This window comes from Ammodytes marinus, assembly GCF_949987685.1.
Source record: "Ammodytes marinus genome assembly, chromosome: 17".
In the NCBI taxonomy this organism is placed as follows: domain Eukaryota; kingdom Metazoa; phylum Chordata; class Actinopteri; order Uranoscopiformes; family Ammodytidae; genus Ammodytes; species Ammodytes marinus.
This window is the reverse complement of record NC_137221.1, coordinates 21,598,735-21,667,590: the sequence shown is the minus strand read 5'-3', so window position 1 is coordinate 21,667,590 and position 68,856 is coordinate 21,598,735. Positions and strand designations below refer to the sequence as shown.

General features: G+C 40.8%; 2 protein-coding genes across 2 annotated transcripts; one reads left to right on the top strand and one right to left on the bottom strand.

Annotated features, from left to right (window-relative positions):
• Positions 1 to 10,304: 10,304 nt before the first annotated feature.
• On the top strand, positions 10,305 to 13,593 carry gnrhr1 (gonadotropin releasing hormone receptor 1; the record flags this gene model as incomplete). The annotated part of the gene is made up of 3 exons (XM_080045895.1): positions 10,305 to 10,835; positions 12,306 to 12,507; positions 13,190 to 13,593. 3 exons carry the CDS (start codon positions 10,305 to 10,307, stop codon positions 13,591 to 13,593), a joined length of 1,137 nt encoding a protein of 378 aa, XP_079902021.1.
• Positions 13,594 to 21,157: 7,564 nt separating this feature from the next.
• LOC307264482 (immunoglobulin superfamily DCC subclass member 3) lies at positions 21,158 to 38,345 on the bottom strand (the record flags this gene model as incomplete). The annotated part of the gene is made up of 13 exons (XM_080045894.1): positions 38,051 to 38,345; positions 35,008 to 35,152; positions 34,454 to 34,584; positions 33,632 to 33,769; positions 32,846 to 33,004; positions 26,915 to 27,080; positions 26,149 to 26,399; positions 25,536 to 25,700; positions 24,709 to 24,897; positions 22,107 to 22,223; positions 21,837 to 21,963; positions 21,388 to 21,502; positions 21,158 to 21,241 (listed from the first exon to the last, which is right to left on the bottom strand). Exons 1-13 carry the CDS (start codon positions 38,280 to 38,282, stop codon positions 21,158 to 21,160), a joined length of 2,019 nt encoding a protein of 672 aa, XP_079902020.1. The 5' UTR covers positions 38,283 to 38,345.
• Between the last annotated feature and the right edge of the window lie 30,511 nt (positions 38,346 to 68,856).

The following is a 68,856-nucleotide window of genomic DNA, read 5'->3' as shown; positions in this document are numbered from 1 at the left end:
GCTTTGAAGGCACATGTATAGCACATTGTAGGCTACACTAATATGTTTTCCATACAGGTCACGTGGTTCTCATATGGCTCTATTTACATCATGAGGATCAAACTCATCCACAGGTCATTATTGTCATAATACACAATTGTAACTACCTTGGGTTCTGGCTGTGAGTGTTGACATGGTTGGACGTTACACTGCTGTCCACGGAGAATATAGGCCCTCTAGTGGCTTCACAGGTGTATAGCCTACTTCACCTGCAGTAGAACTCTTTACCAGTTGTCTTTTTATGTCATCGGTCTATATAATTCACTCCATATCAGCACTGCTTTTCCTGAGAAAATCCTACATAAATCTATTTACCAAAAAGGGAAATAATTCGGGCAATAAATTACATCAATCAATCAGACTGTTAATCTTAAGAGATGTACTGTATATATTACGTAAATAGATATAGATATTATTCAGTCATAGACACATTTGTTCCCTTGTAGATCTGTGATTCCAGACAGGGGGCCATAGAGAACTAGACTAGATTTATGATGAATAGGTAATCATTTATAAGCCATTCATAAAATCTTGACAGGTTGCCAGGAGTTCATATTCCATATTCCATGGGAGCACCAGGTAACAGCAATGGTTCCTGCTGTCCCAACAACTTTGTCCCAATGTTCATCTGAGGCTCTGGGTACGATATACAGTTATAACATTAAATACCTATTACTTTTTTGTTTTATTAATTTATTAATATGTTTAGTTACTAGAGCAAGTCACACAACAAAAATATGCATCAACAGTAATCACTCATTTTAGGATTGTGTTTAAATAACTAAATATGCTGCCGACACCTAAACATATCCTGAATCAAAAGGTTCTAACAACCAGCCAATTATTGTCAAAGATAAATGTGTTACAATGCTCCTGTAGTGCTGGTAGTAGTTTACATTATATTTCCTAAAATCTTCAACGATGTTATTACAATTATGTTACATAAGCCTGGTTCACAATTGTTAGGTTCAATGTCAACAGCATTTGCCCCCCCCCAATTTTTTTTAAAAAGTCAGGTTCACTTGCCAACAGGGACGTAGGGTTTCAAAAGATACATGCATAGCCTCTGCAATCATAATCTACTATCATTCATGAATGGGTTGTGTTAAAGCCCTCGCCGGCGAGTGATTGCGCGCATACATGCATATTTTTGTTAATATCTCCGTGAAGATATGGCTGAAGAATAAAATGAAAACATCATCTCAAACTAGAGGTCCTCTTGTTTCCGGGGAATGTTCTCGTGTTATGTCCGTCCCTTACAGACTTAGAAATCTCAGCGAGAAGCAAGCCCCAGAAGCTCCCCAGCTACCACTTAGCTTGTAGTGCATAGAATATATACAGTACATAGTGTGCAAGTAGTTTGTTATTATTGTTTTTATATTTACTAAATGGTTTGTTTGAAACATTTTTTGTGATGCTTTTATTAGTATACATCCCATGAATCATTATACTGTATGTGGCAGTCTTCATTCAGTCTAATTTCCTAATGTTTTTTGAATGTTGAGAAAACATTTCTACCAAAAATCGTCTGGACCAGATTTCATATTAGTCATGTTTTGTGAACTTCCCTACTGTGTTTTGGAAAATTTCCACCGCATTTCTAAAGCTAAGGCTTAGGAGAAGCAATTTCAAGAGCCAAAACAATTCAACAGGATGACTAAAGGTTCTTCTTCCACACAAATTTCCAGGTTTTTCAAAAATCGCCATACATTTTTTCAGCATTTAAGCTCATTATTTATATACACAATGGTCTTGGACATAAGTAGAACTCAGAAAACAAAGGCCTAATGTGTTCTGAACATTTCCATATAAAACACTTGGGTATAATTTATCTTCTTGCACATTTAAAATAGGTATTAATAGTAGAATGTAAAATTCGAGAAAATACCTCTAGACCTCAGAGAGTTAACACTTGGTCAAACAAACATGATCTACATTGATAAGTGTTCCTGTATTCTTACTAATAGAAGCACCACTGACTAACTCTGGAAGCTGAGGACAGCAATTTTTGATTATTTGTGTAGCAGTCTGTGTATGTATTTAACTACAACTGTTACAGACATAAACTGTAAACAGAACACACATTTCTAGAAAATGGTTACAGTATGTGGTGGTCTGTTGTGAACGTGTGACCTGAATTACAATCTCAAAGCCCCCTGTTAGGATGCTTTCCACAACACCACAGTTAACCCATAGAGACTATGACATCCATTTGTTGTCCGAAGTGGTAAAGGCCAAGTTGTGTGTGTGTGTGTGTGTGCGCGCATGTGCGTGTGTGTGTGTACTATGACAGATTTCTCTGTGACAAGGAGCCCACCTCTCCATAACCATTCTATCCATTTTCTGGCTCGTTTGCTACTTCTTCCCAAAATACAAGCAGCCCCCCTGTTGTAGGCATGGCACTGTAACCACAGACCCCTCCCCTTTTTCCTTCATATTCAAATAAATGATAAACAAATCAATGTGTGAAATTATGATAAACCAGTGATGTATTTTTAATATTTATTTGAATTTTTTGGATTATTGTTTTTTGCATTTTCATGCTTTATTGTCAGATAGAGACAGATATGAAACGGGGCAGGGAGGGGAATGACATACAGAAACGACCCTTGCCGGACTCAAACCAGAGTCCCCTGCGAAGAGGACTGAGCTTCATGGGGGGCGGGCCGCTCTAACCACTACACCACAAGCACCCCCATTGTAATACTTTAAAAAATATATATATAATATGTGGTGCTGGGATACATTAAGAATAGTGCATTAAAAAGTTGAATAGTGAAAGTAATAGACCCAACAAGCTGAGAAAGTAAGAGGTGTAGAGTGGACTGGTGAAACTGACCCTATATGTCTGCATGAAGCCAGCTATACTTCCTAAAAGAGAAGGAGAAAGCACAAGCAGACATAGGCATAGTGGAGGCACAGGGAAGCACACAGGAAGCATTGGGCAGGTTCAAGTTTAGAACTAACTATCTGCAGGCCAGACAAACTTGACCTGAGCTCTGTAGGCAGGTCTGTCAGTGGAGCTTTAATAGTGGAAATAGCACAGCAAAAACTCTGACAAACTGCATCAGTTCTTTCTTGCTATAATAAGCCTCAACTTTGGCCTTAACAAAGGCACACCTTATCCTGGCCAACCTCCTGTACATGACAGTTGCCATGGCAAATTCACATGCAGCCAGGTTGACCGTAAACTAACTGTTGCCCACTGTAACTAACAATCTGCTAGCAGATATGATGGAGTTTCCTTCCCCTTAACATTGTCTGAATGGATGACACAGTCTCACAGAGCAGAGACCACACAGCTCACAGGCCTCACGTATATGGGGCTAAAGTAACTTGGTATTTTTTTAAGATAATTTTTTGAAATGTATGCTTTAATAGACAGTTTTGGAGAGACAAAGATGAAATGGGGTAGAGAGGGGAATGACATGCAGAGAACGAGCCCGGCCAGATTCGAACCCGGGTCTGCTGCGACGAGGAGTGAGCCTCATGGGGGGTTTATATTAGCCTGGCTCCGCCCGCCTACCTACTTCCGCTCAAATAAAATTTTCCCTGCAGTAGTCAGTCTGGGGCTGCGGTATATTCTTAGGTTTTCTCTGGCCAGATTTCTGCCGGTCCAATCAGCGCACAGAGGGAGTGGCTCGGAAGCCGATGCATAACATAACGTCAAGCCCCAAACGTTATGCGATTGGTTGGCAGATCCAGAGTGGCACTGGGTAGATCCAATAGTTTTAAACTTCAACAGACACCCGCCTCCAAGTGAGTGAACGTTTGTCAATAGAGCAGTTCCAGACCTTCTGTACAAATGAAATTAAGTACGATGGTCTGGTAGCACCAGGCTAAGTTTGTATAGCTCTAACCAATATACCACAAGCTCCCCCATAACCTGGTCTTTATTAAAGGTGCTGTAAGCGGAATGGTTCTTTTAGCTAACTTCCTGTCAGTTACTGCAGTTAGCAGTCCCCTCGCTCGTCCCTACGTCACCACATTAATGCACTACGGTCTTCAAGCAGTGAGTTATCTAGCATCATCTCAGATCCATAAGTGTGATAAAACATGACAAAAACCATCAAAACAGACATTGGGTAGGATTTTTACCTGCTCCGCCATTGTAGGCGCATAAACATTCACCCATCTGTTGCTCTGGCGTGCACCGGCAGTGAGACCATGAGTGAGACGGGTGTCGGTTTGCACCGTTCTCTCTTGTGATTGTATAAAAAGTTCGGGATCCTCCAATACGTTTATTTGCCGATTACATGCAGAGCAGCTGACTGAGAGAGATCGGCTTTATGAAATGCGCACATTATGTAAGTGATCACTGTATGAATAAAGAGCGATTTAACACTTATATTAACATAAATAAACCGCTTACGTCACCATTAATGCAATGCATGACGTCTAACACCCATGTGGCTTTTAACATTAACCACCTTCCTGAAGTGTGAGCAGGATGTGAGAGTGGAGACAGAGGGCTCAGCTGGTTCATTATCCAACATGTACTGCTGCATCTCCTTATCCAACCCTTCATGTCGTCTCTGATCTGAGTTTCCACTGTTTCTGTGCTTTTTATTTATTCTGTTTTTGTACCTTCTTCATTTTTGTTCTTTCTTATGATATTCTAATGTTTCTTTGCTTAGGACTGTATGCCCTTCTTCTTACTGGAAATACGTACTGCTTTATTTTAAATTGTGAAGCCCTTTTCAAGAAAGGTGCTATATTAATGAATAACTAAATGTATTGTAGGCTAAATGTTTCTTGGGGCAAACACAGTAGAAATGATTAGCTCAGCTTCAAATTACATTACTGTCATCTTCTATAGGATCAGTCTGGCTGGGACATACAGTCTCCTAGCTGGCTGGAAGCCCCTGGGAAGTGACATGTACCACTCCACTACAATGGCAGCTTAACCAATCACACTCTCCTGTATGCGTCTTATCGCCCTTACATAAAAAAATTATGTAGTACAATTTGAATTTTCCTATATACAGTATACTTTAGCATTCATTATTTAAAATCTAAATGAATTAAGGAAAACTAAAATTACCAACAAATACTACAGTGAGAGAATCCACATTTTTCTCCAGGTTCAAGGTCGTTAACACACACACACGCACACACACACACACACACACACACACACACACACGCACACACACACACACTCACATACACACACACACACACACACACACACACACACACACACACACACACACACACACACACACACACACACACACACACAATCTATTATATAGTTATGTGGCAGCATAGGGCTGTGGGAACATAGACACCCATCTGCAGAGAATTGGAGGAAAGAGAACTAAGGCACTTTACATATTGTTGAAAGAGTTATTGGATGGTGTGTTTTACCAATATTAATGAACCAACATTAAAAAGAAAAAGGAAATCTTTGAATAATAAGTATTGATATGAACAACTGTTTGTTTCTCTAGCTGTTTCCTTGTATTTATTTTATTTTGTATTTATTTATTTAACATTTATTTCACCAGGAAGGTCCCATTGAGTTACAGTAACTCTTCTCACAGGGAGTCCTGGCCAAGACAGGCAGCAGAAAAGAAGTTGCAGAATGTGCACAAGGCCACACACACACACAAACAAAGTACACCACAATTGACACTATAATGCTAAAATTACACTTCATAACAGGCTATATAGAAACAAGCTAATACATACAGTTTAAAAAAAATAAAAAATAAAATGAATTAAAAAATAAAAATTTAAAACAAATTAAAAATAAATAAAAGGCATCAGGTTAAAAACCGTTGCAGTGTTCTTTTAGAGCTGATTGTAACATGTTTTTAAAGGTACTGAGTGGTGGGAGTGATTCCAGCTTTAGAGTGGCTTGAAGTTCATTCCAGACCTTTGGTGCATATGATGAGAAAGCTGTTACCCAGCTGTACCCAGTTGTGCTCTTGTTAGTGGTGTGGTTAATAACATATATTCTGATGACCTTGTTTTGTAAACACTGTTATGGAAGGAAAGCAAATTTGAAATGTAAAGGGGTAGTTTACCCATTAGTGCTTTCGCAATAAAAATCAGTGCATGTAGTTTCCTTCTAAGGGAAAGGGAGGGCCATTGTACAGCCTCATACAGAATGCAGTGGTGAGTTCTAGCTGGGGCACCTGTGATGAAGCGCAGGGCTGAATGGTAAATTACATCTAGTTTGTTTAATAGTATCAAAGTTTCTACAGTTCAATATAGCCAACATTAAGAAATTGCAAATGGCTGCATTTATAATTTGTTATACTGTATCTTAGCGCTCTCTCTCTAGGTCGTCCTCAGACGAGCCCTCCATCGTTGCTTCCAGTCATCCCGATTCTCCATCTGACCAGTTCATTGGTACTTTGCGCTCCTGCATCCTTCTTGAGTACATCCACGTAGGTTAGTGTAGGACGTCCTCGAGACAGATGTCCATGGGTTGGTTCCCATAGTACCAGTTTGCTGGCTGGCAGCTCTTGGTGTCTTTGGCAGTGTCCTGAGAGTCTCATTCTCCTGGAAGCTACTTTCTCGCTAACCCTTGATAATCCTTCATACAGGTTACTGTTAGTAACATGTGTGCTCTTGCTGATGTTAAGTACTGCACGCAGCATCCTGGTGTAGCACCCGTCTAGAGACTTCTGCAAGGTTGGCTTCAGGGACCAGCATTCGCTGCCGTAGAGTAGAACAGACTCTACCGTTGCAAAGAAAAAGCTGAGTTTGATTTTACGTGGGAGGTTGGTGTTCCACACACAGGTCATGCCGTTCAGGGCCCTCCATGTGAGTGCCTTCCTCACCTTTAGGTTCTGCTCGGTTGAGTTGACCCATGAGCCCAGATACTTGAAGTCCTCGACTTCCTTCAGCACAGAGCCACCAGATGTTGTCAGCGGTTGATGCTCCGGTGAGATGTTGTAGGTGATGACCTCTGTTTTCTTGGCGTTTAGCCGAAGGCCAACCTTGGCACACTCCAGCTCCACTCTGTTCAGGAGTTTCTGTGCTTGCTCCACGTTGTTGGAGAGCAGGCTGATCATCCGCGTAGTCCAGGTCTGTCAGGACAACTGCAGGGAGTCGCTTTGACCTCCTTGGGGTTAGGGTGAAGCCGAGGTCCTGCTCCAGCCCACTAATGGCTAATTAGTGCCAGGATCTGGGCTGTGGTGGTTCTCCCTTCGCGAAAGCCATTTTGGTTCTCCCTCAGGTGAGGGTTGATGGCGCTCCTAATCCTGTTTAATATCATGCGGTTGTATATCTTTGCGTCATACATGTCAGGCTGATGCCACGGTAGTTGTCTGGCTTTGAGAGGCACTGGGATGATGTTGGAGAGAGACCATACTTCAGGCAGTTTGTTTTGCAGTAGCGCTAGGTTGGAAAACTCCAGCATGATGTCATCGAGGTCACAGTTCTTTAAAACCTCTGGGGGTATGTCATCTGGCCCAGCACTTAGCGCTCGTCAAAGTGTTTTATGGATCTAATCTTCGTAGCAAACCCTTCAATGGCGGAGTCAGCAAATCTGGAGAATTAATTGAGTCTAGACTATGTATTACAGTAACACCAGATTTTCAGCCCACACACACATTACTGCAGGTAGCGGATCACGAAGAGATATTCACTGATTTTGACAAAAAGGGATTTGACAACCAGATTTCTCCAGAGTCACTGACTACAACTCTAATTAGTACAGTATTGCAGCATACCATTGTTTAGAATGTCATTCCATCTTGAACAAGATGTTTTGATTCATGAAACTCCAGGGACAGATAGCAAAGCAGACATTAAGTTGGCTGATCATACATTGGTTTAACACTGATAAAAAAAAAAAAAGATCGAATAATAACAAGGGTTGACGAGTCAGCTCTTTGTTGTCAAATCTTATCTCCTCAGCTCTGCACAAAGAGCCCGTACTGTATCCTATACTGGAAATTCTCCAGGATGCCTCTCTCTCTCTCTCTCTCTCTCTCTCTCTCTCTCTCTCTCTCTCTCTCTCTCTCTCTCTCTCTCTCTCTCTCTCTCTCTGTCAGAAAAGGTATCGCTACCGCCGCAACACCTCGCACGTCACCCGCCTTCATTAACCAATCGGCATTGATCCTCGTTGCTCCCCTGTGCACACTGGAAATGTTGACTGTAGACGAGACAGACTGTAGGCGGGCGGGCTGATGCAGTGGACCGGGTGGAGGCGATAAAAATTCAAAGAGGAACCCCGCTGATCAGGTGATTTAGACGGCAACACAAAAAGTGAAAGCGCCGGAGGGGCAGGGACCGGAGCGAGTGATGTTTCAGCACTCTGGACAGCTCCGCCATTCATTCCTCTACACCTGACAAACCGATTTACTGATAAGATTCTTCTCCAGGTAAGAATACTGCAGCTCTTGTCTGTAGTATTTAAAGGGATACTAAGGCTGTTAGACCAAATGTTTTGTTTGGGGTGTTTAGGTCAGGATTTAGTGGCTGATGAGGGCACGTACGTCTCCTCCGAATGTTGGGGGCAACGCAGTTTTATATGGAGCTAAAAATATGGGAAAGTGGCGTAAAGAAGAGAGAGGCATTGACGCAGAGCGCGTTGTGAGGCAAGACTTTGGTGTAATTGCGTAACAACGAACGCGTGTGTCTTGTAAGGCTCTTTATCGTTTGAATGGGCTTAAAGGAGACACTGTGCTTTTTGGTGCATCAACACATGAAGAGCTGCAGTGGTCTGACAGCAGGGGGCGCTCCTGCACTGACCACAGCACTGATCGATGCACGTGTACTCTACATTAGCGCTGATCACGGCTCATGATCATTTTACAACATTTTAATGTCTTACGTTTTAGTTTTATTGTTCCAACAGATTGTGGATAAAGCCTTTTTTTCATTTTATGAATCAAATAATACTATTTACAGGTCTTACAAATGTATTTTCATTATGTTTTTATGAAGAAAAATACATCATTAATCAGACAATGAACAACAAGTGAACAAATCATTCTGTTAATAACCTTCAGAATAGCGCTAAGACTGATTATGGAACGTTTAGTTGATGTGCTTTGGAAGTTGAGTTGAAAAGAAATAAGGTTGAGATAATGGACATTAAAGATGGTTGTACAGGAGAAATGTAGAAGCCATCAGACAAGGTTTAGTCAGATAAACACCTAAATGCACACTTTGACATTTCTTCTGGACTAGTATGAAAGAAGTCTTTTAAGAAAGCGAAATAGACAAAAATCTCAGAATTGACCAGTTATTGAAAAAACGATATATTTGCCTGCAGATCCACTATGTTCACCATCTGCCAGCTCTCAGCCCTACGACACATTTAGACCAGGGTTTAGAGGGTCTGAAGAGACCCAATAAGGAGAAATGATCATATAATGTATGATTCATCCAACTGCCATAGGCTACATCACTTTCTAATGTCAGCTTATATTACATATGTCATCTCATGTGCTGTTTATATTCAATTTCCTGAAACCCATAATGCAACTCACTGGAACAACATTTGATTATATTGTTCATTGTTTTATAGTTTGAACCCCATTTCCCTACACATTTCTCTTTTCATCTATAGATATTTGTCAATTAAATTTTTGAATTTAGAAAGACACTGTAACACATGTGTATGATTGTGTATGTGACAGTAAAATCAGATGAGTTTCACACTTTAATACAACAGAATAATAACAAACGTACATAGTATTTGTATATTTATAAAATAAAAAAATGCTGTATCCAAAATCTTTCCTGCATTAATTTCCGACAATAGCATTTTATTTGGATTTGTGTTTTTTTAATAGATGCAAATGTATGCATAATTAGTTAGATATTGATCATAAGATCATTGGTTTATGTCTGGTTTATGTCCATAGTAATGTCGTGATCGTGCACTTGTCTATCAAAATAAAGCATTAGAAGAGGTGATCTTAAAGGTGAAGTTAACGATTCTAGAGAACGCTTGTAGTCAAAATCACAATTGTCAAAATCAGTGAATAGCTATGTCCTCACGATCCAGTACCTGTCTGTACTGGGCCTATGTGTGCTAAAGAAAACATTGTTAATGAACAGCCTAGGCTCTGTATAGGTTTACATACCAAATTTACATAGCCCAGCCTGTGAACACCAAATGTTTTTTTTACAGTACAGACAGACAGGTAGCGGATCTTGAGTAGATTTTAACAGATTTTTTACAAACATATTCACAACAAGCGTTCTCCAGATCACTGACTCCACCTTTAAATAACATAATGCTCTGTTTGTTGTCAGTGTCTTATGATTGTTTCTTCTCCCAATGTCACAGGATGACAGGAAACCTGTCTGTGTGGGGTTCCACTCCTGCAGATCCTCTCCAGAATGGCTCAGTCTGGTTCAACTGGTCTACCCCTACCCCTGCACCCTGGGAGGCTCCTTCCTTCACGGTGGCAGCCCAATGCAGAGTAGCAGCCACTCTGGTGCTGTTTGTGTTCGCTGCTGGCAGTAACCTGTCCGTGCTGATCAGTGTGTGCTGGGGCCGTGGCTATCGCCTGGCTGCACACCTGCGCCCGCTCATCGCCAGCTTGGCCTGCGCCGATCTGATGATGACTTTTGTGGTGATGCCGTTGGATGCCATTTGGAACATCACGGTCCAGTGGTACGCCGGGGACGTCATGTGTAAGCTGCTGTGTTTCCTCAAGCTCTTTGCCATGCACTCTGCAGCCTTCATACTGGTGGTGGTGAGTCTGGACCGCTACAGGGCCATCCTTCACCCGCTGGACTCTCTGGACGCTGGGCACAGGAACAGACGCATGCTGCTGGTGGCCTGGAGCCTCAGTCTGCTGCTGGCCACTCCACAGGTATACACTAGAGCTTTACACACTGCAGCTTCAGGGCAGGGCCGCTGCCATTCTCCACCAACAGAGTCTGAGTAACGCATGCTTTTAAGGTCACTGCTCATTTTTAGGTAAAAAAATTATAAGGTGCGGTTTATACTAGAAGCTGTTTTCACAATGTACTGTCATAAAAAAACTTAATATTTCTCACAGTGCTATTTCTGAATCGCTTCTTTTCAGCCTCTGTCTGAAACGCTCCGTTTTAGAGCCTTCCTCTTTAAGCCCCGCCTTCCAAAAAGCCCAGTCTGCTCTGATTGGCCCTGAATCTAACTGCAAATTTGAATTTACCTGCCGGTTAGATTGAGGGGGATCTGGGGATGTGCTTATCACATGTGGAGGTAGTGCTAAGTCAGGTTGGTAATGAGGGACCGTGGCTTCTCCCCTTATGATGTCATGAGGGGAGAGAAATCTGACTTGGGTTTTGGAAGACAGCTTTTCAGAAAAAGGGAGAAAAATAGAGATGGTGGTTTTTCTGATAATTTAGGAGTCTCCAGATACACCAGAGTCCCATAACAAAGGAAAAATCGTGAAAAAGTGCCTTTTGCCAAAAAGGTAACACTGCATTGGTAGTTCAGACATATTGGGCATGGTTTTCCCTTTTCTGATAATCATGTTGAAAGAGATTCACTGTGAATGACCACTGAACTGAATTGAAAAGCCAATTAAATGGTTTATTTTGGTCTAGCACTGAATCTTGGGGGTGCACACTTTTTTTCAACGGGAAAAAGGTGAGACAAGCCCATTCTATGAGACAATACAAGAGTCAAAAATAAACCAGGACTATAAGAGGATCTGTCACTGATAGGCTAGCAGGAGGAGATAAGGGGCCGGCTCAATTCTTCAACCTAGCAATCCTAGGCTATTATACTAGGGGGCCAGTGACAGGCCTCTACGGCAGCATGCAAGTGGTGAGAGGCATGAGGAAAAAACCAATAGGCAATGACATAGATCCAAATCAGTCAATCTATATGTAATCACACGAACAGTACAAATCTGTTCTGTTCTAAATTCTAAATCAGACTTCATTATAAATTTACTCAATAATTATAAACAAATGACAGTTACAAATGTCAAGCCGCCAACGAAGCATCATGTGTAAAAAGGCCGACTTAAGCAAGCAACTCCTATAGCTTCATCACATTTTAAATGTTTCTTCCATAACATAATAATAACAAGAGATTGCCCTATTATGTTATGTCATGGTGTAATTGGTGCATTAAAGGGACTTTAATTAAAGGGACTTTAATGCACAACATGGAGTCAAAGAACGCCCTTGCATTGAGTGATTCTTTGTGTTGTTTGTTAAAATGTGAACAAATGCATACCGTTTGTTTCATTCAAAAAAACAAACTACACCTGTGTCTTTTCCCTGTGACTGCATGCTACTTCTCCCTCATCTCTCTCTCTCTCTATACACTCTCTCCATTCTCTCAGCTGTTCATCTTTCGGGCCATTAAAGCAGACGGAGTGGACTTCACTCAGTGCGTGACCCACGGGAGCTTCCGGTATCTGTGGCAGGAGACGGCATACAACATGTTTTACTTTGTGACGCTGTATGTGGTCCCCCTGCTTGTCATGACTTTCTGCTACACACGCATCCTCACCAAGATCAATGGGCAGATGAAAAAGAGCAAAGGTGTGTGTGTGACTCTCTTAAAGGTTATGTATGGGGGGTGTAAAAGAGATTCACTTGATCGGTGTGGGGGTGGGGTGCACTTATGGCGCAAATCCACTGCATGGTATTAGCTCAACTCGACTCGACTCGCATTTTTTGCGTTTCCACTGCAATTTCATGATACCTGGTCCCTAGTAGCGGCTGTTTTTTTTTTGGTATCGCCTCGCTCTAGGTTCCAAGCGAGCTGAGCCGATGCTAAAAGGTGACGTCGGCTGGTATGATACATGTCCTGTTTAAGTGTTTCATATGTGGTGCTCCAGTAAACACATTAATTAATAGCAAAGCTTTAAATTTCAAAATGACTTGCTTTAAAGTCGCAGAATGTTAAAGTGTCTATGTAGTTGTAATAGGATAAATGAAAAAAGACGACACTGTGGCAATCAACAATACATTTCTCCTAAACCCCCACCACACCTTAAACATACAGTATAATCGCTATCTCAACATGAAGCTGTTTAGTTCATAGTGTTCATACAATCTCTGCTTTCCTATTAGACTATTTGCCCATGTTGTGTGTGTGTGTGTGTGTGTGTGTGTGTATGTGTGTGTGTGTATGTGTGTGTGTATGTGTGTGTGTGTGTGTGTGTGTGTATGTGTGTGTGTGTGTGTGTGTGTATGTGTGTGTGCGTGTGTGTGCGCGCAGATGGCGAGCCGTGCCTGAGACGCAGCCGAACGGACATGATACCCAAAGCCCGCATGAAGACCCTGAAGATGACCATTGTGATCGTGAGCTCCTTCGTCATCTGCTGGACCCCCTACTACCTCATGGGCATCTGGTACTGGTTCCAGCCGGACATAATCCAGCACACGCCTGAGTACGTGCACCACATACTGTTTGTCTTTGGCAACCTGAACACATGCTGCGACCCGGTCATCTACGGCTTCTACACGCACTCGTTCCGGGCCGACCTGGCCGACGTGGTGGCGTGCTGCTGCGGTGGACGCCGGCGGGCCAAACAAGCCTCCGTGGACCGGCTGAACGGGGGAGCCGCCGTCGAAATGGAGTCCGATCTGAGCTCAAACCCTCACAGTGGGAACCGCAGTTAAAAACAAATGGTGAAATTACTCTATAGTACAACTGTCCCCAACGAGGTCAAATCATGTCACAGTCACTTGTCAGCTGTGTGTATAGTGCCTAACTTTTTTTTTTCTTTGATCTACTGCTATCAGGACTGAGCCTCTGGGGGACGCTCTAACCACCAGCCTCCCCCCCAGCGCTCCCCCCACACACACACACACTTCTTCATATCCATGAATGTCGGCTACGAGTTGAGTTGACACAAAAAGTTGATTAAGCCGATCAGCTCCTCAAAACTCTCTCTGTGTTTCTCAGTATGGCAGCGTTTACGAACTGGCGCAGGAGCCAGTGTGTGCAGACAGTGTTTTTGTAATTACTCTGAATTCCTCATGGGGGCGGCAGAAGCTACACACTATAGCTTTAAGGAAATACGTTCAGTAGGGAAGTACATACAGTACATGGATGGTGAGTAACTTTGTTTTTTCTTGCCCTGTAGAACAAACCTTTTGAGCTGGTAAAAGGTTAAGCTGGTTCTCCTAAATGCTGCACTGACTTAATTGAATGTCAAACCAATGCTAAGAAATATGCATCTGAAGCACATCAATACACAACTCCCTTTTGTGTTACTCTCCCGGTTATCATTAGACATGTGCCATCTACTGAAGGATATTTAAACATTATATATATGTCCTTTTCTAAGTTAGGTACTCCAGCTGTAGGTAACACAAAACATGAGGTCAATATCTCCCTCTCACAAAAAAAACCTAATATTGCCCAAACTGTTGAACTATCTAAGTCTTTGTTTAAGGAATAATTTAACATTTTGAATTTTTCAAATTGACTCTCTGGCTCGAGAAAAGGTCACAGACACCGTTCCTGTAACTTTGCGTGCATTTTTATACGGAATGGGGCAAAGGTCGCTCATCCAGGTTAGCTTAGCTCAAACACTGCTAGTCAAGGGGAGCAGGTCAAAAGATAAACTTTACAACATCACTAAACCCCCCTGTGTTGGTTGTTGGGTAATTTTAGAATCAAATACATACGTGACCGTCACAGGCACTTCCTGGGTTCTTTCCGTTATGTATTTGGTTTTTAAATGCATAACTAAGGCAAAAAGCTAGAAATTTAAAATGTTGAACTATTCCTTTACCTCAAAGAGGAGACAAAGACTGCTAATTGGGATAATTACTGCATATATGCATGATTGTTAAATAAAACTGCTATAACCTGTAGTAGCCCATGATTGTTTAATAGGAAGTCAGGACTAACTCAAATATTTTACATCTGAAATTGTAATGCATTGAATGATATGTGTACTGAATATGCACCTGGTCAGTATTCAAGTCATTGTAAATTGTGATAGTCAGCAAGAAATAACCTGTTATTATGTGTGCATATATACAAGCAGGGGAGAACGGGGGAATGTGAGGCATCGGGTAATGTGAGACACCCCCTGTATCTAGGCAATGGAACACATTTTTGGTCATGTGAGATATATGTTTTCAAGCCCCTCTCATTTCCACTCGGCCATGAAAGAGAGGACCTCATGGTGATGTTGTAAGCATGTTTTTTTCACAGAATTGTCTTTTTTGCATGTAAAAGTAAATTTCCTTGCTGTCAACTTAATGGATTGTTGTGCCAAAGCAAATTGATTCAGGTAGAAACACTTCTATGATACATGTTGATGAACTACCAACATATGAAACCATGTGATGATGATAACTGAAGATTAGCCTGAATTTCTGAGAGAGGTAGTTTTTCTCAAATTGTGGCAGTGGGGTAAAGTGAGACAAATGCTGTGGAGTAAAGTGAGACAGTGTCTGTGCCCTCTTTGCATGAATCCATTATATTTGAGGTAGCAAGGAGACTAGTTTGAATAAGACAAAAGACAATGTGGGCTGGAGGTGGGGGTTGATGGTTGAAGGGGTGTCAGCAAGGGCATGGTTTGGCACGTATGTATGTGGGGGACAGGAGAGTGACCTTTAACATCAATAGACTCTAAGTAATATGTCTTTATTCAATGAATGATCCCAATAAAACAAATGCAGAAAAATATTAATCAAAGACTCAAAAGATGGAAAATGACAGCTGGGTCTAGTCCTGTGTTCTGAGTCCCAGGCTGTAGCTGGTTCTGATTGTTCTTTGCTCTGACCCCCAGACACTAGCTGGCTCTAAGGGTCCTGTGTTCTGACCCTCAGACTGTGTTTTAATCTTACAGGTTCTATCTGTCATTTCAATGTTAATTATTGAATATGAATTATATGTTGTATTTGATCAGAGTTACTTTCAAGTGTTTTGCTTAATTGACCAAACCCCATGATTCTGTTACTAGACCGACATTAGTTTTTGGAATATTTGGTTTTCAAGCTAGCTGTCAGGATTCTAACTGTTACAACATGTGTTGTTATGGTACTTTCAGAGTGGAAAAAGTAAGTGGATCAGTTTACCCCACAGCTGGGGTAAAGTGAGATTCAAGACAACTTTTTTTTATACAATCATATTTTCACTACCCTTTGTCTTGAATACATTCTGCTAATGCCCATTTCTAGGATAAAATTAATTCCCTGAATTAATGGGAAATGTGTAAATTTGACTGATAAATAATTTTAGCTCGCTTAGAGGGGAACAAATATAAAAAGTGTCTCACATTACCCCGTTCTCCCCTACATGATAAACATATGTGCAATTTATATGTCATTTATATGCAAAAATGTACTGAATGTGACTGTGCCAACATTGTTATTCTTTAAGTGGAGGCATGTGTGATGTCATATATGGGTATTAAAAGTCTCATAGACAATAGTTTTGATTTTCATTCTTGTGTCGTACTATAAGGTTCTGAATATCTTGCAACATTTAGAGAATGTACGTGTAGGCATTTTATTTTTGGTCATAGAGACCAAAACTATTACCATGTGGACTTGATAGCAGGAGACACTGATTGTGTCAAAGGCATAAATAAATATTACTGATCTAACTGAGCTAATCAATTGAATGCTAGCACAAGTGAAATAGATACAGAAACATGAATTCAACAAAATGTCTTTATTTGGTTTTAGGCATTTTTGAATGTGATCAAGTAGGGGGGAGAAAAGGCAAGAGGTCAGGCCAGACATTCAGATAGAGCAGTCACACAGAGACCCGGGTGTTTTGCAGAAATTAAAGAGATGAAAATTCTGCTATTACATTAAAAGAAAATAATTAGAAAAAAATCCTTAATTTAAACTATTTTAATTTAATAATCCTGTATTCCAATACTTACATTATCAACTTAAATTTATTTTATTTTATTATTTTTTTCATTTTACACAAAATTTGGTTCTAAATTGATGGTTGTTCTGTGCCCGTTAAAATAATTTTTTCAGTAAGCAATTTGGGTGTTATGTGGCTATCAACAGAAACGATACATTGCTTGAAAGAAGAGCAGATTTATGGAGTTATACTAAGTGATGATAAATATGCCATTCTTATGGTTTTGTCATACAAGTACTGTTTCTATGTGTAAGTGCTGGTGTTGTCTTATTATTACCTTCACAAATTAAAAGACTTACAACGTTGAATAAATAAATAAATAACAATAAAGGGTCAGTGCAAACAAATCACAAAAACATATGCTACCTTTAACCACTTCTGGTATTTTGAACCATGCAGGTAGTACAACACTGTTTTTAGTCATTTGTGTGAACTGACACCATTTGAATGTGTTTTTGTAGGAAATGTCCTACAACATGTAAAAAATAAATGTATCGGTCTCTGTGTCAAACTGCAAGCTCATCTCCAGTCCATCCTTCTCCTCCATAAACCTTTTCATTTTGGCCGAAAAGGACCGAGGTACAGGACCCTCAGTCACAACAGGTTAAAGCTTTTTTTTTTTACGTTTTCAGTTGGCTACAATACATCAGTTTAAGCTTAGAGAGAACAGAGAAGCATTTAGAATCATTAAAGCATTGTTTCTCCTTGGTACTAGCAGCGGCCCACTTTTCTACTTTCCTACAATATTTTTTATTCTTTATGTCATTTCTTCTAGTTGCTTTAGGTCTTCAGGGCAGGACATGAGTTTGGCTTTCTCGAAAACTTTCCAGCCTTCAATTTTTTTCTTTCTCTGAAAAAACACTCAAATCACTCGCTCCAAAGACCGTCACAAATCAAATCCTAACAATCATTTTCATATCATCTTTACACATGGCAAAAGGAACAGAAAAACATTTTGAAATAATCATCATCTAATAATAAGAATTATAATAATAACAATAAACATTCGTTAAAAAAAGCGAACATTTGTTTTGGCAACTTTTCCTGTACATAGCAGGAAGAACGAAAAGACTCAAATGAAAAGAGGCAGAGAAACTGAATGGTATCAAACAGAATGCAAAGGATGCGTTCCATTTTTAAAGGAGCTCTAGTTTAACCGCTACACACTTCACACTACAAAAAACATTGACTCTTCAGGTCTTCCATATTAAATACACTTTTTGGTATCATGTTGTGTTTCAACAACAGATTTCAGCTGCGTAAGAAATGAGATGGAGGTCAAATCCCTCCTCTGTTATACTGCTCGGCTCTGAATAAACCTTCAACACTCATAAAAGTTCAAGGTGAACCTTGAGGACCATAAAAGCTTTAGAAACCTCACACTTTTGGTCCATAACATGAATTTTTCCCTCAGTCATTAAGATAAGAGGAAGGGCCAGGGTTGAAACCGTACTTCAAATATTTTTGGAAACCCTTTTTTAAAGTCCACCTGATATCACAATCATTTAGCAGTCAAAAATATATTTTTTTTGTAGTAGATTTTTTAAATGTATTTTATCGCCTAATAATTTTGTGCTGTATTTTGTGCCAGTTTTCTGGATGTTAGTAAGTGTCAGTGATAATTTAATTATTTTATTGGCGATATGCAATGAGCTTAATGGCAAATGACAAAGTGTAGTGCAATCATAAATTATACATACAATGTCTTCTTTTGAGCACTGACTATCTTCTTAAAGAAAAAGTTTTTATTTTTATTTTTTTTGCTTTTTGCCTCTCTCTCCGGCTCATAAAAAAGGTGAAAGAAACCGTTCCTATAACTATGCGTGCATTGTCGATATAGAAAGGGGCAAAGGTTGCTCAATCAGGTTAGCTTAGCTCAAAAACTGGCAGTCAAGGGGAGCAGGTCAAAATACTTTACAACATCCCTTAACCAGTGTTTGAGCTAAGCTAACCTGGATGAGAGACCTTTGCTATTTTCTTTATCAAAAATACACGCACAGTTACAGGAACTGTTTCCGTAAACTTTTTCTTGAGCCGGAGAGTGAGGCAAAAAGCTAACAATTCAAAATGTTGAATTATTCCTAGGAAAAATCAAATGAAATTCAATTTCAGCTGGACTTTAAATTTTGGTGTTGGTGATGTATCAACATAAAAGCTACTTTTTTAATGTACATTTGTGGTTCCTTTTCAAAGCTGCTGGCCTCAAGGTTTACCTACAGTTAGCCATTCACACACACAGACACACACACACAGACACAGACACATGTATTATCACACTAACAAGCATGTTTCTGTGCTTTGGTTATGAGGACTTAGAGGTAAAGGCTATCAATGTTAAAAATGTAGAGGTATTTGGTTACATACTGTATTTACGAAAGCTAAGTATTTGGCAACAATTCAACTACTTATAGTATGGACATAAAAAGTCTTTCAAAATATCTGACATCTTCATTTGGTCACTCTTAAGATAAATGTTAGAATCATCAAAAAAAAGTTCCACGTTGAAGGGGGTGCACCTGCAATGACTTCCAAAACTTATAAAAGAAATGAAAGATATTATTTAGAAAAAATAGTCATTAAATCATGAGCAAAAATGTTTTTGGCTTGGTTTCAGTTAAAGCACTTTATGCAGGGTTACCCCCTTTCAAACAGGAACGATGCAAAAAGAAAAAAAAACAAGTAAATGTTATCTCTTTAAAATAATTTTTTCTAAAATAAACTTAAAGAAAACCATCAAAATGTTTACATCTTTGGGTATCATTCAGCTTGGTTTTCACATAGAAGAACTTTTTGGGTAGGCTGACACAGTGAAACACGAGCCCTTTGTCCGTGCATTTCAGGAAAGTTTCGCCTAAAAAAAATGTATTCGCCGCCAACTCAAGTGTCGTTCGAGGTCCCAGGGTGACCAAATTTGGCATCTGGAGAGTTAAACATGGCAGCATGGCCTCAGTAATTTTTTTTGGCTTCATCTTCAGTAGGCCATCAGGTTTTTTTTGCAGGTCAAAACCTTGGTCTTCTTTCCTTTGGTAGACCGCACAGTGAAGAAAAAATGTATGTATGGCTTAACAAAAAGGTTCACACAGTATCCACTCACTGAGGTCCATATTGTCCATGAGCTACATCCATCTGCGCAATTATGTCTTTTGGAGATGGACATATGTGGACATGTGAAAGCCGTAAATGATTTGCTAACCACATAAAAGAGCAAAAAATTACTAAGGAGGAAATGCTACATTGGCTTTCTTGACGTCTTCAAGAAAAGTTGTAGAGATCCATCCAAATCAGGCATGTCAACGGAAAAAAAGCCAAAGGTGAGTATAGGCTTGAATGGGAGGCTGTTCAGGCTGTAGTCCACCTCTGGTGCAGTAAGGCGTATAGGCTTGTGGCAGTGGGAATCGGCCATCTGCCATGGTTAGTCTCTCCATGGTAGTCATCCTGGTGAGCACTCATTGGACTGGTATTGGTTGACGGCTGGCTGGCACTGGCTGTAAAGTTGCTTAAAGGAAAAAGCTTTTCAGGGTATTTTTTGGGGGTTGAGGTATAGGCTAGCGCAACAACTGTAGCCTCAACTATGGCTCAAACATTTCTTGTAAGACTGAGGTAGCTTTTTTCTTTGGAGGTGTACAGCTGTCGGGTAAAGAAAGAAAGAGTTGGACACAAAGAATGCCCGTTTATATAGGTTCTTTGAAAATGGCTTTTTATGGCTACTAGACAATCATTTCTCCGTAAGGCGTTCTCAAAGGCCGCTATGTTTTCTTATTGCAGAGGAACTTTCGAAGGCAATGTCGAGAAGTTCTGTCACAACAAGACTTATTAGAATGTCCCCCAGTCGGGTGAGAATATTTGGCTTCATTTGGGGCTCTCACACCACATCTTCACAGTGTCAACCTTACCAGATGGGATCATCTTAGGCATAGAATATTATTTTGGTTATGGAACAGATTCCCACTGGTAAGTGACACATGTGTATTTTGTGGGCGTACACTCAAAAAGAATGTGACGGCACCAAGTCTGGGGCGGACAATGCTGTTTGAAGACTTTTTTCCCACATACACACGCGGGTGTGCACAGGCAACAAAGGCAATAAGCTTTGGTTTGAGGTAGAGGTGGAGGTGGAGAGGATGGGGTTGGATGTCTCATATACTCTAGTCTAGAAGCATTGTGTCACTGTTTTGGTGGAGGCTACTTATAAGGTTTTTAGCAGCAGATTTTGGGGGAGATTAAAGCTATGGCTGCATGCTATCAAAGGGCACAGGGTGGTGCTCAGTGATAGCAGAAGGCTTGGGGCTGGTAGGTGAGCTAGAGACTGTTGTAAGGGAGAAGGGGGGTTGTGGGTAATGTTTAGCAGTTTAAGCCAGTGCCGGTGCCAGGGAAACCAGACATGTGTTGCTCAATGACCACCTGACATTGTGCAGGAGAAACCACCTGGAGTCACATAAGACAAGGAGACAAGAGGAGAAGAAAACAAGCAATCAAATATCATGCATCATAACTCATCATTTACATCCGTTCATACCATGTTTAAATATTTTTATTAAAATATGTGAGCAGAAAATTTCCTGTGACTATACCTGAGGCGCTGATTCCATTCTGGGCTGGTTTGCTAAATCTTTAGGGGTTCCGTTGTGTGCCGAGTTGACTCTGGGTACAGTCCAGTTGTCCTGTGTCCCTTTACTGCAAAACAGACTGTAAAACAGGTCGGAGCTATGAGTACGGGTCTACATACAGTATCTTCACATCGACAAAGCTGAAGGCACAGGAGTCCTATTGATTGTATTTGGATTGTGTACATTTACATGTATTTACTTATATATAGCACCTTTCTTTAACATTATTACAAAGTGCTTAACAATGGAAAATAAATCTGAACCAACAATTTCTAATATAAGAAGACGGGTATACAGACCTACGCACAGATTTATTCTACATATATATTTATATTCTCCATTAGAATATCATATGAAAGAACAGAAATAAAATAGGTATAAAACCAGAATAAATTGTATAGTTGTACACTTACCTGCGACGGTATCCAAACATGAGGAAGAGAACGCAGAAGATGATGCATGCCGTGCCAATATGGATGCCGATAACAATGCTGCCCAGAGACGCCTCTCCCTCCCGACACTGACACAGACTTTTATCACCTTTAATCAAACAGAGAAGCACCAATGAATAAAACAATCAATTATTTTCAGGATTTTAAATACCACTGATATCATCATACACTTCATTCAAATGAAAAATAACCCCCATTGCTTTTTAGTACAGATTGTGGGATCCCACTCACCAGTGGCTTGGTCACTCATCATGCCTTCCTCTGCCAGTGACACCAGTCTCTTCGAGGACTCACTCTCCCCGTTCCCATTGTAGGCCACCAGTTTGACTTCATACACTGCACCCAATTCTGAAACACAGAGGGCCCCCATATAAAGTCAGTCAGGAGTTAAATTCCCTGCATTCCATATACCTTAATACCCATACTTTTAGCTATTTAGTATGGTAGAGAAACGATTTAAGATGTCCCAATTCTCTTGGTCAGATTTAGTGTGCTTAAAAATACCTGGATGCCCTACTAAATCCGAACGAGATTTATAAACTGAATCTCAATCCAGGGGTCGCAACCTAGGACGGCTGCATTTGAAGACCGATTGCGTCGTAGCGGCGCGCAAAGGCTTGTTCCATTAGCAAGGCTCCTTGCCGAGAAATGCAGCCTTAGTTTCACGGTTTTGAAGGCTGCAACAGATGGATCCTTCGCGGCCCAAAATTTCCCAAGATTCATTGCGTTTTTTTCAGAGATGGCATAAAATAAAATAAAAAATAACAAAACAGCAACGTGTTGCTCCATCTTCTTAACTTTTATCTTTCTTTCTTTTTTTCTTGTACTTTTATTTCTTTTCGTCTGGTAGGCAACCTCTTTTTATTTTTTCCTCCGTTGACAAGGCTGTTTCCGTTGGCAGCAATCAGGGTTGCTAGGCAGCACAGGAGCGGCGAGTCGTCACGCAAGGTAATGGCTTGTTACGCAAACCGGAAATGCTCGTAAACGGAGACCTGCGGAAACCGTTTCGTTTAACAACGCTCGTTCGGCCTTCGAATCAGCCTTCACAGGCTATAGCCTTCTCTGGATTGGGATCCAGCTACAGTGTTGAAATCAGCATGCTATTTGGGGTGATTCTGACCCACAATCCAGTGTGCACCGGAAGTGACATCACATTGACGGAACCTTCGTATGTAAACAACCAGGGATGCAACGGATATAAAAGCAAGAGGCAAGATCAAGGTGCAATGTTATGATGAAATGAATAAGTAAAAGTATGTCAGAATTGATCAGCTGCATAATGTAGAATAGAAAAAAAGAAAGTATGCGATTCGCATGATTTATTTATGATTAATGATGATTCAACAGTTTATTTGGCAACACACCAAACCAACCAAAACTGTTATACAGTATACCACATGATGTATGGCCTGTTCCTGCAGTACATCATCTAGTATGTTTCTAGTCTTTCCCAGTGTGTTCTCTTGGCTCTGGCAATTAATGTAAGACTATCCGGTGATTCCATGCTGTGAATATAAGCGACTCAATCAGTGAGTGACACAAAACCGATTTTACACAAATGATCTCTCTCTCTCTCTTTAAATAGTAACTGTATGGGGTCTGATTGTGACTATAGCATGTTGAGCCATGGTGCTACAAATGAACTGTTGAGGTCATTGTCATGCCACGCACCGCTCTTTCCAAGATGATTACCATCCATCGTCGTAAAGATCAATGTATCGTATTTCAGAAAAGCTCTTAAAGGTTATTTAAGGAGAAAATGTTGACCGATATTGGAAATCTATGTTCATCTTTGACACGTAGACCGTAGCCACCGACCTACCCGTACATTATCTTTATTATTATTTACATTTTGTAATGTAGTTATTATTTGTTTTATTTTATTTAACCTTTATTTAACCAGGAGAAGAGAGAGAGTGTTAACATTTAGTTTTTATTGTTTTAACATCAGATCTTTGTCATTGCAAATAGAATTGAATAAAAGGAGACATCTCCGGATGCTGCATTCCAACGTCATTATATTGTTTTGTATAGGTTAGACCAAGACAAGTGGGTCGTTATGGTTACAGGTATTAGATCCTTGAGGTCTCACTATGTAAAAAAAATAGGGGGTGAGGGGGGGGGTCGGATGCTGGTGGTGGAAATATACAGGGTTTAGTCCACTCATTTCTTTGTCATCCCTTCTTTATTGTATTCTACATTTCTTTGCTTTTATTTATTGTGTCTTGGCTTTATTGCTACACCTGTTTTTATTTTGCTAGTGTGCTCATTTTATTGTAAAGTGTCTTTGAGTACCTAGAAGAGCGCTATATACAATTATTATTATTATTACAAGCATAAAGACATCATTTTACGAGAAAGAAAGTTGTAACACTATGAGAACAAAGTCGTAGTCTTGTGTTATTTCAAATTTTAAATGAGGAATGTGGAGCATCTTACTTCTTCCACTAATAAAAGAAAATGCTTGTGGTAATTCAGCACCACATTAATCATACATTTCTGTTGACTGTGTGTGGAATGGCCTGACACCTGCGGCACAATCAGTGGGTGACGTGGAAGCTGCCATTGATTGGACTGCCCTCGCCATCATTTTGCATGTGTAAGATGTTTCCTGAATTATGACGTTTTTTTCACGTAAAACTACGACTTTATTTGTATTATTCTATTCTATTTTTTTTTCTACCGACCTGGCACTACTACTCTGTCGTAGTTTACAGTTAATCATGAATTTCATTTTTTCATAGGCTACATGATAAAAGTCAGTGTTAAAGTTGGGATTAGAATGTGTCGGTTACAGCGAAGGAGACACACACACACACGCAAAAAGACTTACCCAGCATAGTGATCACGTGCACATTAACGTGACAAGGCAGCTGGATCGGCCCCTGGAAGACGCCTTGGGGAACCCTGCAGTAGGACAGCCTGAAGCCCTCGGCCCTGCCTGCCTTGGTGGGCAGCTCCCACAGGACCTGCACGGCACTGGAGTTCACCACTTTAGTGAAGAAGGTGAGAGCAGCAGGCACTGTAATGGAGAGGCAGGGAGACAGGAGAGTGATGAGAGACCAGCCCATACACACACACAACACTTAATGTCCCTAAGGAGGATTACTATTAAGGATTTATTGTATGCAATGTGAAGCCCACTGAGGCAAATGAAAATGTGTGATTCTGAGCTATACAAATAAAATTGATTTGATTTGATTACTGGTAAAGAGCATTACAACAGCACAGAAAAGACTAAATAAACTGGCAACACAAATGAAGCAACATTAAACATCCAGTCAAACAATAATACAATAATACTAATTAAAATAAGCTATTCAATGATGGCAAATCTTCATTTAATACCAATTGATTTAAATGTATAACTGAGATGATTATCTTTGATTTTTTTTACAACAGATACGTCATCAAGACTGCACTGCAGAAGCATAAAGCTTTCTTTGATGCATTTAGATAAAGGCAGCGTATCCTCAACTTTGTCCAGGGACCACTGATATACATACATACATAAAAATGTTTAAACATATATAAAAAATTTAATTTTTTATATATATATTTTAATTTAATTAAAGCATTTAATTTTTTCCCCCCAGCGCTGTATGTTCCAGGTGCTCTCATGGATTTCTTCCATAGATAGTGTTCACAATGTGTTCTTACCTCCCCCTAGTGTTGTACTGAGCACAGTGTGTGACTGCTGGCTGGCCCCCAGAGGAGAGAAGGCCTTCAGGTAGAGGGAGTAGGTGGTGGCTGGCTCCAGGTTGGCCACATCGTGCTGGAAGGAGCCTTTACTGATGGCCTCCTGCAGCTCCATACTGTCGGGCTCTGAATCACACACACACACACACACACACACACACACACACACACACACACACACACACACACACACACACACACACACACACACACACACACACACACACACACACACACACACACACACACACACACACACACACACACAAGCAATAAGGTAAGTAAAAATGTTTTTCCAAAGATCATTTTAGGGCATCTTTCATGCTTTAATGACAGAGTAGAGAGACAGAGATGAGGGGGTGGGGACATAATCATAACACCACGAGCGCCCCAGGGTTAGTAAACATTTTCTAATCTATCAAATGCTGATATCTCTCTACACTAGACTCATACTGTCTCTCAGTGTGTGTGTGTGTGTGTGTGTGTGTGTGTGTGTGTGTGTGTGTGTGTGTGTGTGTGCGTGTGCGTGTGCGTGCGTGCGTTTGTTTGTTTGTGTCTGTGTTCTGGCTCTCACCTCCTATCTTGCGGATGTGCAGGACGTATCCGATGATGTTTTCGGAGGCGTTGGCATGGGGCTCCCTCCACTTGATCTGCAGGGCTCCGGGTGACAGGGCGCGGGCTGTGAGGTCCTCGGGGGCTGCGGGCAGGTCCTTGGGCTGGGCCACGGCCAGGCGGGCGCTGGCCTGGTTGGTGCCCGCGCTGTTCTCAGCAATGCACTGGTAGATGGCTTCGTCCTCCGAGCCGACGCGAGTCAGAGCCAGAGTGCTGCACGTATAGAGTGAGTTTAGTTTCAGTTAAAGGTTAAGTTTCCTTATTTGTCAATGGACACACATGTAGATTCACACAGGTTTACATCATGATAATGTGGACAATACAAAGCAGTTTAAACTACTTGTTTAATTGAATTGATGTCACATGAATTACAAAGTCTGTGTTCCTCACTGGTGCCTGTCTATTAACTATAGGCTACACAGTATACTAAACAGTATTTTTGGCCCAGAATGAAACTTAAATACATGTCAGTCTTCATTGATCAAAAGACATTCAGGCAACAACATGTATGTGCAGTGCTGCCATCGTGTGGTACAACTGGTAAATACAGGGTTACAAATGCTCTGCTGTGGGTGACATGCGCATATTTGTATAGAAAAACAAAAAGCTGGCATCTTAGAACGCTACCGCTTTACTACCTGTTTTTCTATCATTTGTTTAAATATTTAATGGTGTATTTGAGCTTGTGTGTGTCCCTCCGTACTTTTGAATGCATAGCAAAGACTGACCTGTTGTTATTGGTCAGCTTGACGTTGTTGCCGGGTGTTAGGACCTTGCCATTCTTCAGCCAGATGAGGTGTGGCTCGGGGACGCCCTGGGCCACGCAGGTGAACACAGCGCTGCCCCCCGCTGGTTTAGACACAGACTGCGGCCACTGCAGGAACTCAGGAGGAGCTGAGGAGGAAGGAGGGAAGTTCAAAAGCATAGTTGAATAAGTGTGGTTTATATATATATAGAGTAGTTCTGGGGGTACTGAAGTGTCCTACAAGGTCATAATTTTTCAGAGGGAGCACAGAATTGAATGCAAGCAACCACACATGCCATTCATTGTATTGCAACAAGGCTTAGTTATACACTGCCTCGAGGGATAATTCTGGTTTGCTCAAAAAGGATGATTTGTTAAATTTAATTATGACATTTAATTGTTACCTGTTACCGTAGTGATTAGCGATTGTATTATCAGCAACAGAAAGAGAAGAGGGCCAAAACCAACCAAATGGTTTTGTTAGGGAAGATTGTTAGGGAAGACAATAGTAAGTTCCCAGGACCATCACAAGTGCACTATAAGGGAGACACCTAATGCTGTGAGACACTGCACTCTTACAACCCAACAAAAAAACACACACTTAAAATAATATACTTTCATAGCATAGGTTTGTGGAGGCCTTAAAAAGCAACATTGTGCTTTCCAATGCAAAGTGCCTCTGTGTCAGGAGGAGAGTGGACGCTGGTTCAGAGGAGAATAAAACTCACAGATTGAAGACACGGCTCACAGTTATGTAAGGTTTATTCTAAAGCATAAAGAAATAGAAATAAAAGGAATCTGTGTCACACACACACACACACACACCTACACACACACACACACACACACACACACACACACACACACACACACACACACACACACACACACACACAAACACTAGGGTTGACTGCTTTCTCCTGACCCCCCCCCCCTCCCCCCAGTTCAATAATAGAAGCACAATAGACGTGCATATATATATTTATATATCTATGCCGCGATATAGGCTGCAGTTCTTAAGCCCCCCAAAGCCCCCCTCCCACACACAGCATCTCATTGATCTATTGACCTCAGCGAACCCCCCCAAAACCACCAACGAATGAGTGGAAGGGGGGATGTGTCAACAGAATGACCATTTCAATAAGGACACATTCATCACCGCGGCACACAGGGATTTACTCTTTCTTCCGTTGGTCCGACTTACCACTTCAATTATTAGAACCCGCTCTTAGTTCACATGAGCCAAAAAGACACCCACGATAGAAACAACCTGGGGGGGGGGGGGTAAAGGAGTAGTGACAATAGTTTCTGAGTTTAGTTTTCTCTCCCAGTGTGTGTGTGTGTGTGTGTGTGTGGGTGTGTTTGTATGTTAGTGCGTGTGTGTTTGTATGAGTGCATTTGTGTTAGTGTGTTTGAATGTTAGTGTGTGTGTGTTTTCTATGTTAGAGTGTGCGTGTATTTGTTTTGTATGTGTTTGTGTGTGTGTTTCTGAATGTTTGTGGATGTGTGTTTGTATGTTAGAGAGAGTGTGTGTGTGTGTGTGTGTGTGTGTGTGTGTGTGTGTGTGTGTGTGTGTGTGTGTGTTGATTATCTCCTGGGGGAGGGGGGGGGGCTAGCTTGCTGTCCACCCCTTCATCTGTTCAGTTGTCGCATCATGTTAGAAAGTATCAGGCATCCTTCATCAGTGGATCTATACTCTGTATTGATCAGAGGTTCAGTTGACCTTGAGTTTCAGCCGCGTGCCTCACACCTCATCTTGTTATTTTTAGTGCCTTTTGTTTAGCAGTCAGTTAAAGGGGGGAGGAGGGGTGCCCATACATCTGTTCACTAAACATAACTAGATTTACATGTGTGTGTGTGTGTGTGAGAGCAATACTTTGTGTTTTTCTTCATAAAGCCATACACATTCAATTGTCAGTGTCAGTTAAGCTGAAGATGTTCAACAAGCCAGCCCACATGCAGGATGCAATAAGACACATTTAAAATACTAACAAATGAAGGCACACATAGCTTCCAGAAGCTTGAAATATGAATCCAATAAGCTCCTAAGGAAAATCTTAAAAGTGTCACTGGCTGCTAATACAAATAATTTGTAAAATGAAGAGGAAATAAAGTAAGCATTTGAGTCTATGCTGCCATTAGGTTAGTTATTTGCACCACATTGACAACTCACTATTACAAGTATAAGTCATGCATTTAAGTATTATAAGGCAAAATCTATTTTAACAACCACATGGTAAATGGATGGATTAATATTACTGATGCCTAGATGGATTGCATTGTTGTATCTTATTTAAAAGAGTTGGATGGTTGAATCTACAATAGTTCATAATGTTATATATGTTACGGCCTGTGTTTTGTTTATGTGAAATCTTAATCAAAACTGCACAGCTATCGTACTATTGCGTTAAGTACAGCCCTTTAAAAAGACGGAATATGAAAATGATCAGTTATGACTGTCTATCTGTGATAAAACCAGATATTATTAAAATAAGTACAAGATTCATAGCAATTATATATGTACTACTTATATTTATATATTAACTAATAACTACTATACTATTTGTATGAACAAATTAAAGCAAGAATGTGTGTGGTAATAAGGGAAAGATTTAGCCTCTGGCGTTAGTATTAAATGGTGAGAAGTGAACTAAAGAAGCCCTTTGTTGGATCTGCATGATAAAAGATCCTGCATCTGATCGGGCTAAACATGTGGACAAAAAAATAAATGGGGATGAAGGAGGGAGGGATGGAGGGAGATAGAGAGTGAGGGAGTGAGGGATGGATGGACGTATTCAACCCCACCTCCCTCTCCACCACTGGCCATCCTTTGTGTGGTGACACCCTGGGTTTGTCCTCACAACCAGCGCACTGCCGGGGTGTTCCATCCATCTTCCTAGAGCTCTCCCTTAATTGACCCTATAGACCAGCACACATCCCCATTCTGTCAGCCCTGAAGTCCCCTCAATCTAACAGACACACGCCCTGGCTCCTTCTGTCAGGGCTCCCGGGGGTCAGGGGTGGCTGAGGGTGAAGGTCAACCTTTAACCCCCCTCATACCCACCTCCCAACCCCCCAGCCAGCTACCATCCAACCCCCCACCACCACCACCACCCTGCAATGAGGTGTCGCCCACTTTTTTTGTCTCTCTGTGTGCGTTGTCCTCCTTTGTTCAACCCGCGACCATGACCGTGGACTCACAACACACAAGACAGACTGTGTGAAAGTTGAGACCTCTGCTCTGCCACCAACAATCACACTACACACACACACACACACACACACACACACACACACACACACACACACACACACACACACACACACACACACACACACACACACACACACACACACACACACACACACACACACACACACACACACACACACACACTCTGAACTTGACTTCAGCTTGGATGATGGGAGCATTCACCTTTCATAAACGTCTGCCAAATTTCAACCTCCAGCTGTCAGTGCTTTTACAACTGCAATGGACAACTTGATTGTTACTAAAATCTATTTTCTTACTGTCTAATTTGGGTGCTAGATATGCAATTATTAACATAGTTATGTATATTATATAACTATATATATTTTTAAATGTATTAACTTATGGGCTCAGAGAAGGGTCACTAAGATGTTGACATATTGAATGTTCAGAAATCATATCAAGGCTTGTGTTTGTACTTCTCCCTTAATTAACTTAACGTGGGAGAAATGTAAGGTTTGCGAATCCCTAAAAAATTTGTAAAATATGAGAATGTTATCAGAAATGCTACTAATGCAAAGGTCACTGCCTGTGGCTATCGTAGCCATTCATGTTTAACATGATACTAGTGTCAAAAACAATCTGGGAACCTTTTTTTCCCCTTGCACATTCAAAAGCATTATGTTACAAGATTAAATTAATATTAACACTTATTTGAGCCCATACATGTTAAGCACACTTCACAACAATTACAAATAGCTACATAAACTATATCGTTCTAATAGCATTACAATAATGTTGCAACCAACATTGTTTCATCCCCTATCTCACATGAGGCGGAAGATCACTTCACCTGAGATTTAATATGGGGGTCATTTTAGATATGATTTTCACACTGTGTTTATTTGAATAGAATTAGTGTTCCTCTGATTGACCTAGTGCCGTGCTGGTCATGTGTTCACCAGATACTAGGCTTAAAGCTCTTTGTTCTCTCTCAAGCTAAACAAAAAAAGGTGATCAATAAATGAATGAATATATTAAGAGATCAGCCTAGTCTACACACCAGAGGCCCTGTCAATCACTGTGAGAGATGGACAGGGAGGTATTGATTGATCTGCTCAAACAGTGGGACACAACAGGAACACAGTACTACAAAAGATTGGTGTCAAATACATTACAACATTTCTATTGAAATTTGCTTCGGCTCTTTTATATTGGTTTGTAATACAAATTCTATGCATTGTTTCAAGTTATAAAGGTAGAGGATATTACTGTAATTTTCCTAATGATGATTCAATAACATAAAGTGCAGTGTTTGAAAGTATTATTAGAAATATGCCTTTAAATTACAAAACCATTAAAATTGTTACTTATATATGGTCAGAATTGACATAAGCCTGGAACAACTTTACATGGTATATTAATACAGTAGAGTTTGGAACAGTTATATCCCCTCAAAGTCATATCTTTTAAGTTGGTCATATGTTTTGGAATTAAAACATTGTAATCTTCAAAGAAAGTGTAGCGTTATTGAAACATTTGGCGGAGTAAAAAGTACGATATTTGGAAGTTTCTTTCTAGTGTACTAAAAATGACTCTTCACCACTGTAACACTAGACATGTTTGTGTGTCATCTGAGAAGTGAGCCGCTAATTGAGGTGACCCCTGGACAGCCAATCAAAACACAGCTAGTGACAATGAGAAATATAAGGGGGCTGAGCCAAATGTATGGACATCTGCAGGGTGATGGATGAGTCAACGTCATGGACATCCTCCCCACACACACACACACACAGCTGAACACTGGTGTCATTGCTTAATTGTCTGGAAGGAAACTGTCCGGCGTGTGTGTGTGTGTGTGTGACATAGGTGGGGAGGGGCAGGTCCATGCTCCCAGCCTCCATCCCCACTGAACAGCCAGGGGCAAAGGTGAGAAGAATGGGCGTAGCTCTGAGCTATTGACCCAATATTTCCCCCTCCCCATCACTGCCGGTTTAAATGGTGTTTCTCACTCACACACACACACACACACACACACACACACACACACACACACACACACACACACACACACACACACACACACACACACACACACACACACACACACACACACACACACACACACACACACACACACAAACACATGCGCAGGGTGCTTCTTTATCAGGTGGTCAAGCCAGCATTATGTGCCTGCTGGTCTGAGGAGTGGGTCAGCGGTTTGGGGGGAAATTGTTGCTATTAGCCCTGTCTGTGATGGATATAGAGGGATTATAAACTCTTACTATCTTTTACATTAGGCTGCATCACATTAAATCACATTTCCTTTAGCTGAAGCTTCTATCCCAAGCGACTTCACAAAAAGTGCATTCAGATCATGAAGGCACAAACTCAGAACAGCAAGAAACAATTAAGTATATTAGCTTCAAATGTTTCATTTTTCATTTAACTTGTATTTATACTCGAGAGATCAATTGAAGGGGTGACCCTCATTTACAATGATGTAAATGATGTGGAAATAAGCCAAACTACAAAGAGCCACATGTAGTGTGCAATCTTTTTCTTCTTCTCACCCAATGTAGATTTAAAAGCAAAGAAGCACATTTTAAGCAAATAGTTCATACATAAGTGACCTGATGAGCTCTACATATTAGCCGGTATCCGCCGGTATTGGCTAACTAAGCGATTTAATGCTGGTCTCACCTTGTACCACCAGTCGTCCATGTGCAGTACGCCTCATCCTGGTGCCGGGCCTGTTGGCAGCACACACATACACACCAGAGTGCTGCAGGGAAACATCTGAGATCATCAGGTTCCCCGTGCCCAGGACCTGGATCCCCTCCACACCGATGGAACGTCCGTCTGATCACACAAACACACACACACACACACACACACACACACACACACACACACACACACACACACACACACACACACACACACACACACACACACACACACACACACACACACACACACACACACACACACACACACCATTTGTCAAATCAAACTCCAAATGCTAAATAACTTGTCTATCATACAGGCTGCGTTTCCAAGTCACACTCTTTTTCTTTTTTCTATTCTACATACAACAGCTGCTCATAATCTAATCTTGTTAGCATGCATTAGGTACACAATTGGGACATGCTTTTAATTGACTAGTTATTTAATCATAACATTACGCCTTTATCTTGCCTCTTGCTTTTATACCCGCGCAGCCCAGGTCGTTTTTTTTTCATACGGAGGCTCTTTCGATGTGACGTCACTTACCAGCAGCACTGGATTGTGGGGCAGAATCACCCTAAATAGCATGCTGATTTCAACACTAAAGAGCTCCACCGGATTTAGTAAGGCATCCGGGGTATTTTTAAGCATGGTAAATCTGACCACAAGAAATCCTAAATCTTTTTTTTCTACCATACTAAATAGCAGGGAAGTAAGGGGATTGGAATGCAGGAATAAAGTAGAATTGTCCAGTGGTACCTAGCCTGCTCCAGGAAACAATAGGCCTTGGGTTTCCCGTGGCGATGCACTCCAAGATGGCGGTCTGATGGATAGTGATGGTCAGATTCTGTGGGCCTGACAGGATGACCGGCTCCTTGTAGATTCTGGGAGCTCCGCCTGGAAGGATGATAAAAAATACAAGGATGGTAAATGAGAGTATATTCTCAGCTGGCCCGGCCCTGCATGTCAGTCCAAAATAAACAGTGTGATTCTTTTCAATGACTCCACCCAATTAGGACAAGGCATCACCTTACAGGGACTAATGATTGTAGTTCCAATTTTTGGGTTTGCGAGTTATATACTTACAAAATCAACTTTGGGAGTTTATTTATTTAGAAAATTGAAAGCATTAAGATTGTTGTTTTGATTGTTGTTTGCTAAAATAGGTTTGTTCACCTCATGTTAAGGCAACAGTAACATGACTTGATTAAGAACTTGTTTATTGTGTAAATAAATATAAATTATATTTGCTTTATATATATAATTTGAGTTATTACTGTGTTTGTATGTACTGTATACAACCTATCACTTTGTCATTATTGTACCAAAAGAGTGGATCGCAATGGATTTGAAGTAAGTGGTTGTACTTTGCCCTCTGTTAAACTTTACAAGTCAATAAACTAGTAGGCTACTCAATTACAAAGTCCAAGCCCTCCTTTTAAAGAAAAGAGGGAACACTGAAACGGAAAAGGCAAAAGTGTGAGGGATTGTTGTGGAGCTAGCACTCTCTAAATGGTTTCAGTGTTTAATGCCTATATGCTATGCTAATCCGTGCTACATGTGTGTGTGTCCACCACCTACCACTGATGTTGAGCATGGCGTCATGGCTGTAGCGAGTGTTGGCGATGTTGTTGGCGACACAGCGGAACACTCCAGCGTCCACCCGCTTCACACCTGTCACCTGCAGAATGCCCATGGGCAGGAGAATGTATCTGGACAGGGAAGGGAGGGAGAGCAGTTTGACTTGTTAGAATGCAGAGCAAGCATTTACAAATATTCATTTTTCTTAATACTTAAAGATGCACTATGTAACTTTGGGTGTGTCAGAGAAAGTGAACATTTCCTGATATTTCTCATAACTAAAAACTAAAAAAAAAACTAACTTTCCTCACAGGAAAATATGATCCCTGGAACACTGTTTGAAGTTAGAAAGCCTCCTGAAAAGTTACTGTTTCACTGTTGATGTTTACAGCGGCAGAACCCACAGTTTTTTTTCACAAACATATTGTAGTCTTTAGTTCGGTTCCAGGTGCCTCAACATATTTTGGGTTTGATTTATGACATAAATATTCAATACTATAAGAACTCTGTGTGTGTGTGTGTGTGTGTGTGTGTGTGTGTGTGTGTGGTGTTACCTGTTGTCGGTGGTGTTGAGTGGGGCTCTGTCTCTCTCCCAGGTGATGTTGGCCTCAGGCACTCCGTTGATCTGACACTGGAAGCGAGCCACGCTCCCCTCGTCCACAGACATGGACACTGGATGGGTGTGGAACTTAGGCAGAGCTAAAGAGCAAAGCACACAGTGATCAGCCTTCATGGGGAAAATATCATTTTGAAACGGCAATTATCCACCTATTCTACACATGAAGTGGGTCTTAATGTCACAACAGATTAAAAATAGTTTATCATTTATAAAAGTCTGCCTTCCAAAGCTGTGGTTGTGGCATTTTAAAGTCATGGGTTCAACAAAAATACGTTTTTTTTTTCTCTCCACGTCATGCAAAATTAAGGATCCAGTGTTTTTGGAGCTTGAAACGTTGTATTTTGCATTTTTTTAAATCTCTAGCATAACGCAAGTGAGCCCCCCCCCCCCCACCCCACTACGGAAGTACCATACTAAATCAGGGCAATATCTCTTTGATTAATCACTATCCAATCATGTACATACATAAGAGTTTTTAACCTTCACCCAATGGGAAGTCCTTAGACCACATTATTTCTCCAATTATTTTGTGCTGGTATTTCCAGCTTTGCTGAAGAGGACAAACTATTGCCTATTGTCTTGCTGAAGAGGTTTCTATAAACCATTAGGATGGCATAGCTTGCTTAGCTGTGTTACACAATTTTTCCCCTTCATTTTCAGATAGTAACAACCTACACAGAAAGAAGAACAGGGATCAATTCAGTAATCCATATGCTCATTTAGCAATCTGTGATCGAAGACTTCCAAATCAATAATTTGCATCCCCAAAAGGGTTTAGTGAATTACAGGATTAAATTAGTAGCATGTATAAATCCTAAACTTATATTTGAATTGATGAATTAATATAAACCTTTTGTATATTAGTTGTCAACACACACAGTCAACCTGGTTTGCCTGTGCACAGTTTTGGGAGGGATTTTGAAATGTATTTCATAGCTTACTATCCATTTCAAAACGATGTCCAGACGTAGTTTATGTAAATCCTGACATATTCTTTTACCTGCACAGTTTATCTCACTGTTCTTTGCCTGTCCTCTATTCCCAAAGGTTAATGTGGTTTAATTAAGATCGCCTGAAATAGCACTACCACTGCCAGGACTTCAACTCATAATCATGCATGCACGCACGCACACACACACACACACACGCACACGCACGCACACACACACACACACACACACACACACACACACACACACACACACACACACACACACACACACACACACACACACACACACACACACACACACACACACACACACACACACACACACACACACACACACACACACACACACACACACACACACACACACACACACACACACACACACACACACACACACAGGTTGGCTAATATCCTGGTGGCCATGATCAATAAGGTTGTATGCCATAGTAGAGCAAGGGTCTGCTAATAAGAGAGCATCACCATGGCAACTCATTGCATTGAATGAAGAGCACCTCGAGATAGCCATAACTCTCCCTATAATTACCCATACACCCCTTTGGTTGTATTGGTTTGAACAAAGGTGTGTGTGTGTGTGTGTGTGTGTGGGGGGGGGGGGGGAGGGGGGGGTCTGGTGTGTTGTACACTTAAGTAGTACTGTGTGTGTGTGTGTGTGTGTGTGTGTGTGTGTGTGTGTGTGTGTGTGTGTGTGTGTGTGTGTGTTCAAACCATGCAGTAGCCATGTACAGTACATGTAGTGTAATTTATAGTTTGTCCATAATGAATAGCTGCTATGTTTAGGAGAGGGCTTTTGTATGTGGGAGCCTGTTCCCTCTGACTAACAAAGTGTCAGAGGGGGGCTTGGGTTGCCATGTATGATGCAGAAGTCTTCTCCGTGTGAAGCATCATTTATAACACAGACTATGGGATGTTTTGACCAGAGAATAGGCAACACGCAGGGACTATCTGTGGGACTGTGCACAGGTTTATGTGAGTGCCTATGAATAATGAGGGTTATGGATATTAAAATGTCTGATGAAATGAATGTTAGGCCTATCTTACAGGGAGAAATAGGACTATACGGGGGTATAATAACGCTCACTTTATATCACTAAATCACTTTAGTGAAGGTCATTAATATGTGATGATCTGTCTTCCGGCAGAGATTAGGACCTTTATTTCACAGACAACGTTTTAAGTTGAATAATGTTTTTATTACAAGTTGGAGCTTATAGTTGTGTCCATAATTCCTTGTCTCCACAATTTGTCTTCTTAAAATAGCCATAGAGGAATTGAAGTTTAAAGGTCCACTGCAAAAAAATCGCACTGGGTGGGACAAAAACATGCTATGTAAAATATAAAATGAGTGTTGTGAAGCTTAGCGCTCTTGAAAGCTTACAGATTGGTTAGGGTTCCCGCTGTTGTTCACCTCACCAGCCATAAATGCTTGTGCTATATAATTAAGTTAGCTAGGCAACATTAGCTAGGCGGCTGGCTCTCTGAGATCATTACAATCAGGGCCATAACTGCATTTGAAGGTCACTGAAGTCACTTGGCAATTTTTCTTGACTGTCACTTAGAGTCTAGTTTGTTAGGGTTTGCAGTATTATTTAGGTGCAAGATTATTTAAATTTGAATAATTGTAGAGAAATAATCAACAAAATAATAAACTCAGGATATCTCCACCACAATGTGGCTCACACTATAGGTGAAGGTTTCCATACAGGCAGTTAAGATTTGCAGAAAATATTATTTAATAGATAAGTGAAAAGTTGTGTGTTGAAGGGGGGCAGAGATCATGACAACAACCCATAATCACAATGAGCATTCATTTATAGTCAAAAAGTAATTATTGAACATTGATTTGTATTTTGATCTCAACTTCTATGCAAGGAAATTGCATTAACCAATTAAATGAATTGTACCCTGGGTAGAATGTGTAGGCTACTTTTCCTATTTGCACATTGGATTGTATGGAATGGAAAAAGTAGATAGATTGTAGTTGTTGTTGAGCTGTGAAAACACTTACATGCCAAAAGGACTTTGGCCTTGCGGCTGACCAGCATGCCGTAGCGGTTCTGGGCGGCGCAGTCGTACTCGCCCATGTCCTTGTCACTGCCGTCTCTGCGTTTCTGGAAGCTTTGGATGTACAGCGTGCCGTTGGCCAGCACCTTGACCCGCGGGCTGCTGGCTAAAGTCACTCCGTTTCTACGCCACGTCACCGTGATGGGCTCCTCACCCTGAACACCACAGTCCAGCATGAGCGGCCGATCCCTCACCGCTATGACATCACTGGGCTCCACCAGGAACGACAGCTCTGAGGCTAGACAGACACCACCTGCACACAGAAACACATTATTAGATAGAGGGAAAAAGGCTGTGGCATCACTCATCACTATCTGCTTTGCTTGGAATGATCATTTATAGAGGAATATTGAAACTCAGATATGTATTCAGGGAAATAAGGGAGGAGCAATAAAAGTCAAGGCACACTGTGTTTATCTCTACTAATTCAAACACAGGATTGGTAAAAATGGAGTTCAAGGTCAGTTTTGAGATCAGTCTTACTTTGATCCAGCACAGTCACACAAACACTTGTCATACGTCTGATGGTGTATATGTTGCCTGCTAGATACATCTAACATTTAGAGATAATGTTTTCATGGGCCAACTTTAGTTCATTTAAAATAAAAAAGAGTCTGTGCAAACGTTGCATGTTTAAATATCACATAGGGCCCAGGCAGGAACCCATAGTTAATAATGTTAATGGATGCCTTTTGAATTTTAAATATGCTTCTGATCTAAAAGGGATCTTGGACAGTCTGGTATTATAAATAGTGAACCAGACACGAAGCCTTGTGCGAAACAATGCTTGGGTTTACACTCAGCATACTGGTTTGTTGCGTATGAACCTGAACTTCACAAACAGTCCAGGGGTCAAAATAATGCTAAAATACCCTAACCCTCACTCAATCAAACCCAAACCTCAAAAAACAAGGTAATGGCTTCAAGCTGAAAATGTCCCTCTTGTTCAGTCTAAACAGACCTTAACAATTGTAAAAAGATTGATAAATGATGGTGGATAATGGAAATATCAAATCTATTTTTCATCTCAAACCCCCTTCCTATGATTCCAGAACAGCACGGGGTGGGGGTTTGCTCTGTTGGACACCAAGCCTCGGGTATCCCTCCTTTTGAAATTGCCCAAAAAAAAGCTCACTCAACACCCCAAAAACCATTTCATTTGATTGACGGCACATTTGGGTTTTTGCGGCCTATTACGCTTTTTACTGAAGACGAGCCACAATGGAGGCTGAAGAATGCCGGCGAGCCATCCAGCCGGAGAGGGCAACAACAATACTAAGGGCCTGGAAGGGGAGAACACTGGGCAAGAGTTTCTCGGGGTCAAATTAAGGAGTGTCCCCATTCAAACCTAGGGCCAAGTGTGACAATAGTGTTGTGACTATGCTGATTTGCCTCCCAACCACTGTTGAAAAATATCCCCCATCAGCCACCATGCAACGAAGGGCCACCATCTGCCCCTTGTTATGCATTCCCCTCCACCCCTCCCGATTCGTCCGTCCCATTCAGATCTGTGTCTGAGGTGACTTTCCCATGCCACCGAGGCTCTCCCCGGCTCACCCTTGGTCCCCGCTACACTGTGACCTTGGTGACACTCCCCAGTCTAACCCCCATCTTTTGGGGGTGGGGGGGGGGGGTTAATTTCCTCATATGCAAAATAACCTTCACTCTCCCAGCTGTGAAGCAGTCACATTAGAAGTTGCACTTGAACCTGCACAATGCCTTATCACTGTCACTATGGAGGTCCTGCATCTGTTCAACCAAATATAGCCTTTCCCATCAGCTCAGTGGTGGGCTGAACAGCGTTTATTGTTGTCACGACCAACACACCAACTTGGAGGTGAACTTGATTTAGGATTGGCTTTAGTTTTTTCTTGTGTATTTATTTTGCCAGCTGTTTTCTGAACACCACTGTCTGCCAATATGCTCGCATTGTGCTCATCAGTAATATACCAATTGATTAGGATTCTTCATTAAAAACCAACCAAAACTATTTCCTATTTCTCATTTGGTGATAACTAGACTCGAATTATAGAATATATCTTCTGCCTCAACTTAAACACACCTGGAGTTTACTTTTTGGTTTCACAGCAATGAAAAGTAGAACATCTCAACAGTAACACGTTTCTCAGTGCTAAATTATTCTACATAGTCCACAGTAACAGTAATAATTGAAAAAAAGATATTTTTATGTTGAATTTCTTTCATGGGAGTATCACATTTAAGAAATACGATCACCAAGTAATGGTGTGGAAGAAGAAATTTAAGGCACGGATATTTCCAAACCTGAACCAAAACTATCTGCATGGATAGAACACCCTGAATGCCCCATGAGCATTTTTTGTCAGAAAGTATGATTTTTTAAAAGCGATTTCACTACTCCCTAGCTTGTCTTACGTCTGCCCATGCAAATGAAATTAATCGGTTAACACAGAAATAAAATATGCTCCACAGCAGTGACATTCACTCGTCTACAACTACTCTATGTGACTTAACCTTAAAAAAGGTAAGGACTGAGGTAGCAGTGCATATTAAAAAACTACAAAGCTGGCAATTTTGACTTTACAATATTCAGTTTGAATTATTTCTGGATATGAGCAGCTTGATGACTCCTTGTTGATTAGATGATATATGGTCAGTTATGAAATACAGCCAGGGAGCTCATACCCACAGCCTGAACATAGACCAGAGCTCTTCCCCCTTCCTAATATTCTCTAGAGTCAGTGGCTTTACTGATGTGTCACATCCAGAAATGAGCATCTGCCCTGCTTTCTAATGAGAGATCTCCAAGCTGGCAGATGCAGCCAGTAGAGAGGATAGTGAGTGTGCTGGTCAGGGCTGATAGAGCCTTGCACCCCCCCTGAGCTTAAGGCCCGCTAATGAAATTCAAAGCTCCCAAGGGGGGACTTGTATTGCATTCTGTGGCCACGGTTATGGAAACACATGGTGTTGAAACCTATGAGGCCAGAGCTAAGAGTGTGTGACTGGGATGGAAAAGGAGGCAGAGAAGCAGTGAGTCAGGTGTACATAAGCAAGGTTATGTCATAGTAGGACCCATTGAGGGGTATTGGTTCATAAAACACTAATGTGGATTACTATTGAATTTCCTGCCTGGTACTACTCTACTTGATAATCAACATGACATGTCTATATAGCAGGCACAAGAGTGTTAGCACACTGCAAGGCCTTTGTAAAGTGTATGTATGTAAATGTGAAGCAACATAAAGTAATTGAATAGAAGGTGATGTAACTAAGGTAACAGCAGTCTTGCTGAAGCTTATAGTGCAAGTTCTTCTTGACACTGTTTCAGTGAGCTGTTAAATAATCTCTTTGGACATGGGACCCATCCCTTGTCTTGTTTTCAGAAGAAAGCCTCCAATCTAATGGGACTCTGTGTATCAAGATGGATAAAGGAGGATAATAGTGTGATGTAAGGTCTAAAGGATGTAAGAAAACCAGCTCCACACTGAAGGACTTATATGTTCTCCATGCAAGCTGAAGCTGCATGAGCTTTGATTAAGTGCATCATTAGAGATTGGAGCATTTTCAATATAGGGTTAGGACTATAATGAGATTTTTTGGAGGCAGTAGGTTGTCCAGCAGCAACCCCCACACCCCGCACCCTGTGCCTGTAACCCCGAGCCCCTCTAGGTCATGAGAGAGTCGGGGGTAAAGGAGGATGGATGTGCAGATGAGGGTGGAGGGGAGGGCCAGCTTGTGTCCAGCCTGAGCTGCTCTCCCAGACCTACAATGCTATTGTTAAGCAGGACTGCTGCCCCTGAACTTCACACATGTCTGTCCATCTCCATAAAAAAATGGCGAGAGAATAAGTAGGGGGGGTCCTGAGCTCCATATACAAATCCTTTCATTAAGAGAAGGAGCGTGGAGGGCTGCAAGGATTTAGGCAAGGAATGATAAGTAGAATGGAACTTAGAAATATGCATGATTAATCTTTTGAAAGTTAGGGGTAGAATAGAGCTAAGGCTTTAAGAGTTTGAAGTCTAACATGTTTGATGCAATCATTGCGCATAATTGCAGACCAAGACCATCAGGGCAAATGTTTGAAAAAAGTCAGAGCACATTTAAAGTTGCAACATTTGCAACAAATGTTCTAATGTTGCTGTTTTCTTATTTTCCCTTGCCCATGACCTCTTCCTTTATTATATCAGTTTCAGAAGAGGGAGCAGTTTTAACAATGAATGTGCAGTGGAAGATCTGGGCTGGATGAGCAGGCATGAGACCCATGGCCCCAGGGCTTCCTCTTTTGTCCTCCTAATGGGGACAAAGCTCTCCTTGCTCGGGGACAGCCAGCTTTCTTAGCTGTGTTACACAAACATACTATTCTAGCTGCTGTAGGGGGTCAGCCCAGGCCTTTTGTTTAAGCCGACTCATGGTCATTTACTGACTTTGACATGTTCAAAGTCAAAGTCTCCATTACTCGTATAGCAGATTGAATAAAACAACAAGCATAGTTTGAAGGTAGCTTATATTATAGAAAAGTGATGTCTTTATTCAGCAACTAAACAGTGCGGTCAAAACTGGTATTCCAAAATAAGGGATTTGTTTTTTTGATAGTCGTGAAATCAGAAACTATCTGATCAAACAAGGTTATGCATCTGCCAGATTTCTGCATTTGACAGTTTTTGAAACTTCAGACACATTTCAGTTTGAGGCAGGATCAAATAAATTGAGGTTGGTATATCATCTTGCAGAACTTCATTTTGCAATTATCCAAAAAGGGAAAACTACAAAAAATCCTTCATACAATATGATGAGCGAGAATGACATTTCTTATACCGATGACTATCAGTTCCTTGACCTATTGATAAAATGCTACCCATGCATAAACTGATATTGGCCCCATGGGCCCTGGGGCCCAGGATGTCCCATCTGCATTTGGAGGTTGATTTCTAATGGTCAGTGCAGAGTTAAAAAATCCTGGAAAAAAAGACCCCACCAGCCAGGTGGATCAATAAGCAATAATCTCTAATGTGATGGAGAGGGACCTCTTTGTTTGTCCTGCAGTTTTAATCAGTGAGGTGTCAACTCACAATGTGGATGCATCACGAAAATCTCATTTAAAACAGAAGGCCTAGCAGGACACTCAGTAGCAGACTTCACAAACAAGCTAATGTGGCAGTTTGAGTGAAGAAGTGAGCAGCCAGGTGATGCTGTACATCACACAGCTGAGAGACACATCACTTTGCATCAGAGCAGCTACTGCAAGATATGTAGAAGCACTGCTGGATGAGCCCATCTAATGTAACAATAATAATGTATAGGAAGATAACTATGAGTTGTAGGCTCCTCTGCCATTTCTGTGAACGATATGGGATAACTGATGTTGCCAGTTATATTTACGAATAGCAGCTTGTCTTGGAAAGTTTAAAGAGAGATCTTTTGGAAGGCATGATATCAGCAAGCAAAGCCTGTTTCAATTTCCTATAGGTTCCTGACTATCGCATTGTTAAAAGACACATTTGAACAATTGTGAACCTGTCTTCTAATATCACAACTGGGCGACTGATCTCAAAACAGGCCTTCTCTTCGGACTTTTTATTATTATTTTTTTAAATAAAACATCAAAGACACAATTAAAAAAAAAAATTCCAAGCACTATATTCAGGATCTAAGCTCCATGCTCTCCACCAACATGTCACACATCTCACTGGCAGTTACTAAGTGCAAACCTCAGTGTTCTCTTATAGAATAAATCTAAAATCAGACTACTGGCTACTGGTATCCACTGGTCTAAGGCACTGTGTGATGGTCAAAAGATCTGATGGTGGTCATGGACTGCTATCATGCTGACAAAGCTGCTTACAAAACTAAAAACTCTAACCAGCACTTTAACCAGCTGGAAATATACTGGTTGTGAATATACGTATACCTAGTGCTGAAGCTGGTAACAAGCATTGGATTTATATTTAGCACACATACTGTCTTCTGGACATAACTGTGACATTAGAATTCTGAGATACAATTCTGAGTAAAATAGGATTGTCAATACTATGTGTACTGCATTAAAGTTCACAAAGCAGTGTGTGCTTGTTCAGCCTCCACAGAACGTGTCCCATCAGCCTCATAAATGTCCCTTTACATGGTTTAAATCCTGTTAGCATTAGCCCTAAACTCTCCACAGATTGAGATGTTAGCCTATTTTTGGTCACACCACAGGAAACCCACGAGCGCTTTGTGTCCCTGTTGTGGATTAAAGCAGGGGGGTGTTTCTGCATAGGCCTGCTCCACTGTGGACACTGTGAGACCCAATGACAGGGGTGGGTTGTCCAGGACACGGTCATGGGCAGCTGTAGGGGGGGATTACCTTTTTACACACACATATCCTTAATAAGGTCTCAATCTGAACGCAGACTGGGGGCTGTGTTATGGAGATGAGGGTGTGAAGGTCAGGTCACTGTGAATGCTGAGGTCTTGGGGGTGGGGGGGGCTATTGTCTGTGGTTCCCCCCTTCCACAGACCACTGCACTGACCAGGACGGCCCAAAACCCCTACCCCCCTCCAGAGGGCAGAGGTCACTGACTCTAACCCCCTTTCTGTGGTCTGAGCTACACGACTGAGAGCCATATACTCTGTCTGCACTGCTACCCCTTCTCATGCAAATGCCCCTGTTTCTCTCAAGTGCATTTTTTATTTTTACTTCCCATCTACAACATTGCGGGTTATTTTGAAGGTTTATTATGTGATGAGCCTGGCAAACAACTGGAAAATTAAGATAACTAAACCTTTGTGTTTTAAATGTTGTTTTAATTTAAATGCTCCTTTACATTTTTGGAATAATGAATATATGAAGAAAAATTGTACCGAGTACAGAATTAAATTTTGTGCGGAGATTTTATTTGAACGATTAAAGAAAAAAATAATATTAACTTGGGTTTGCTAGTTAAAATGCCCAGAATAAGGTTGTGAGTGGACATTCAGCTATTTATTTGCATGTAATGCTAATTCAATGATCAGTCTTAGTCAAATATTGATTATATGATTTTTAATCTAAAAATTGTTTTTCAAGATTAACAATAAAACGTATCATCAATTTATTATACTATTTGTAGGAGTTATTTGGGGAACAACAGCCCCCACCCACCATCTCCCCAATACGTGTCTATTCAATGGCCTTCTGCTTACTCAGTTTTGTTGGGAAGAAAGTGAATCTGCATAATGTTCTGAAAGAAGTTATTTAACATTTTCAATACATGAGCTTTAAATGGACTATGAGTTATGTTTGCATACAGATACCACAACATTGCACATTTTTGTTGAGGGTTGATTCTTGATCTTGGAAAGAGGAGTGTGATTATAAGTTTCTATCAGAGACCCCATGGTATCTTTAAAGCTGTGGCTGCAAGTGCAAAAAACATCAAGGACATGAACTTCCATCACATTGTAATTGAAGTTGATCAGATCCAACAATTATAGTGCTACTTGATGATAAGTCACAGATCATATCTAGATAACTGTATCTAGATAGATAAACTAGATATGAACACTCAAAGTTTGCATATGGTGTATATTCATTCAGATGATCAGCAAAACAATACATTCTCATTCATACAGATATTGACAAGAGCTTCCAGCAACCTGGACTGAGTGGATTTCATCCTTCAATCCTTTTTGGTAACACCTCAATTAGAAAACGAGGACAGTGCATAAGGCAGTTTCTCCAATTCACAACAATGTAAGAGTATACCATCAAATACAGAGATGATACACCAATGCTGATGGAACACAGATCTTTCACCTACTTACTCACCAACCTAACTGACATGTTCTATTAGGTGGAAATTGGAACTTCAAAAAGGGAAGCAGTTATCATGATGATCATATATTTCAGAATATGAAAAGGATGATTAATAACATAGGTACCAAACATTTAACTTACAGTTTACTTAAAAGTCAAAGTCAAAGCAGCCACAGAAGGAGCTGTAGCAGCATCCTCTGCTCTCTGGACAAAGTTCCCCCAGTTCTCATCCTGCACAGGCCAAAAGCTAACAACAACAGTACTGATTTTAAAAGCTGTACTTGAAAAACTGTACTTACTCGAACAGAAGAGGGCTGCCAGGCAGAGGAGAAAGATTCTCAGGTTCATTTTTGGTATTCTTCACTCTTCAATCTCCTTGACGTCAAAGCTCAGTATTCTTAGAGCCCTCAAAAATCCCAATACATAAAAAAAAAGTAATCCAAATGGGAAGGCGTCTTCTTCTGTATCTTATCTTCACTATGTATCTCCTTTGGTTATAAAGCTCAAATGTGTCTTGTGTTTCTTAAAAGCATTGTCAATCTTTGGTTTCTGTGGTCCAGCATTTGGCCCCGTAGAAGGCTGCTGGTCATGTCCAAAGCTACTCCGAGAATAGTGCAAAAGGAAGACACCTCGGCCTGGACAGAGCTCATTAGAGATTCAGCCTCATTGTTGTCAGTGAATGGACACTGATAGAGTAGCTTTCTCCGGACGCTCCAGGTTGGTCTCCTATGGACCAATGGCAGCCCCCGGGGTGAAGGAGGGGTGGCGGCCCCGGCCTCGGCCCTGGGAGCCTTGATTGATATTCATTTAAACAGAGGGGCTGCTGGCCAGCGGCTCGGCCCCTACCCCGCCCCCTGCCTGATGGGCCAGCTGTGGCCTGAGCTGGACACACTGCTTCCAGACTCTGAGCAGATTTTCTGGCCATTTATGGCTGGGCAGACATAGTAGAACGTGAGAAATCTTTAAAAAAAATAGTTTGATTCATCCAATATTGCTTTTCTGCCCCTTCATATCTGGACAATGATCTTAAACTTTATTTTCATACCTAACATTACCAGATTCATTAGTCCAAAACAACTTACACTTTCTCCACGCAATTGGGATCTGTTTGGGGTTCATGCCTTGCTCAAGGACACTTAAACATGTATTATGGTCACTCAGGGATTAACCACTATAGCCTTATGAATACTTGCTGACCTGCTCTGCCTCCTGAGCCACTGTGACAGGTGTATAGGTCTGAACATCAACAGAGAAGAAACCAAGTCTGCTGATGTCTGTTATGGATGTCCTCACAGGTCCTCTCGGTTCTGACTGAGGACCCAGGCTGGGCTCCTTGTTAATTGGTGGAGCATGATGTTAGTGAATCTGTTGTCACTCTATTTGGATCTCTTCAGGCCCACTGCATTCTGAATTGGATAGATTGGGTTTCCATGGGTCCATTTTGAATAGGGTCCAAAATGTTGGACTTGCGAAGACCTCGTTATTGTTTAAATTTTTACCACAACATTTTTAAGTCTTAGTTCAAATGTCAAAAAACTGTTGGTCATCGTAAATCGAAGATTATAGTGGAGTTTATTTCACTGTGTTATCCAGGTCTCAACAAGGCAGACATTTCTCTACTGATGTCCAGGTATTATCACTATATGCCCTACATTTAGGGATTACCCGGGCCATATTTTATCTTCCAATGTTTATTTGAAATCTATTTACATTATACAGATGACTATGGGCATGCAGCCTATAACAGGCCTGTGATAAATATAATAAAGCAATTGTTTTTACAGCAAATAGCTCTCTTTTAAGAATATATAGGTAACATATGTTGTGGCAACATGACTGTAGAGGTTTGGTTCATCTGCAAAACCTAACTCAAATCGCCACAACATGTCTTTATTCTTTAAGCTATTTTATATTTATTTTAAGGCTCTTAAATTCACTCACCCACAACTCTGTGATGTCAGTGTTTTAACAGAGCACAAGCTTTAAATCAAGTCACAAACATCTGAATTTGTAAGATAAGAAAATCCTTTATTAGTCCAACAGTGGGGAGATTTTCAGTGTTACAGCATCAACAGAGGATAGTGCAAATGACAAAAGCACCAGTACAGATGAAGAACATATTAATAACTTATGTAAACAGTTAAAAGAAAAGATGACACTATAAAGTTAACCGTGAAAAACAATTAAAGTTAACTTAATAAGGCTAACTAAAAAAACATTAAAATGACAGTCAAGAGCCGGGATTCGCCCAATTTTGACTCTGTAAATCAATTTAAATCATCCTACTTTCCCTTTAACTTTAAAAGGCCAGTGTGTACATCATCATCATAACATTAAGGCTATTATTTGTTTTGATAAAAAATGCTCACTGCTTCAACAGCATGAATCTTAATTCACCTCACTTTCATCATATAACTATAATTTAAGTTTCACCAATCACTTGGATACTTTCTGGACATGGATTTTGGTTCATCAAGGGATGCAAACGTGGGGATGTGAAGCTATCAGTAATTTGGTATTGAAGGTATGTACTAAGCATGATACTGCTGTGTCACCATACTGTATGCTTTCAGTAACACATTCTAGGTGTATAGCTTACCGTCAGCTCATTTGAATGTCAATTAGCAACTGTAGGATGAAACCAAGTGACCTACAAAAAACAGGCTCATAACAGCAAGTCATGTAAGGCTAAAAAAAAGGCCTTCATCAATGAGAATCAAATAAGAGCCAGACTGAGTATTGCAAAAGACCATGAGGATTGGACCATAGAGGACTGGAGTAAGGTCATCTTCTCTGACAAGTCCAATGTTCAGCTTTCCTAACACCTGGTCATCTAATGGTTAGACTGAGAAGTGGAAAGGCCTACAAGCCACAGTGTATCGCACCCACTGTGAAATTTGGTGGAGGATCGGTGATGATCTGGTGGTGATTTGGCAAGGCTAGAATCCGGTAGATTTGTCTAGTTGCAAAGGTCACACTAATCAAGCCACATACAAGGTTATCCTGGAAGAAAAACTTTCGTCTTTCTGCGCTGACAATGTTCTCCAACCCTGAGGAGGTTTTTTTCCAGCAGTATATTGCTCTATGCCACACAGCTAAGTCTATCAAGGTGCGGATGAAGGACCACCAGATATAGACCCTGTCATGGCCAGCCCAATCTCCAGACCTGAACCCTATTGAAAACCTCTGGAATTGTAATTTTTGAGCCAGTGGCATAAAGTCACCGAATAGCAATGTGAAATACTGGTGGAGAGCATGCCATGACAAATGAAAGATGCGATGGACAATCGGTGTGATTCCACCAAATACTGAGTCAGGGGCCTATTTCAGGTAGCTGGTTTTACATACTCTGAGTTTAATCCTGCGCAGGGTTGATGAGCAACTCTGGGTTTTCGGTTTCAGAACAGTGGATCAGCGTTGGGTCAATCAACTCTGAGCGTGTTCACTCTGGGTGGAGCGTGTGTGTAAAAGCCATCGTCAATGGATCGCTGATAACATGATTCACCATGGAAACAGGAGAAACAAATGCTTGATCCTCCCACTTCTCAAAAAAAAATAGTTAGAAATATCTAGAGTTAGAAATATTAATGAATGAGCTTATGGAAAAGAATTAACAGGGATATTGTCTCATAACTCTGATCTAATCACCCCGGCAATTCAGAAAAAAACGGTGCAACCATTTTTTGTCAAGAGCATAATTTCTTCTGTATGAGAAGCAATCTATTTTAAGTTACGCATGTCAGCAGCAGCAAAATTATTAATGCAAATTAGCAATGCTGTGCCACTGCACTGATTGATTTATTACCAGATCCCTTGTTCTCTAGTGATCACTGTTTAAATTATTATATAATTTCTATATTCATATTATTAGGCTAATTAACGAGGCTCGTCTGTGACTTTGTGATCACGCAAGGGAACAGTAACGATCGCATGCAGCCGCAGAATTACATTTCAACCTGACATAAATAGCCTATGTTCAGTGGCACAGACAGGGCTGCTGCTAAGCTTTTGGGTGCCCTAAGCTTAAATTGTCAGTGAACCCCAGCCCCCCCTCCCCCCCACACAAAAAAAAACACCAAGATGCTAGCGCCCGTAGGGCCAGAGTGGAATTTTTTTGCCCTTGCAGGATCTCTGCGACTACTTTTTGGCACATTTGCTGTAGTGATGAGTTTTTGCGAACAGCATTTACTAACAGAAAGAACCGCTTAACGTGTGAAAAAAGTTGCCTATATCCTACTAACTGCTTTTGCAAAGGAATTGAGTGATAGGATCATAGATGGATTATGAGATAATGGGCCCCTGGGCACACACTCTTAAAGGGCCCCCCACTTGTCCCTATCCAGTCAGGTACACTGAATTTTCTACACAGATACATACAATTAATGGCAAAAACATATTAAGGAAGTCAGTGTTTCCCACAGGATTTTGGGATATTGTTGGAGGGACCCTGCACCTTGTTGGGGGGTCCGGGGGTATGCCCCCATGGATTTTTTTTTTTACCTTTTTAAATTAAAATGCATCAATCTGGTGTACTTTGAGAGTACATTTTAGAGGCTATATCAAATCCTGAGATGCAGAAGGAAAAATGTTCTTAAACAGGCAGCACTCTTTACTCTGCAACTGTAAAAACAGTACAGTAGATTGGTCTGCAGACCCATGTTCTATGATGGAGGGGCCCATTTCAACAGATAAAGGGTGGATAGCTACTTTTTATGAACAATTTAGAATTCACACATATAAAGCTTATTTGTGTATGTGTGAGGGGGCCTTCAAGGCCCCTCATGGAGCCCCTTAGACAGAGCTACTAATGCTGTTGTTTTTAACTTGCTTTTGTATTTCTCCCCTACTAGTTGAGGGGCCCATGATTATTTCTATCTTGTTAAATTGTGATGAGTATACTTATATTTAGGCTATTCCTTTTTGGACCCTGTTATTGACATCAGTGACTGAGCTCTTTGACTATACAACATGAAAAGTTACTATCAGTATCTCTGGCTAAGGGCCCCCCTGAGCCCTTGGGCCCCTGGGCCTGTGCCCGGTGTGCCTGTGCAGTAATCCACCCCTGGATAGGTTACACAATTAAGAAAAAACAATGATGGTGTTACGGTTGGGTCTGGAGGACACAGGCGCAGAGACAGTGTGAGTAAAAGAAGATTTATTTTAGGAGAAAACCAGCAGGGTGTTAGGACCGGGATCCGGGGAGGGAAACTGGCTGGCATGGGGGTCCAGGGAGAGAGCAACGGGGCAAGTCCAGGGGGCTGAGTGGAAGCAGGCTAGAGCGGGCAGGCAGGAGGGGTCCGAGGAGTAGTGCTGGAGAGCTAGGGCTGGAGCTGGTGGCTGGAGTCAGGCCGGGAGAATGTGTGAAAAACAGAAGCTACAATCTGGCAGTGTCTGGAAGGTAGGCCCGGGTATAAGTAGCGCAGTTGATGAAGATTGAAGGCAGCTGCGAATGTTGTTAATTGACTCCAGCACACCAGGCTCCACCCCTGCAATTAGCTCAGCACACAAACACAGGTGAAAAGGGAAAACACATATAAGGCCAAGGAGCCCAAACGGGATCATGACAGATGGGCCTGTTCATAACTCATTTATATATTTTTTGTAATGTAATGATTATCATGAACTTTAAAAAAATAAATAAAAATTTGAGGGGCCCCCGGATCATCTCTTCTTATAAAAGATGTTTTGTTGCCCTACTTGGTGCCCTACGCGCTCTGCGTACCCTGCATATAGGGAGCGGCGGCCCTGGGCACAGACGTTAAAAAACTCCTGTTAATAAATAAATAAATAATGAGATACATACAATACAATATGGTTTATTAATCTGAATGTAGAGCATGTTGGTGGCCGCATATGAACGGCACGAGGGCTGAGAACAATTATGCTATTGATCAGATAAATGATAAATCAAACGTAAAATCATCAGGAAATGATCAAAACATCCCGATAGAGATTTCTATGGAGTGATTTTTCTTTAAACTGTACAGGGTCGCGTTGTGGCAGTGACACTCTTTCTTCAATCGGAGCTGCAGCGTAAAGTGAAAACAAACTCAGAGTAGGTCAAATCACCTGTCCAGCAGGTTAGACCCACGGCGTATGTTGCCGCAGTAACTGACTCTCGGTTGCGCTGAACCTGCTTCTTGAAACGGAAAACCAAGAGTTTCCACTAACTCAGAGCGAACAAATTCTGGGTTGCCTCAAAACCAGCTACCTGAAATAGGCCCCAGATCTCTTCCTAAGTTAAAACCTTTGTATTGTGTTGTTTATAAATGATTATGAACTTGTATCTCCTTGCATTGCTTTGGAATTTGGGAGAAATGTCAGTAGTTGATAGAATAAAACAAAAATGTTAATTGTACACAAACACTTACTTATAAATAAACATCAGAGAAACTGATAATTTTTCAGTGGTCTCTTATTCCAGAGCTACATTATATCTATATTCACTCACCGGCCACTCTTTTAGGTATACCAGTTAAATTTCTTGTTAGCACATCATATCAGAAACTGCTGATCTACTGGGATTTTCACGCAAAACCATCTCAGGGTTTACAGAGAGTGGTCCGAAAAAGGAAAAATATCCAATAAGAGGCAGTTGTGTGGACCAGGTTGTGATGTCAGAGGTCAGAGGAGAAATGGCAGAATAGTTCAAGATGATAGAAAGGCAACAGTAACTCAAACAACCACTCATTACAACCAAGGTATGCAGAATACCATCTCTGAACGCAAAACACAACCAACCTTGAAGCAGATGGGCTACAGCAGCAGAAGACCCCACTGTGAGGGAATTTTCAGTCTTTAGTATGGTAAATATTAATGGTAAAGATTAATATTTTGTTTATGCCTGTCCTGTGTGTCTGTCTTTATCTCAGACACTGGTTCAGCCTTGTAGCCTGCTAGGAGACACTTAGGCCAGCTGTATAGATAAAGTCTCATCTCCTTAGACTCCAGAATGTTATGTGTCACTGTGTTCAGCTCTGAACCAAAACATTGGTACGCTTGGTGCCCGAGCCGTGGAGGTGTTAGAGATAGCACAAGCCTGTAATAAATATTGCTTCATAATTCATCCAAGTCTCCTGAAATATTATTCCACCTGAGTTGACCTCCAACCTTGAAAGAACTTCCATCACACCCACCGGGTGCCACTTCTGTCAAGCTAAAATCAGGAAACTGAGGCTACAATTCACACAGGCTCACCAAAATTGGACAATATATGATTGGAAAAATCTTGTCAGGTCAGATGAGTCTCGATTTCAGCGAAGTTCAGATGGTAGGGTCAGAATTTGTCGTAAACAACATGAAAGCATGGATCCATCCTGCCGTGCACCATCAACCAAGCCACGTTCAAAGTCACTTAAACCCCCTTTCTTCCTCATTCTGATGCTCGGTTTGAGCTTCCGCATGTTGTCTTGACCACGTCTACATGCCGAGTTGCTGCCATGTAATTGGTTGATTAGCTATTTGTTTTTTACAAGCAATTGAACAGGTGTACCTTATAAAGTGGCCGGTGAGTGTATGTTAGTTTTAGCATTTCAAGTGTGTAGGACAAAAAAGTAAGTGAACTAATCTGAGGTGACCTACACTGCGTCTGTAGTGGATCTGACCTTGATGAAAAAGCACTCTACAACAACACCACATAAGTGTTGTATGGGTGTCTATCAAGCACCCGTCACATAGACTTAAACTGCTCCACTACAACGGTTGTACATGGAGTCATGGCCTGTTTAGACTTTGTATTCAGTGCATCCAGGTCTGAGTTGTCAAATTCCTTGTCTTTTCTGCTATGTTACAGAAGTATGTGGAGCTGTGTAGTTTAGTAACAGTGGAATACTGTAGTTTACGAGGCAAAAGCTGTATTGTTGTTTATTACCGTCATTTTATATACATTTATAGTTATTATGTGTTATTTTGATTAAGCAAATGCTATTTTGTAATTGATAAGAAATATGTTTATTGGATTTAATACTTGATATTTTATTACCTATTTTCGTAACATGTAGGTTTAGGAGTGATCACGTGATTGCAGGTAAGGGCAGAGAAGAGGGAACCAGTGGGGACAGGCAGCACTTACGGCTTGGTGTGATTGGAGAAACTTGCTGGTGGGTCGAGGATATTGCATTGACAAAAGATTTTGTATGGTTTGAAAAGCCTGACCTTACACTCTAAAAAGTGTGACCATTGTTTGCTTAAAAAAATTATGGCAACAAAGTGACACGTGATATAATTGAGCAGATTTTACTACTACAATTTTAATTAAAAAGTATTGAATAAATTAACTATATTCAAACAAACAAAAAGTAAGTATATTGTGTTAAAAGCAAATGTGTTAGATTAGTAATAACTTGCCAAATACATAGCAATATAGCCAAAAAATATTTGGTAAATCTAAATAAATTTCACAAGGAAAACGGCTTGCATTTACTATATATTTGGTGTAAATTGAGTTACATTTACTATATATTTGGTATAAATTGATTTATATTTACTATATATTTGGTATAAATTGAGTTACATTTACTATATATTTGGTATAAATTGATTTACATTTACTATATGTTTGTTGGAAATTGATCTACATTTACTATACGTTTGGTTAAAAGAATAGAAATCTGCTCAAAAGTATTAACTGTCACTTTGTTGCCATAATTCTTCTATGTATAATTCACTCAATATCATGCATTTTGGTGCCACAGTTTACTAAAGTAGGTTCAAATGATACACATGTATAACAATACAAGCATGTTAACATTTATTTATGCCACTGTGTCTCAACATGGTTATCAAACATTTTTCAGGTGCAAATACATCAAATTTTTTGAAAGAGGGTTAGTTGGAAAAGGCTGAAATTTAACAGACTGCAGAATGACCTTTAGAATCTGCCCACACTTGTGGGTGTTACAGGCACACCACAATACATCACAGTAAATTTGCATCACTAAAATGTTTTCAGACTGGAAAATACCTTTTAATATCTATTAGTGTATGTACATGCGCAAACTGAAATCATAAGGACCAATATCTTTTACAAGCAGCTAAAATTTAGTTCCAATACAATAAAAAAAATCTTCAATTTGCATTCCTACACAGTGAGCAAAGATTAGGAACAGCTGCCTTTGCCAACTAAAAACATTACGCCACTCCCCTCAAATGTGTATGGTTAATTGGATTTTTCAGAACAATCAACTGCAGCACAGAAAATCAAGCATTGAACAGAGCCCTTAACATAACTGACATTGACTTAACAATTTCCTCTAAAACCCCTTTTCTACATCACAGACCTCAACAAACAAGGCATTAGCATACGTATGTACAGTGGCGTGCACAGACATTTTAGGGGGCAGGTGCTCAATGCAAAAAAAAGTGCACAATATATTATATCGATGAATGACCAAATCATTTTAAGTGTACTTGTACAAAATCTCCCCCTGGCCTAATGACTTTTAATACCCAGCCACACATATAGTGTTTCTCATAGGATTTTGGGAGACTGTGTTTGGGACCCTGGACCTTCTAGGGGGATCCGGGGAAATGCTCCCCCGGAAGCAAAATTTGAACCTTTTAAAGTAAAATTCATCAATCTGGTGCACTTTGAGAAGACAGCTAAGGCTAAATCACCTGTGTCAATGTGGGCTATTTAGTACTATTTTCTGGAATAATTTGGAGACACAGAATTACCAAAAAGCAGAAAGAAAAAATGTTTGAAAAAAAAAACAGTCAGCTTCGGATTTTTTTAAATAATCCCTTATCCCGAATTCTCTCTTTGAAGTCTTCGTTAGGCCCCTGATCTCCATACTAATAATATCCTATTAAGGTAAATACAAGATTACTGCAAGTCTTGTAACATAGAAATAACTTATGGTTGGACAAAACAATATAATTAGCTTATATTAAAGAGAGAAAAGAGAGACGTGACCCTTAAAGAGAGACGTGATGCACATTGGCATATTTTTATTTACAAAGCCTTGACCGGGAAGCTTCCTCGTTATTTAACAGAAATGTTGCAAATTTCAGATGGGCTTTATCAGACCCGCTCCACTGACATGCTCATGCTTTATGTCCCACAAGCCCGGTCTGAGCTGGGAAAGACAGCTTTTAGCTTCAGTGCCCCCGACTCCTGGAACAACTTACAGCAACAAATTAAACTAAATACCTTCATATCCTTTAATCAATTTAAACAAACTATCTTAAATCTGCCAAACTCTACCTGTAACTGTTTTAATTAGGCTATATTGTACTTTCACCCATTTAATTTCATTTTAATTGCTGCCACTCTTCACCACTATGTAAATGTTTCAATTGTTTTTTTTTGTTTTTTCTTCTCTTCACCTGTTGTTGTGTATTTGATGTATTTGCATTGAATATTGTGTATGCATTGTTGTTTTTCCTTGGAATTTGTTTGAACTCGACACCATTGAAAATGAGGGTCACCCCTCAATTGGTCTCTCGAGGATAAATAAAAGTTAAATGAAAATGAAATGAAAATATAGCGTCATGACTGATTTAGTACCACCAACCCTTTGCATAGTTAAAATAAAATGTGTGGACAGCTTTTAAGATATTTCAATAACATTTGAGGAACAGTTCAACATTAAAATCTGAGCTTTAAAAGGCCCTGAACAGATAACATGACTCTGGTCTTGACTCTGACCTTTCATCTTCATCTTCCTCCTTGCTGCTGTTGGATGCTTTCATCCAGGAGAGCAGAGAGCTGCTCCCCTGGGCTGCCTGCTATAGCTCCTGTTCTTTTTCCTTTTTTAACCTCTCCTTTCTAGGCATTATACTGCAATTTGTAAATAAAAGAGACCAACCATATAAAATAAGACTGCTTGGTTACATTACAACAAGGCATAAGGCTACTTTTTCTGCAGGCAATTGGGAATTGCCTGTTTGTCATTTAGCAAATAAATTACTGCATGTGTTAATTATATAGCCTAAAGTAAACCTAAACAACACTAAATATTCAGTATACTGATAGATTCACATGCTGTACCAATGACAAACTCCGCCGACATTAGTTGTGTGCATCACGTCATACCTATTTTTTTTTGGGGGGGGGCTAGCTTGTTAAGCAGGACAGTCGGCTAATGTATGCTCAGCTGTGTGGCGCTGCATGATAGAGGCTACTTTATAACAGAGACAAATAAATGCAAGTTATAGCTTGGCAACTGAGGCTTACACTCTTGACTCCATTCAATGTATGTGTTACCTCGCTGGTGGGGCAGGGCAGGCAATCAAAGTAGGAAACTTGTATGATAAACAGTAATGATCATGCACTCGCACCAGTGCAACCGGGTAAAAATTCAAGTTGCATATGCGATCAAAATGGTTGCAGTCTAGAGCCCCGATAGTAGCCACAGTGCTCAGTCTGCACCACGCTCTACTGACCTTAAACCAGCATTTAAACCAGCATTCAATAACGCAACTCGCGTAACCTGCTACTCCTGTTTGAAAGCTTCTCTGACAGAGAAAAACTAACTGAAGTCTAGTACCATGATGTACCCTGACCGTGGACACGGCTGTTTCTCTCTACACGGTCACAGAGAACCTCCTTTAGCGTGTTTAACATGCACCAAACACAAAACTATTTACAATAAAAATAAGGCCAAATTGATCAGACAGAACGAGCAAACAGACAAACTTTGTTTTGAAATGTTACAAAATCCATGGCCTCAATAAAATATAACTAGAGTAACTTAATTCAGTTAATTTATCTCGACAATGACATGCAGTAAACTCATAGATAGTATATAAAAAATGTGTAATGGCTTACCTCTAACAGCAAGAATCCTTTAGGGTCTGCCTCTGCAGGTACTAATTGGGCTCCAGGTGTCTTCAATGATAATTAGTGCAGTGAGCGTGTGGAGCATCAATATAAGGGCAGAGGAGCCACATGCAGCTCACAGCACAACGCTTCTAGTCTCCAGACCGGCACCAGGCTGCTGAGGGGAAGTTACAGGAGCTGAGGCAAACATGGAGAATTGTCCGTCTTTGAGGTGAGTGGGGACATTTTGGTTTCACTGTTGGTGACAGATATTCAACGATCGCTCAACTTCAAGCTCAGTTATACTTTTACTTTCTTATATTGCACTGTTGGAGGAGCCAAGGAGTAAAGAATTTAATTGCCAGCGCCTGCTATGTAATTTCTGTGCATATGATAATAAAACCATTTTGAATATTGCATTTGGGTAAATGACTTTACTTTTCTTGACTCTTCCAGGGTTTCTTGGATCTGTCTGCTGCTGTTTAGTGGTGGTGCTTGTTTTCCTGCAACAAAAGGTGAGTTTTACTTCATGGAATCAGAAGAACTTGTTAAGTTTGTAACTCGGCTTGAATTTGCAAGTTCTCAAAGATAATTAGTTGGGTCGAATGTAGGGAGTTTCCCTTACCTTGATTTTAGTTGACCTCAAAATAAATCTAAAGGAGACATTTGCATTTTAAAGCTTCTTAAATTTTGTTGAGGGCCATTGACACTTCATCATCAAACTACTTCATGATCAGTAGGTCTTTATAAAATGGGGTTAAACATCTGGCTACTGCAGAAAGCTTCCAAAAGATTATTCACAACTTTAGGCAAGTTCATTTCTATAGCACAATTCAGAAACAAGGTCATTCAAAGTGCTTTACAGGGGTGAGATTAAAATACACATTAGAAAAGTGAATAAATAGAAATCAACATTTAAAAGTGATTGAATAGAAAATTTAAATAGAATAAAAATTACAGGTTAAAATGGAAACACAAAAGTCTTCAGAGACTTGCAGCAGACCTCACGTTTTCTGGGAGTTTGTTCAAGATATTTGCTGCATAAACTGAAAGCTGCTTCTCCTCGTTATACAACTTTATAATCTCTTTCCAGACTTCAGCGCTACGGGTAAATCTGATGGTGGAGCCGGTCATGGCTCAGACCTTCAGGCGAGAAGCTCATGGACTACAGATGTTTCTCAAAGTCATGATCCATCTCGGGTCTTTGAGACCTACGATCCCAACTCTGACAAATCCTCATATGCCTACCCTTCCATGTACATTGGGAATGTTAGCCCTTCCAAGGATATGAGGTATATTGTAGTTTTAAATGCTCAACAGTAAAGTTACAATCTCCAACCTGTATAGAAATGTTGCTGCTCTACTATCAAACAGTCTTTTGCATCACAAGCCTTTCTCCTTCTCCATAAGGTACGTCAGCCCTCCCGTGAACCCTTCCAAGCAGACTGGATACGTGAACCCTTCCCAGGATAAGAGGTATATGGTATTTTTAAATGCCCAACAAAAAAGTTGCACTCTGTGACCTAATGTGATTAAACAAAATTATAGTTGATGAATAACAGAAAGATATTCAATCCATCTTTGACAACCGCACTAAGTTTGACGTATGAATGTTGCTACTGTATTATTGTCTGTTTTTTGTTTTTATCCACAATTGTGTCATCAACAGGTACGTCAGTCCTCACATGTACCCTTCCAAGGATGGTGGGTATCCTTCCAAGCAGACAGGATACGTAAGCCCTTCTGTGTACCCTTCCAAAGATGGTGGCTACCGTTCCAAGGATGCAAGGTATATTGTAGTTTTAAATGCCAACAATAGCTAATGTGCATAACAGCCAGATATTGGATCCACCTTTGACAACCGCACTAAGTCTGCCGCATGTATAAATGTTGCTACTGGATTATTAGTCAGTCTTTTTTGATCCACAATTGTCTTCAACAGCTATTACAGCCCTCCCGTGTACCCTTCCAAGGATGGTGGATATCCTTCCAAGCAGACTGGATACGCCAGCCCGCCAGTGAACCCTTCCAAAGATGGTGTATATGTCAGCCCGACAGTGTACCCTGCCAAGGATGGTGGGTATCCTTCCAAGCAGACTGGATACGTCAGCCATCCTGTGCACCCTTCCCAGGATATGAGGTATATTGTAGTTTTAGATGTCCAACGTTAAATTTACAATATTATGACCTGTATAGAAATGTTGCCGTTTCTCCATAAGGTATGTCAGCCAGGCAACATATCCTTCCCACGATTATGGGTTCGTCAGCCCTCCCGTGTACCCTCCCAAGCAGACTGGATACATCAGCCATCACATGTACCCTTCTAAGGATACAAAATATAGTGTAGTTAATGCTCAACTGTATATTAACAATCTATGACCTGTGTGTATATTAATGTTGCTGTTTCTCCTTCTCCATAAGGTACGTCAGCCATCCTGTGTACCCTTCTAAGCAGACTGGATACAGCAGCTATCCTGTGTACCCTTCAAAGCAGACTGGATACATCAGCCATCCCGTGCACCCTTCCCAGGATATGAGGTATATTGTATTTTTAAATGCCCAACGGTATATTTACAATCTATGACCTGTGTGTGTATATTAATGTTTCTCCTTCTCCTTCTCCATAAGGTACGTCAGCCATCCTGTGTACCCTTCTAAGCAGACAGGATACAGCAGCTATCCTGTGTACCCTTCTAAGCAGACTGGCTACAGCAGCTATCCTGTGTACCCTTCAAAGCAGACTGGATACATCAGCCATCCCATGCACCCTTCCCAGGATATGAGGTATATGGTATTTTTAAATGCCCAACAAAAAAGTTGCACTCTGTGACCTAATGTGATTAAACAAAATTATAGTTGATGAATAACAGAAAGATATTCAATCCATCTTTGACAACCGCACTAAGTTTGATTGACGTATGAATGTTGCTACTGTATTATTGTCTGTTTTTTGTTTTTATCCACAATTGTGTCATCAACAGGTACGTCAGTCCTCACATGTACCCTTCCAAGGATGGTGGGTATCCTTCCAAGCAGACAGGATACGTAAGCCCTTCTGTGTACCCTTCCAAAGATGGTGGCTACCGTTCCAAGGATGCAAGGTATATTGTAGTTTTAAATGCCAACAATAGCTAATGTGCATAACAGCCAGATATTGGATCCACCATTGACAACCGCACTAAGTCTGCCGCATGTATAAATGTTGCTACTGGATTATTAGTCAGTCTTTTTTGATCCACAATTGTCTTCAACAGCTATTACAGCCCTCCCGTGCACCCTTCCAAGGATGGTGGATATCCTTCCAAGCAGACTGGATACGCCAGCCCGCCAGTGAACCCTTCCAAAGATGGTGTATATGTCAGCCCGACAGTGTACCCTGCCAAGGATGGTGGGTATCCTTCCAAGCAGACAGGATACGTAAGCCCTTCTGTGTACCCTTCCAAAGATGGTGGCTACCATTCCAAGGATGCAAGGTATATTGTAGTTTTAAATGCCAACAATAGCTAATGTGCATAACAGCCAGATATTGGATCCACCTTTGACAACTGCACTAAGTCTGCCGCATGTATAAATATTGCTACTGGATTATTAGTCAGTCTTTTTTGATCCACAATTGTCTTCAACAGCTATTACAGCCCTCCCGTGCACCCTTCCAAGGATGGTGGATATCCTTCCAAGCAGACTGGATACGCCAGCCCGCCAGTGAACCCTTCCAAAGATGGTGTATATGTCAGCCCGACAGTGTACCCTGCCAAGGATGGTGGGTATCCTTCCAAGCAGACTGGATACGTCAGCCATCCTGTGCACCCTTCCCAGGATATGAGGTATATTGTAGTTTTAGATGTCCAACGTTAAATTTACAATATTATGACCTGTATAGAAATGTTGCCGTTTCTCCATAAGGTATGTCAGCCAGGCAACATATCCTTCCCACGATTATGGGTTCGTCAGCCCTCCCGTGTACCCTCCCAAGCAGACTGGATACATCAGCCATCACATGTACCCTTCTAAGGATACAAAATATAGTGTAGTTAATGCTCAACTGTATATTAACAATCTATGACCTGTGTGTATATTAATGTTGCTGTTTCTCCTTCTCCATAAGGTACGTCAGCCATCCTGTGTACCCTTCTAAGCAGACTGGATACAGCAGCTATCCTGTGTACCCTTCAAAGCAGACTGGATACATCAGCCATCCCGTGCACCCTTCCCAGGATATGAGGTATATTGTATTTTTAAATGCCCAACGGTATATTTACAATCTATGACCTGTGTGTGTATATTAATGTTTCTCCTTCTCCTTCTCCATAAGGTACGTCAGCCATCCTGTGTACCCTTCTAAGCAGACAGGATACAGCAGCTATCCTGTGTACCCTTCTAAGCAGACTGGCTACAGCAGCTATCCTGTGTACCCTTCAAAGCAGACTGGATACATCAGCCATCCCATGCACCCTTCCCAGGATATGAGGTATATGGTATTTTTAAATGCCCAACAAAAAAGTTGCACTCTGTGACCTAATGTGATTAAACAAAATTATAGTTGATGAATAACAGAAAGATATTCAATCCATCTTTGACAACCGCACTAAGTTTGATTGACGTATGAATGTTGCTACTGTATTATTGTCTGTTTTTTGTTTTTATCCACAATTGTGTCATCAACAGGTACGTCAGTCCTCACATGTACCCTTCCAAGGATGGTGGGTATCCTTCCAAGCAGACAGGATACGTAAGCCCTTCTGTGTACCCTTCCAAAGATGGTGGCTACCGTTCCAAGGATGCAAGGTATATTGTAGTTTTAAATGCCAACAATAGCTAATGTGCATAACAGCCAGATATTGGATCCACCATTGACAACCGCACTAAGTCTGCCGCATGTATAAATGTTGCTACTGGATTATTAGTCAGTCTTTTTTGATCCACAATTGTCTTCAACAGCTATTACAGCCCTCCCGTGCACCCTTCCAAGGATGGTGGATATCCTTCCAAGCAGACTGGATACGCCAGCCCGCCAGTGAACCCTTCCAAAGATGGTGTATATGTCAGCCCGACAGTGTACCCTGCCAAGGATGGTGGGTATCCTTCCAAGCAGACAGGATACGTAAGCCCTTCTGTGTACCCTTCCAAAGATGGTGGCTACCATTCCAAGGATGCAAGGTATATTGTAGTTTTAAATGCCAACAATAGCTAATGTGCATAACAGCCAGATATTGGATCCACCTTTGACAACTGCACTAAGTCTGCCGCATGTATAAATATTGCTACTGGATTATTAGTCAGTCTTTTTTGATCCACAATTGTCTTCAACAGCTATTACAGCCCTCCCGTGCACCCTTCCAAGGATGGTGGATATCCTTCCAAGCAGACTGGATACGCCAGCCCGCCAGTGAACCCTTCCAAAGATGGTGTATATGTCAGCCCGACAGTGTACCCTGCCAAGGATGGTGGGTATCCTTCCAAGCAGACTGGATACGTCAGCCATCCTGTGCACCCTTCCCAGGATATGAGGTATATTGTAGTTTTAGATGTCCAACGTTAAATTTACAATATTATGACCTGTATAGAAATGTTGCCGTTTCTCCATAAGGTATGTCAGCCAGGCAACATATCCTTCCCACGATTATGGGTTCGTCAGCCCTCCCGTGTACCCTCCCAAGCAGACTGGATAAATCAGCCATCACATGTACCCTTCTAAGGATACAAAATATAGTGTAGTTAATGCTCAACTGTATATTAACAATCTATGACCTGTGTGTATATTAATGTTGCTGTTTCTCCTTCTCCATAAGGTACGTCAGCCATCCTGTGTACCCTTCTAAGCAGACTGGATACAGCAGCTATCCTGTGTACCCTTCAAAGCAGACTGGATACAGCAGCTATCCTGTGTACCCTTCAAAGCAGACTGGATACATCAGCCATCCCGTGCACCCTTCCCAGGATATGAGGTATATTGTATTTTTTAAATCCCCAACGGTATATTTACAATCTATGACCTGTGTGTGTATATTAATGTTGCTGTTTCTCCTTCTCCATAAGGTACGTCAGCCATCCTGTGTACCCTTCTAAGCAGACAGGATACAGCAGCTATCCTGTGTACCCTTCTAAGCAGACTGGCTACAGCAGCTATCCTGTGTACCCTTCAAAGCAGACTGGATACATCAGCCATCCCGTGCACCCTTCCCAGGATATGAGGTATATTGTATTTTTAAATGCCCAAAGGTATATTTACAATCTGACCTGTGTGTGTGTGTATATATAAATGTTGCTGTTTGGCCTTTAGCTAAGTAAGGCGTCCCCCTCCCGGGCCAGGCCCAGCAGCAGACCCGGGTTCGATTCCTGCCCGCGGTCGTTCTCTGCATGTCACTCCCCTCTCTGCCCCGTTTCACCTCTGTCCCTCTGCACTGTCAAATAAAGCATGAAAAATGCCCAAAAACTATCTTAAAAAAAAAAAAAAAAATGTTGCGGTTTTCCTTCTCCATAAGGTATGGCAGCCATCCAGTGTACCCTTCCAAATCTAATGGTGGTATGAAGATGCAGGGGATGTGAGCTGACACTGGACTCTGGGAAAGGATCTGGTGGTAAAAATATGATAATGCAGGAGATATCTCAGCCTTCAGTATCGTCCTCTTACATCATCCAGTCCGGCAACAACTTCCAGTGATCAAAATAAATCCTTACCCACATCAACTACTTCCCAGAAGCACAGGCCTCATCTCAGGGCTCCGACGCAGGAAGCATGTCATTAGGGAAAGGGTCCAAAGGAGGAATGATGGGACATTAAGGTTAGAAGGCAAGCTATATATATAGCCATATATTGCTGTATGTTTGAGGTGGTGGTCGGAGGGGCCGTTGGTGCTGAATGGCAGCCACGCTTCCGTCAGTCTGCCCCAGGGCAGCTGTGGCTACTCTCGTAGTTTACCACCACCGGTATGACTGTGTGTGAACGAATTGAACCAGGAACCCTGTAAAGCGTCTTTGAGTGCCTAGGCAATAAAGCGCTATATAAAACCTATCAATTATTATACTTATAAAATTTTCAATGTATTTGACTTGAGGACTTGAAGTGTTTTTTTTTCTTTGTTGCAGGGTGAACTTGGTGACTGACTGACCTTCAGCCTTCCTGGTGTTTGAAAAATAAAAACCTGATCATAAAACTTTACTGCCTTTTCGTCATTTCCACTTTCAAATTGTACATTCACAAAGCAGAACTGTGTCTGAACTTTTATTTCTTTAAGGATATGAAACATGTCTTCCCCTATGACTTAGTTCTTTTCTTGCCATAATTCCAACACCAATATTGACATATTCCTTGTCCGGTGTGTCATCCTGAATGTAAAGTATTTTTTTGGACAATGGACCAAAGGCCATCCTTTAGTCCACTAGGAATTGTCTTAAGGGTAACGCTCCCGTAGCCAGCTAACGGGTGAGGGAGACGGTCTACTTCCTGGAATTGCAACATGGAAATTCTGACCCCTTGTAGAGCAGTTCAAATACTACGTTACTGCACGGCCCCCAGACACATCTGATCAATGAGTTAAAAACATTCTCATGTGGCTTAAACTTCTGCATTTTGGTTCTTCAACTGATTCAGACGAGAGGAAACGATAGGTGTGAACCACACAATGGAGCATTCAAACTTTGGTCTGAGAACTTCAGACCCATCTTGTGATTTAATATTGTCAAACCTAGTTTTAACTTGCCATGTATTGTATGTGAAACATTTAGATTTTATTTACCTACGTACAATGACAAGGAATCTTGAATAATAGCCTGAGCTGCTACTGTTGTCTGAACTTCAATTTGTGAGGAACCTCTGGGTTGTATTTACAAAATATGTCAGTCGTACTTTTTCTTGGTTGTAAACCCAAGATAAAAATTGAGCTTAAGAAAAATGGTGTCAATACACAGCGTAGGCTCTGTAAAGGGGCACTTTTTATTTATTTTATTTTATTGTGAATACTGCACGTAGGGAAGAGCAGAATTTTCAGATGTAAAGCTCTTAATTAGGTTCCCATATTAACAGGAAAGATCGTTCACATCTGTCGCATCCCTGAAGTCAGCGGCTCAGGGCTTTATTTATTTAAAGGCCGTAGATGTATTTATTATTTTCATCTGTTAATTCAGGGCTGTAGTTTTGCATCTATCTCACAAGCACAAACACACACTGCCTTGCTCAACAACAAAAAATGTGACGGCTAAGGAGCTTTTTGGTGGAGTTATTAGAGTGCCCCCCCTATGAGGCTCAGTCATCCTCACAGCAGACCCGGGTTAGAATCCAGCCCGGGTCGTTCTCTGCATGTCATTCCCCTCTCTGACCCATTTCAACTCTGTTTCTTTGCACTATCAATAAAGCATTGAAAATGCCAAAAATCAAAAAAGATTATGCCATATTACATATCCACTGGAGCTTATAATTGTTAACGAAACTTTGTTCCCTTATATATTATAACATTTTAATAATAAAACTATTCATGCTTTCTGCTATGAACTTTGTCCCAGTAAACTTAAGAGCCTCAAAGATTTTGGCTCTATACAGATGTATGTGTTCACGATGGTTAAAAGTTCATGGAGGAGAAGTCCCTAAAATCTCCCAGTGCATTGCTTGATTACAATCTATGAATTATTACACCTGTATGTATCCTGTGAAAAACATCTTCTGTGAAACACATACACACAGTTGGTTTTGCACACACATACCAAAGACCAAGATGAAAGAGGGGGAGACTTTATGTACAAGGTCAAGTTCTTGAATCATCTCATGTCTCAGTAATTAAAACTCATCCCCCAGATCTTGCTAGAAACTCAAGGACCTGGACACACGAACAGACTGGTTCGCATACACATTTTTTATGCATAAAGCCTTGTACTATTGTTCATTTCGTTGTCTCAATCATGTATGCTACACTTGTGATGCATGTTGATTCCCTTGCTTAAGCTCGCAAGTAAAAATCTACCAGACTTTGAAGACTGCCATGACTCGATCTCTTTATTAAAAACACTTGGGTTTTTTGATAAAATAATTTCTTTAACAATAATTCAAACAGACAGACAAATGTTGCCTTTGTTTTATTGTGAACTCTATGTCACTGTGTAGGAATTTCTATTTTTCTTATTCTGAATTTGACCTTAAAACGGTTAATATATGAGTATCATTGTGCATGTCAACATAGTCACTGATAGAGATAAGATTAAGATTAGATAAAGATATTCTATCATAAATATGGTGAAATTTGTGGATATAAAACAGGTGCTGTGTCTGAAATCGCGCACTTCTGTACTTACACTTACTTTTTTGAGTGCACTTTGCGCAAAACCGGAGAGTGTGCCAAAATGAAGTGCACTGTAAGTTCCTCTGTCGTGCACTCAAAACGGTCTAAAACTTGAGTGTGGAGCGATGGACACTTTCCACACTCAACAGCCGCCATCTTGCCTACGTAACGGAGAGGACGGGACATTATAATCAAAATAGAGGAGCTTGAAGCAACCGTGGAGACGGACGCGCTCCACAAAAGTTAAATTATATATTGTTTTAGTTTTTCTGCGACTAATGTGCCTGTTTTGGCTATTGGTAACGCAAGCAGAAAAAAATACCACCGAAGAAGAACCGTCAAAATGCAAAGTAATTTCCATTTGAAAAAAAAAACAGTCAGTTTCGGATTTTTTTAAATAATCCCTTATCCGGAATTCTCTCTTTGAAGTCTTCGTTAGGCCCCTGATCTCCATACTAATAATATCCTATTAAGGTAAATACAAGATTACTGCAAGTCTTGTAACATAGAAATAACTTATGGTTGGACAAAACAATATAATTAGCTTATATTAAAGAGAGAAAAGAGAGACGTGACCCTTAAAGAGAGACGTGATGCACATTGGCATATTTTTATTTACAAAGCCTTGACTGGGAAGCTTCCTCGTTATTTAACAGAAATGTTGCAAATTTCAGATGGGCTTTATCAGACCCGCTCCACTGACATGCTCATGCTTTATGTCCCACAAGCCCGGTCTGAGCTGGGAAAGACAGCTTTTAGCTTCAGTGCCCCCGACTCCTGGAACAACTTACAGCAACAAATTAAACTAAATACCTTCATATCCTTTAATCAATTTAAACAAACTATCTTAAATCTGCCAAACTCTACCTGTAACTGTTTTAATTAGGCTATATTGTACTTTCACCCATTTAATTTCATTTTAATTGCTGCCACTCCTCACCACTATGTAAATGTTTCAATTGTTTTTTTTGTTTTTTTCTTCTCTTCACCTGTTGTTGTGTATTTGATGTATTTGCATTGAATATTGTGTATGCATTGTTGTTTTTCCTTGGAATTTGTTTGAACTCGACACCATTGAAAATGAGGGTCACCCCTCAATTGGTCTCTCGAGGATAAATAAAAGTTAAATGAAAATGAAATGAAAATATAGCGTCATGACTGATTTAGTACCACCAACCCTTTGCATAGTTAAAATAAAATGTGTGGACAGCTTTTAAGATATTTCAATAACATTTGAGGAACAGTTCAACATTAAAATCTGAGCTTTAAAAGGCCCTGAACAGATAACATGACTCTGGTCTTGACTCTGACCTTTCATCTTCATCTTCCTCCTTGCTGCTGGTGGATGCTTTCATCCAGGAGAGCAGAGAGCTGCTCCCCTGGGCTGCCTGCTGTAGCTCCCTTTCTTTTGCCTTTTTAACCTTTCCTTTCTAGGCATTATACTGCAATTTGTAAATAAAAGAGACCAACCATATAAAATAAGACTGCTTGGTTACATTACAACAAGGCACAAGGCTACTTTTTCTGCAGGCAATTGGGAATTGCCTGTTTGTCATTTAGCAAATAAATTACTGCATGTGTTAATTATATAGCCTAAAGTAAACCTAAACAACACTAAATATTCAGTATACTGATAGATTCACATGCTGTACCAATGACAAACTCCGCCGACATTAGTTGTGTGCATCACGTCATACCTATTTTTTTGGGGGGGAGGCTAGCTTGTTAAGCAGGACAGTCGGCTAATGTATGCTCAGCTGTGTGGCGCTGCATGATAGAGGCTACTTTATAACAGAGACAAATAAATGCAAGTTATAGCTTGGCAACTGAGGCTTACACTCTTGACTCCATTCAATGTATGTGTTACCTCGCTGGTGGGGCAGGGCAGGCAATCAAAGTAGGAAACTTGTATGATAAACAGTAATGATCATGCACTCGCACCAGTGCAACCGGGTAAAAATTCAAGT